Here is a 69,494-nt window from a genome sequence, read left to right on the forward strand (position 1 = left end):
CCCCGTGATATGGGCCCTGTCCCTGCTCCGGTCTGGGCCTCAGACTCCTCACGGACAAAGAGCTCATCATGAGGTCCTTGCTGACGTTGATGAGTTTCCCTGGAACTTCCTGTGACCTCAGCCTCCCCATGTGGCCAGGGTCCGGGCTGTGGGCACCAGAGAGGGTGCTGACTCTGCTGGCAGTTGAGGAAAGCCCCGCTCGGAAGTCAGAGTCGTAACAGCCAGCACTCACCCATACTGTGCTGGTGTCTGTCTGAACCCTGGCAGTGCTGGGTCCCGCACCCTGACCCAGGCCGGGGGCCTAGACGCTCTGAGCCGGGGGAACCGGGCCACAGCGGGTGGGGCCCCGGTGACTTTCCTTTCCTGGTAACACGCTTGCTAACCTCATTTCCTTTTTCTGAAGGGAAATGCCATTGACATCACACAACTGGATTTTCAGCAGGCCCGATGAGAACTCGTGATCTTCTTGCCGGCAAAAGGATGCGTGCGTCCGCTGGGCGCAGACCTGTCCAGTGGTGATTTGGGCAAATTCTGATCTGAGACTCCTACTTGTTGCTTCAGAAAAGCGATCCATAGGCCAGAAAGGGACGAAGACACACCCTAGGGTCCACAGCCAGACAGTGGGGTGAGGGCCAGAACCCAGGCACCTCACTCCCAGCCTGGGCTCTAGAGGGAGGGGCCTAAACTGCTCCTCGAGCTGTGTCTTCATAATGGCTCTAACACCCACCAAGCTGCCCAAGCCAGACACTGGCCCCGGCGTGGTCTCCTCCCTCCCCAGCACCTTCTCCCTGCAGCTACCTGTCTCCTCCAGTCTACCCGCAAGCTACATCTCAGCTCAAGCCTCCTCGCCTCTCTCTAGATCCCCTGCCCAGGTTCTGCTCAGGCCTCCCCACACTCACCCGGACCTCTTCCTCCAATCCTTCCAGCTGGCCAGGTGATGTTGCCAAAACACAGTCTTCGGGGCTTCCTAGCAGGGCATTCGAGGCCCTCCAAGGTACCCCCCATCTCCTCAGCCATGACCCCGATCAGCCCCCTGGTTCCCTCAGTGCAGAGGTTACTTGCCACCTGGGGTGTGGAACTGTCTTCCACTTGCTCTTCCCTCTACTGGGAACTCCTGCCTCTACCTGCACATTCTCGCCTAAATCCACTCCCAGCCGAGAAGCCGCACTCCAGGACCTGTCCGCTCACTGCCTTGGAGGGAACTGACCTCTTTGGTTGACATGTCTGAGTCCTCCTTCCCACCTCCTTGAGGGCAACAAAGACATTCTCTGGTGGAAAATTCCGAGCACAAACAAACACAGAATAGTGCAAAGAAGCCCACATGTTCCTCACCCAGCTCCAACCCTCAGCTGCTCGAGCCCCTCTCTCCACGTGCACACCCCCAGCTCCCGCCCCACTGGGCCATTTGGAACGACTCCAAAACATCGAGTTATTTTATCCATAAATACTGTTGTATGAAATTCTAAAAGGTAAAAGCATGGCTAGAACACAATCATCATACTTATATTTTAATAATATCTTTGGTATCATCAAATACACAGGAGTGTTGAAATTTCTCCAGACCTCCGAATAACAATACCAGTAGTATTACCAAAAATATACCCTGGCTGAAAACATTCCACAGTTTGTCTGCGTCCTTTTGTCCTGAGGGTTCACACCCTACAAGTGACATGCAGTCAGGTCTCTGGGTTTCAAAATCTCTCCGGATAATTCAGCTCTGTGTGGTGTAGCCGTGGATTCGAAACACAGACTTACTTATTTAACTCCGTTTTAAATGTTTTGAGATTGCTTCTGACTTCTATTTTGATTTAACTTTGTTTCATTTTTATGCAAAGCATTTGCCTGGTTCCAAAATTAATCTGCAAAACAAGGTCTATTCCAGGAAGTCTACCCCTGTTCCCTTTAGCCTATTTCTTCCCTTCTCCAGAAGATAACAATTTTAAACTTAGATTTTTAAACATGTTAACCGGTGTTTTGAAATTAGAGACACTACATGTTCCCTTTTCTTCGTAAACGACAGTGTGTGCAGACATGTTGTCCCACTGGGCCGTCTCCCGTGGCACCGCACCCTGCAGACAGGCCGTCACAGCGCCGGGGGAGCAGACTCCTGCCCGTCGCCGCTGCACAGTCGTCCCCCGAGTGGACAGACAGCACCTCCTGATCAAATGTCCCTCCTGATGGACATTTGAGTGGTTTCTAGGTTTTTTACTATTCTAGGCGGTGCTTCCATGTACACCTTGTATGCTTGCATCTGGTCTTATTTTTGCTAGTATATCTTTGGAATAGATTCCTGCAAGTGGGATTACTGGGTCAAAGGGTAAACACGTAAGTATTTTTCTAGAAACTGCCAAATTTCCCACCGTATGGCATTCCCACCAGAGAGTGTACAAGAGGGCCTGTTCGCCCAGTCTTGCCAACAGAATGTGTTGTCCCACTTTGGGGTTCCTGCCAATCTGGTAGATGAGATTCGGTATTGTGGCTTAGTTTTAACTGGTGTTTCTCTGGTTCTGAACAAGGTCAAACATGTTTTTATTGGTTTAGATTCTGATTCACTTTTGGGTCCACAGCCCTCAGCTGGCACAGACGAAGTTCTTAGGAGCGAGTTCTAGAACGAAGGGAGGAACGGGCGAACGAACCAACCGAGGCTAGCAGGGGTAGCTGCCGTGCCCAGGGCCGTGCGTCCAGCACCGGCACAGCGGGAACCAGCACTGTTCTCCTTCCCCCTTGTCTAATCCATCTTTTTCCGACTGAACTAGAGACAAGTTTATAGTAGACTTTCTCTGACTATTAAGTGAATACAAGCTTGTAGTAGAAGGTTTGGAAAGCACAGGAAATTATAAAACTAGAAAAAATTTCAATTTTTCTATCCTGAGTCGACCATTTTTCACATTCTAGTCTATTTCCTCCCAATCTTTATGCATGTTTTCAGTTATGATCACATGACATATATGGCTCTGTATTCTTTTTTCTTCACTCAGGAATTTTCCACATTAATAATAACCTTTTACAAACATAATTTTACTGGCTGCACATTATTTTACTGTCTGAATACATGCTAGCATATTTAAGCCTTTAGGTGACTGCTGGGCTTCTAGATTGTTTCCAGATTTTTCTATTATAAATAAATTTCACCATGTTCATCTTTGTTTGCATTCTGGATTTTCCCCTTTAGGATTGATTCCTGGAAGCGGGGCTCCTAGAATCCCAGCACTGACTTCCAAGTTCAGGGCTTTTCTTGGCTGCGCTCAGAGGAGACTGCTTGTTAAGCTCTTACCCCATGACTCTGCGCAGCCCCGGGCCTCCCCTGGTTCTCCGTGTCCATGATCTTGACTAGCGATACACTCTCACCCAAGTCAGGTCAGCAGAGGGACTGAGCCAGGTGGGATGGAGCCCACTCAGGATGGAGACTCAGACTCTGCTGTCACTTGCCCCCATGCTCCTTGCCCTCCCAGGGCTGTGAATAGACAGCCTGGAACCACCGAGGGGAAACTGCACAGGAGCAAGGTCACATCTGGTAGAAGGCGCTAGCAGGCAGCGATGCTGAGTGGACGCTACTTCCGCTGTGGAAGCCCTCGCCATCCAGTGGAACAGACAGCTGGGCTTGGACCCTCCCGTCCTGAGAAGGTCTCCATGATGGACTCAGACACAGCACCATTCACAGAAGGAGGGACCTGGGAAAACTGACTGGAAGAGGCATCAGTTGAGTTTAGTAGGGAGGAATATAGGTCTTATTTGACTGGTGAGGTTGGGCAGTGATCCATCATGAGGGACCCTGTACACTAGGTCATGGATCCTGCACTCTGTCCTGGAGGTAGTGAAGTGGGCAGATGACGGAGCCAGGTCAGTATGAAGAACAATCCCTCTGCCTGCTGTGTCAGCAGCAGGGTTGCAGATGGGAATTGGACAGACTGTTAGAACAAGGCCAGCATCCAAGCAAGAGGCTGTGAAGCCAAATCTAAGCAGCGGCCATAGGGATGGAAAAGGAAGATCAAGATGAGAGACACTGGGTACAGAGTCACTAATCAAAGCAGAAAAAGTTATGCCAATTTATGACCTTCCTGTCACGTATGGAATAAGAGTCCTGGACTCAGAGTCAAGGTACCTGTATTCCAGTCCCAATTCCGTATGACCCAGCGCAAGCGCCTTGCCTACCTCTGAGCCTCAGCTTTTTTCCACTTTTGTACACCCAGGCAGTTGTACTAGATCATCTCCCGGGGCCCTTATGTTCTGAAACCCATAATCCTAGGGCTGCAAAGTGGCCAAGGTCCCTGTGGGGAGAGGAAAGAAAAAAACAGGCTGAGCAAAGGGAGCACCCTGGGCTGGGGCCTCAAAGTCCAGTCGCTCTGTCTCCCTGCCCCATCCATCTTGCAGCATTAATGTTAGTGGGGTGGTCTGGGCCCCAGCCAGAGACCAGCTGCAAAGGGGGAGGAGTCGTCTGGCCAGAGAAACAGAGGAAAGAATGTAGAGCTCCCAAAAAGCTGTGAACAAGTCGTCAGCTCTGGCCGGGTGCCTGGAGGTTTTGCAACTGTCCTCCTAGCTTGAGTATCAAGAGTGGGTCAGCATGGGGAGGGCGCTGCGTTCCTCCTCTGTGCATCAGAAACTGAGGACGACAAGGGGCACTGAAGATGCTTTGGCTGCAAGTAAGAGAACACCCAGGCCCCCACATCTGCATAAAACAGGACAACGCACCACCTCGCACCACTGCAGCTCTGGGGTGTGTGGCTCCGACACCAGCAGCAGCAGCAGCAGCGGCAGCTGGTGTCTTCAGGAATGCAGACTTTTCCATTTCTCTCTTATCCTCAGATGCTTCCCTTTGTGGCCCCATGACAGCTGTCACTCTCCCGAGGATGAAAGACGGCTGACAATGGCAATGGGAGCTACTGGCTTCCACGTGAATGTCCAGCAGGAGAGAGCAAGAGAGGACTTCTCTCCCAGCCCCAGACTGTAAGTCCTTTTCTTTGGTTCACATAGGATGACTTGAGTCATTCCCAACTGATAACAGTCTCTCGGGGAAGGCCGTGTGCTGATTGACTCAGATTAATTGGGACCCAGTGTGAAACCTGGGGGCAGGGAGAATGAACAGAACTGGGGTCCTGTGAGGAAGGAAGAGGCGAACAGATGCAGGGTGGGCAACAGACACATCCACATGACCATGAGCCCCCATCCCCCATCAACTCATTGGGTCCCTACCAAGTCCAGGGGTCAGCAGGACAGCTGTCCTTTCTAGATGACCACTGAGGTCATTGAGGCATCAAAGTGGAGTGGACTTGGGTCACACAGCTGGTGAGTAGCAGAGCCTGAATTGAGAAAAATAAATACACAGCAAACAAACTGAGCAGGCCAGCCTTCCCCAGTCAAGCTCCTCACCCTGCTCCCTCAGGCAGGGGGCCTGCTGACTCCTCTGGGCTTCCACAGCGCCTGCCCAGCCAGTGGCCCCCAGTCTATCAGAGTCTCCTCGCAGTAGTGGACACCATCTCCCTCTCCCACTCCCCAAGCGTGCTCTCATTCGCTCACCAGATGAGGCTGTCTAAGAACTCAGGATCCAAAGCCAGGGGTGTGGGTTTGAAGCCCAACTTTGAGTTTCTTTGTCCATGACTTTGACCATGAACCTCACCTTTACCTCTTGACATAACTGTTGGGTGTTCAGATGAAATGAGGAGATGGTGCTTTACTGACTGTGAAGTGTCATGGGAACCACCAGGTTTCCTGTCTCCTGGTGGAAAGGGTCTTTCCTCCAGCCCTCACTGGCACTGGAAGGCACCAGGAAACAGGCAGCCGGTGGGATCAATGACACATCCAGACATGGATCCATTCACCTGCAATTGCATAGCCCAGATCTGTCAGCTGATAGATGAGGAGACAGGTCCTGAGAGTGGCAGTGACTTGCCCAAGGTCACACAAGAGCAGAACCCAGCCCTCTGGCTCCCAGCCCTGTCCTCTGCACCAGGCCACAGGGGTCAGCTGAGGTCCACCACCCGGCCCGAGGGTGGGTGCAGCTGCAACGCAGTCTGTGACCGCCTGCACGTCTCCACGTTTCTCGGGGGCCATTCTTCAGGGGTTCACTGAGGCGAGGCCACACTTCCCCTCGGGCGGCTTCCTGTTTTGGCCAAACAATGACTCTTGCCGGGACCTGGTGCCAGCTGGCTGCAGCTGTTGCCAAGGCCCTGATCCTTACATGCAGAGAGGGGAGACCTCGGCCCTGAGGATCAGCTGCCGGCCTCCCCGGGCCATGACCCCACACTCAGATGTGGCCTCTGGGCCCCACTGAATTCAGTAATCCCTTCAGGGACCGGTCACACGCATTCGAGCACCTTCTGTTTGCCAGGGTCAGTCTGAGTACCCAAAACACAGAGATACATAGGGCAAGAGTTTAGCCATTCTGTATTTATTCTCCGTCCACGAGGAGAAGGAGATTGTTCAAGGTACCAGCGGAGCAGCTACGAGTAGGATACGCCTTATACATCAGCTGACTGGTTCCTCTGTCCGTCCTCCGGGTGCCTTTCGGGAGCTCGGGGTGGGCTGTGCCTGTCTGAGTGAGCCAGTGCGTCCAGCTCCTTCCGGCAAGAATGTCTCAGGGCACATTGGGGAAGGGGAACCAGTGGGTGTGGGTAAAAATAACAAAGGGGAAAATTTTTATGAGGAGTTTTTAAATAGGTGAGTAAATCAAGATTCAGATATGCAGAGGGAGAGGGTAGAGCTGGGACCGCCGACCCAGGTGCTCAGACTCCGAGCATCGCACACCAAGATGCTGTAAAATGCACCCAATCCAACGTGAAGGTAGGGATGCCGTGAGTGTGCCTGTGTGTAAGGGGGGTGGGGGCGCCTGCTGATGAATAAAATATGGGGGGGTGACCAGACCACGGAAGGGAAACATTGAGTGCTCTCTATGTGCTACACACCTAGCCCCTTGTCATTTCCACTCTACAGATGAGGGAAATGTAGAGGTGAAAAAACTTTCACCCAGATCCCTCTTGGGTGCTGGCAGCCTGCCTCACGTCTGTCCTCTGTCCCACTCCATGTCCTAGAAGGTGGACTTCTGTGGGTGCATCACCTCACCTTTCTGTTAGGTTCAGCCAATGGCAGGCTGTGGCAAGAGACCAGCAAGAGAGGAGTGAAGGGTCAAAGCATTTGGTCCCCCTGCTCCTCCCTGTGGGGCTGCCATGCTGGTAGCTGCTACATTCTGAGGTTGCGGCTCCAAGGACCAACCTGGCCCCGGAATGAACGCACCGTTGCTGTCTCCGGATACTGCAGGTCTAGGCAGGTAGCCGAGTCCTGCTGCTGCTGGCCCAGGGGTGCCCCACTTTCTGTTGGTTCTCTTCGCCATGCCCATCTTTCCGTTCATCTCTCTGCAGCCCCGCACCGTGAGTGGTCCTGTTGCCTGCTGGGATCCTAGCCAGGACAGAGCTGGATGCTTCCCCCACCTTGCTGCCTTGCTCCCCGTGTCTGTTGGGATGCCCCCCAGCACCCCATCCACACCTGCCTGAGACAGGGCAGTGACTTGGCAAAGTCTGCTTTGCCCTGGGCATCCTGAATAGTTTGGGGGCTGGCGCTGCTGTGAAGACAATGAGAAGAAAGTTTCCAAAGACTGGGACCAGGTTCCTCCCCTTCTTCCATCTCCTGGGACAGGCTAGATCTGCTGGGCTCAGGGCCTGGGAGAAGCACAGCACTCTGCTTGGAATGGTGGGAGAGGGGTAAGTCTTGGCAGAGTAGCAATCTGGACCCAGGCTTGTCTGCTTCCACCCCCGAGCTGGAGGTTAAGAAGGTACCAGAGATGGGGGTGAGAAGCAGCAGAGGCTCTTCCTGCTGAGCTGTAGGACCCTTAGAGGTCACCTACAGCAACCCTTTGGTTCAGCAGCCGAAACAGGCCCAGGAGTGAGGGGCATGGCCGAGGTCACTAGGTAGGTGCCCCTCAAGTCTGCTTCAAGCCCAGTGTCGTCCCCTGAGCACCACACACAGAATTGCACGTGCCCCAGAGACCTTTGTAAACCACGAGAACTGTGCCCAACACAGCCCCTTCCTCCTCACTCTTCCCCATGTCCCCTTTATCGGGGAAAGACAGGAGAATCCCAGAGTCGGCCCCGACGATCTCTCTCCCACTTCTCTCTGCACCCCAAACCCTTACCTTCTCCAGCTTCTCACCAAGTCCAGCAGTTCCACTTTCTCAACTGCCCTGGACTCTGTCATCTTCTCTCCAGGTGGTCCCCACTTCCCTAGTCTGGGCCTCGACTCTCCACACAGTCACGACAATGACCTCCTCACTGGTCTCCCTGACCCTGGTCTTGCTCCTGCTAATTGATCTCCACTTAGTCTTTCAGAAATACAAACAGGAGCATGTGTCTTCTGTGCTGAAATGGAGCCCAGACTCGCTAACCTCCGTGATCTATCCAGGCCTCCCCCTCCAGCTCCACCTCCAAAGCAAACGATGGTGCACATCCACTCGCCTTCGTTGGCTTCTTCACGTACGGTTCTGGGTCCGTTGGGAATGGCCGCCTCGGAAAGGGTTCCTTCTCATTTCCCCCAGAGCCTGCATCGCTCTCTTAGTTTGGGTTCCTCCAAAACCAGGCTATAGCACCAGGCCTTGGTGTGCAAGTAGTTTACGGAGGAGGTGACCCCAGGAAGGGGAGTACGGGAGTGGGGACAGTGAGTCGGGGAAGGAAGGAAGGCCCATGCCAGGGTGTGTTATATTCATCTCCACAGAGGGCGACAGGACCTTTCGTTCCAACAGGACCCTGCAAAGCCCACAGACACCTCCCAGAAGCGTCCGCCTGCAGGCTGGGAGGCTGGGAGTCCATCTGTTGACTCCCGTCCCATCGGCTAGAGCCTGTAGTCTTCTTGGCTGCGCTGCCTGCCCCTGCGGAGATAGTGAAGGACCTGCAGCCCACGCAGAAACCCATGGCTCAAGCTTGTGGCAGAACTCTGGCCATGGGGAGGGATCTCTGGCTGAAATCAGATGCGACAGTTGCTTCAGAGGCGGTGGCACAGGCACATTTCTCACTCCACCAGGCCGTCTGGCTTGCTGGCGCTCAGCTGCCCTTGAGGCGCCCCGAGCTGTGGAAGAAGAGGCTGCGGTCGGAGTGCACCTGAGGAGCTCTGGAAGGGCTTGGCTGTCAGACTTTCTGAGTTCACGTCCCGCTTCGGCTGGTACCAGCTGGGGGACCCCGAACCAACGCATCACCCTTGAGCCACTATGTCACACTCAGCAGTAAAATAGGGACAATAGTTTCTACCATACAAGCTATTTCTGAGAATGAAATGTGCCCTTGGAAATGAATGCATAAAGCAGTCTGATGCCAAATGCAATGTTATGACTTTTTTCTTCCCTCACAAAGCCGCTGCCACAGGCTCCTCCTCACTCTGCTCCCTCGGCTGGGAGTACCCCCTCTACTCCATGCCACGGGTTTAGCCTACGCTACCCAGAAACCCTGGCCTCCTGGGGGCAGTGCTGGTTTGACCTTGTCCCGGCTTCTTCGGGCCAGCACATTTGCCACCCCCTCCCCCGCTCCACTGCATAGAGCAGAGCTGGCTTTTGTGGGAACACGGAAGACTGACTGCATACCACACAGAGATAGCTTATTTTTTAAATCCCATGAGCTGTTTCTGTTTTTTTTCCTTCCCCAAATCTCTCTTCTGACCCAGTTGCCTCTCTCACACGGCTGAGTTTTACTTGAACCAGCACCATCAGTTCTGGTCTTCCATGTTCATCCCTGTCCTTTGGGTTCTGGCCACTACTCACCTGTTATTGGTTGAATTTTGTCACCCTCCCCCTGAAAATCTTATGCTGAAGTCCAAATCCCCAACCCCTCAGAATACGACCTTATTTGGAAATAGGGCCATGGCAGATGTTAACTAGCTGAGACCATATTGAAGTAAGGTGGACCCCTCATCCAAAATGACTGGTGTCCTAATAAAAAGGGGAAACGTGGGCACAGAGACACAGACACAGGGACAACACCATGTGAAGACTAGAATTACCTGGCACGAGCCAGGGAACCACCAGACGCCAAGAGACAGTCCTAGAACCTCCCACACACCTCCCTCCCGCCCGCCCTCCCGCCCTCCCAGCCGTGCTGACACCTCGGTCTGGAGCCTCCAGCCTCCAGGACTGAGACCACGTCCTTCTGTTGTGTTAGGTCCCCACCCCGACCCCAGTATGCAGAACATCATTCCGGCAGTCCTAGCAAAGTAATACACTACTTACAAGAGCAACTTTTTTTGCTGCAAATACCATTTTCCTATCCCTCCCTTCTAATTCAACAGTTGTGTCTCTGTTTATGTGTTTACGTTCCTTCCCTCCCTCATGGACTGTGAGCCCCTTGGAGACAGGACCTGTGTCATTCTCACTGTTGCCTCCTCCAGACCTGCACGGCGCCTGGCCCCCAGGAGCCACTCAGCAAAGGTTTGCAGAAGACTCCTTAGAAGAGGTAACATCGATGCCTTTGCAGGGTGGCCCGGGTTTGGATGGGGAGAGCTATCGAGAAGGCATTCCAGGGAGGAGAGCAGCATGAGCAAAGGCACCTCAGCAGGAAAAGGCAGCGCAGGGGTGAGTGCGCACCCCGGCTGGCTGGGCTGTGGGATACTGGCAGGGCAAAGCAGGGTGGGACAGAGGTGGGGAAACATGGATGTCGTCAGTGTTTCAGGGAAAGCATTTAGTGGGTCAGGTGACAGGGCAGCGAGGGGCCATGAAAAGGAGATAGAAAAACAGCAGGGGTGTGGGAAGCCTATTCAGCCACAGAACAGACCAAAGAAGGGAGCCCAGGAAGTCTGTGGCTGAGGCGCACTCCAGGGGAGCGGTGCTGTCGGTCTGAACCCACGGGGACAGGAGGACGGAGAGGTGAGAGACGTTTGGGAGGAAGAAATGCCAGCCCGGTTTCTGATTTGTAGGGATTTTCCCCTTTGAGGTGCCAGCCTCCAAGCTCCTCCTCCTTCTGAAGATGCCACACCGAGAATTTCCATGATGTCTACAGTGACATATAAAGCACTCCCCCCCATCGCCTCTCTGACAGCTGTCAGTCTTGGCGAGAGAGCAAACAAACCAAGCCACTTCCACCACAGGCTGTTGAGGTTTCTGGTCACAGTTCAAAATGTCAATTCATGGAAGCAGATGATTTTTTCACCTTTTTAAATATCATTTTTATCACTCAGAAATAATATGTTAACTGTATTATAAAACCTCTAAAAATAGATACCATCAGATCTTATGAGTAGAAGGTGAAAATTGCACTCAGTAAAAATGACCCTGGATATTCCCTTCAGTGGAAGGACTGGGACAGTGAAAATTCAAAAGACAAAGGTAATGTTGTGTAGTTTTCTTTACCTTTTGACCGTGGCCTCCTTTTCCCTGGAGCACTGAAGGCCATGGTCTAGTTTGAAGTGGGTAAGCGGGCAGAGCTTGGAGGAGGTAGGTTGCTGGATTAAGTGCTTGCTGGGTGTGGGTACGTTCTGTGAGTAAGTCCGAGAAGACAGTGAAAATCACCTGAAATCCTCCCACTCACTTTTTTAGGTGAACATCCTCCTTCCAGTGTTTTCCCCCTTGTGCATATTAAAAGCTATTCCCAGTGGAGCATGAAGCACCTCCTGATGTGGTGACCTGGGAAAGACACATCACTTCTGTGGTATTTTTGCCGAAAAGGCAGAACCTGGCAGAGGAGACATCAGACAAACTCACCTGGAAAACCCAGCCTGCAAAACTGGCCTAGACACAGCTAAGGTGTCAATGATGTGACAGACGATGACAGACTAAAGAACGGTCCCCAACTAAGGAGGACAAAAGGGACATGGCACCCGAGTAGAACACGTGATCCTGGACTGGGTCCTGGGTTAGAGGGGGCATGGCTGGGAAGGACGTCATTAAAGCATTCTGTGGAATGCGGATCTGGCTTGAGGACTCGACAATGCAATGCTGAATTTCCTGAATTGGTAACTGTCCTACGGTTGTGTAAGAGAAAGTCTTTTTTCCTTGGGAAATGCATGTTGAATTATTTGGGGTAATGATGCAACATACTCTCAAACAGTTTGGGAAACATGGGTGTACATAGAGAGAGAAGGTGGCAAAGAAAAATGCTGATGGTCGCTAACAGCCGTGAGTCTAGGTGAAGGATGTTGGGAGTTCTTCCGCCAGTTTGACATTGTTTCCAAACTAAGAGTTTAAAAAAATCCAGTTGAATTCAGTCTCTGGAAGAAAATATTTGCAAAGTACATATCTGATAAAGAACCGCTCTAAAAAAAAGTCTATTAAAAATAAAAAATCTTCCGTTTCCTACCATACTCCTATGGCATGGAGTAAAAACAACAATAATGATACCAAGAGTTGGTGAGGACGAGGAGCCACTGAAACTCTTGTACTTTGCTGATAGGAACTAAAAATAGAACAACCGGGTCAGAAGATGGTTTGGCAGTGTCTTTGAAGGTCAAGCACACACATGAAATAAGACCCACGCTCCCTTCCCAGGTGTTGACCCAAGGCAAATGAAGACTTATGTTCACACCAAAGCTTACTTACATGTGAATGTTTTAGTAGTTTTATTTATAATTGCAGCCAGAAACTGGACACAACTCAAATGTTTCTCCATAGGTGAATGTTTGACTCACTGTGGTACATCCACTCATTGAGTGGGCTACTTTTCAGTAATAGGAAGGAACCTCGATTTTGTCAACACCATGGATGAATTTCAAGTGCATCATCCTAAGTGAACGAGCTCAGACTCAGAAGTCTAGGTACTGGGTGATTTCATTTACATGCATTCTGCAAAAGGCAAAAACTATGGCAGAAAAACCGATCGGGGGTTGTTAAGGGTGGGGGTAGAGAAAGGAGTTGACTGCAGAGGGGCTCAAGAGAACTTTTCGAGGTGACGGAAATGTTTTGCATCTTGACTGTGGCGGTGGGTACACAACTGTACATGTTTATCAAAACTCCCGGAAACGTGCATTAAGGGTGAATTTTACCAAATGGAAATTATACCTCAAGTACACAACCAAACAAAGAAGCCAGTTTCTCAAAGCTTCTCTCCTCCCCTACAGCTCCCTGCCAGATGCAGTTCAGAAACCTGTGTTAGGGAAAGGAGGGCTGTCTCTCCTTTGCTCTGAGTCTTCATCTTTGAGTCAGGCTCGGGTTGAGGGGGGTTCTGCACAAGGTAGAGGAAAGTGGCAGGTCTGTTGGGAATGGAATCATTGTAAACAGGCATCAGACACCTCTGGGTGGCAGATGCCCAGACTCTGGCCCTCGTTCTCATGAGGTAAGCTTTTTTTTTGGTTGTGGAGCCTTCTTCGTGTTCTCCTCCTGCTGGTTCCTGGGCTTAGTGGTCATACTCCTGGCTGAGCACCTGTGCTTGCCCCCTCCACGCCAACTAAGGGTCCCCCTGTAGGCGAAAGGCAGACTGCTGGGACAGGGACCTTTCAGGACAGCTCTTGCCCAGCTACCTTCTGCTGTGTCCAGTTGGTTCTCTTTTGGAAATATCCCTTTCTTTTGCTGCCAAGCTCTGGAAGTACGGGCAGCTCCCACAGCAGCCCCAGCCCCACATCAGGCTACCACCAGGGTGGCTCCCACAATCCTCTTATCTCCAGACCTTTCCCTGGAAGAGGTGGGCCTGGGCTCTGTGTCCTGAAAGCTCCAGGCACTTGGCTTGAGCTGTGTAGGGTGACACGCAGCACTTGGACGTCTGTCCCCATGGAAAGCCTCAGCACCCACCCGCCTCTGCCAGCTCAGTGCCTGCTGTGAGGCTGGAGGCGGGCAGTGGGGTGAGGATGTCACCCTCGCTGCCGGAGGCTTGCTGGGTTGTGCCTGGTGCCGCTTCTTGAGGTTCTAGGGGAAAGTAGCAATTCTGAGACAGAAAAAGTCCCATTTAACATCTTATTACATGTACCTAACTCTATTTTAACCAAACCAGGATCTTTAACATATTTTATAACCTGCCTTTTTACTTCATATTCTGTTTTGAGCATCTTTCCATGTCAATAAATACATCTCTACATTCATACCATTTTGAATGACTGATCATATTCCCTTGTGTAGATATACTGTAAGTTACTATAACAAACCCTGATACAGTCTGAGTTGTTTCTAAATTTAGATTATTATTAATAATGCTATAATTGGGTTGATTTATGTGAAGCTGATAAAGCTTTAGCTGTAGAGTCCCTCACTTCCTCAGGACCTATCCAAATGCCCAGGGAGGGTTTAGTAATTTTATAGTCATGACTTCGTCTTCTTTTTGTAAGAGGGGTCCTCTAAACTGCATATGCCGCAGGGCCCACAAATGCTGGGTGTGCCCTTGGCTATGATAAACAGCCTCACACCCAATTTTTCTTTGGCTGCATCTTTATTTCCTTAGGATAAACTCCCGGAAACAGGATTGCTACATAAAAGCAGGTGCACATTTTTAAGATTCTTGGAATGTGTGGCCAAAGAGCCCTCCAGAAAAGTGATCTGACTTGCACCTCGACCCTGCCCTAGACGAGAACACCCAAGACCGGGGTGGTTTCCACGGGTTTGTGTTTTTCTGTTGCTGTGGTTCAGCTGCAGCTGCCATTAACACCTTTCCTCGAAACCGGGATCTTGACCTGAGATCTGTGGGTAGAATTCTTAGGGCCTGGGAACTTGGATGAGAAGAAATTACATCTTTATTTTCATCATCAGCCTCCAATGACAATGCAATAACTCTTCCCATTGTGAATGTGGGCCTTGAACCCCTGCGGTGCTGCCAGGCCCTGCGACACTGGCTGGCCAGGCACCAGCAGAGCTCACAGGTGTGTGGGGCTGGGTTGCAGCTGTCGCAGCTCTCTCAAATGCTGTGGGTGCACATCAGTGTTTCAGAATTGCGATAGTTATGAGACCTGCCACTCAATCTCATTATTTAATGCATTAAAAAAATCTATTACCAAATCACAATTATTTGAAAATATTTTATAATTGCAGTCAATATCATTGGTTTCCTTTGCAACTGTACGTGTTGTTTGTTTCACACATTTGGAAACTCCCTCTGAGACGGGGCACGCAGGCTTCCTCAGACCGCCCGGGGGCCACGGCACAACCAGGGTGAGGCCCTTAACGTATGGCACTCCTATCCTACATGCTTTTGAAACTTCTGCATGATGTAGAAGAAATGAAATTAAACTTCCATGACCCCTGCCAAAAGCCAGGTGCTGTGCTGGGTATTAGGGCACAGAGGGGCAGGACGGCCCCCTGCCCTTGAGAAGCTCACCGCCTCGGAGGGACATGTACTTTCACAGCTCCTGATGCTCATTGTCCTGTGCGGCCCAGGTGTTTAGGTTTTCAAGAATTTTAAGAAAAACCAGAAATCCAGATTTTTCTATGTTCCCATATCAAACAACTCTTTCAGTTTTTAAAGGTTGGCAACGAATCCAGATTTACATAAACCACTGCGTGGGCCAAACAAAGCATGCCCAAAGGCTAAATCGGGCCCACAGGCCACCAGTTTTCAACCTTTGCTGTAGGAGGAGAACAGAGTTCTAGCTGGGTGGGACAAATCCACTCCGGGGAATAAAGCAGCAGGGATTCTGGGCCCCCACCCACACCCCCACTCTGCTCCTGTAAACCAGGGAGATGGGATCGGAGCCCTGGCCTTAGGAAGAGAAGATATGGGAGAAGGAGCCTCTCGGTGGGCAGTGCAGGTGCCTGCAGCCTGGCCACAGGCTGGGCCGGGACAGGCCTGGGTGGGAGCAGATGCTAGTCTGGTGACAACGATGAAACTGTTAAAAGATTGTATACCTAGGAAACCCAAGCCTCTAGCAGAGATACAAAAACCAAAAATAAATGCAAAAAAACAAGGAAATTAATTTTAAAAAACCAATTTGAATTAAGAAGAATCAATAAAGTTATTGGATACAAGATAAATATACAAAAGTCAATCGCTTTTTTAAATTTTGACAATAAACACATAGAAATGGAACAGATACTTTCATAACTTGCTTGTAGAAATATAAAACATTACTGTTTTCTGGCAAGGTGAGTTTTATTAAGATTATACATAATATATGTATAAAATTACACATAAAATTATACACAAAATCTGTCCATTGACCTGGAATCCCACTTGTAACAACTTACCTGACAGACATACAAGCCCAAGAGACCGCGGGCATGTGAATGAGGATATTTCTTCAGGACGTTTATAGTTTCAAGAAAATCCAGCAAAGTCATTGTTCATCAATTGGTGAGCTGCTGAATAGAGTATGGAACACCCACACTATGGGATATTGTATACTCTCAAAAATGAATCAGAGCTATGTCAGGGTGTTTGGGGGTTTCCTTAAAGTATTATTGAGTAAAAGAAGGAGGAGGCAGAAAAATGTGTATATTATCCCAGTTTTACAAAAGGCTGATCTATCCATATGTGTATTTGCATATAATTTAAATGTCTGTCCATGATGACTTGATGATGGAGAAAACATAGAGAAGGTGAGGTACAAGCATGTTAATAGGTTACCTAGGGTGAAAGGACAGGAGGGGTGCAAGCTGACAGGGGTGATCGAGAAATGGAGGAGGGAGCCCAGCCCATCCTACATACCACCCCCCTCAAAAGCAAGGGCCTTTGGAACTAGACTGTCTCAGCCTGCAGACTAGTTAGCTCCATAGCCTTACAATGACTGACTCCCAAGAGCCTTGCATGTTCTTCTCTGTGATTCTAACACGGGCAGCCAGGTCACCCAGGAGTGGAAAGGGCTGGGAGGGTCCCAGTGCAGGGAGCTGTTTTCAGTGCATGAAAATGAACCTCAGGGTCTAGAGTGTTTCTTTTTCTCTCCCCAAGCAAGCATTTAGGAAAATTCATGGGAGTGAGGGGAAAAGGCTAAAAGGATGTTAATTCATTCACTCACTCACTCAAGTCCTCCTGCAGTCTTAGCTTCCAGATGCTACCCCCAGAGAGGACTTCTGTGAGTCCACCCATCTCAATTCTGGCTTCCTATCATTTCCTTTCATGGTCCTCAGCATAATCTGCCACTCTGTCTTTATCTGAGTGTGTGTGTCTCTGTGTTGAATGCCTATTCCCCCCAGTAAGCTCAGCTCTGCAAGCAGAGGGATCTTGTGTGCACAGCAGCCAGCACGCTTTGCAGCAGGGGCTTAAGGAATTTCGGTTGAATTCAGTAATTCGCTTACTCATTCTTTTTTTCATTGACTCACTCTTTTATTCATTTCTTTATTCATTTATTTCCTTATTGATTCCAGAAACATGTGCTATTGCCAAGTGGGTTCTCCCCTGACCTAAGTCTTCCATTTTCTAGGGTGGCTGCTTGGGAGGAGGTGGGAGTGGGGACATGACTGCAGAATTCCAGGAATAGGCATCCGCAGCTTGGGAGAGGGGGATGAGTCCAGGCTCTCCAGAAAAGGACAGGAAATCCCAGAAGGCAGGAAGGTCAAAGCAGAAGGTGCTCTAGGACCAAAGAGGACAAAGCTGGGCATAAGCAGACCCCTCTCTGCCCCACCCAGGATGGCCTCTTCCCACTGCCCAACTTGCTCAGGCATTTGCTCTGTCTGGAAGAGCCTCTTCCCATCCTCACATGCTGAAATCCTACCCTTCCTTGCAGGCCAAGCCCAGATGTCCTCGATGTCCACCTCACTCCTCCAGCTGGAAGGGCCACTCCCTGCTGCAAACAAATCCTGAGGACAAAATCTGGACCTCCCTCACAGCCTGACCACTTCCTGCCTGTGCTGCGGTGTGGGCCCTCCCTCCACCCGTAGGCAGAGGCTCTGACTGTTCCCAGGGGTCCCACCAGGACCCAGCACATAGGGGACGTTCAAGCCATTCTGACTGCTGTGTGCGTGGGGGCAGTGGTTATGACCCCATTTTACGGATGGGGAACTGGAGGCATAGACAAGTGGCTTGACTTGCTTTTGCCCCCAAAGCAAAGCTGTGGCAGAGCCTAGATTCAGGCCTACGTCTCTGATCCCACAGGCAAGGCTCTCTCCAGGGCAGCTTGGTGGGAGGTGGGAGCTGGGCGGGTGGAGTGGGAGCTGGGTCCTGAGAACCAGCAGGCCAGAGAGCTTTGGAGTTGGAGTGGCCAAGTTCAGGGAAAGCACAGCTGGGGAGGAGCCAAGGTATTTATTATGCTTGGTCTCCAGCTCCAAACAGAGCTGATGGATGGAGCTGCTCCAGTTCCTATAAACAGCTCGGGCCTCCTCCCCTCCACCCGACCCAGCTCCCAGCCACCACAGCCCCAACTGCTTCCAGTAAGGTGGGGGAGGGGAGGGAGAAGACCAAGGGAGGAAAGGAGAAGAGAGTGTGGGGAGGGAAAGGGAAGATAAGACAGGGTCTTAGAGGCAAGAAGAAACTGGAGGGAAGTAGAGGGAGGTGAGAGAAGATTGTTTCTTCGCCACACCCCTGGCCACTGCCGCTTCTGGGCAGCGCACACCCTGACCCCCACATCCCCTCTGTGTACCTGGGTCTGACTGAGAAGCTGTCACCCCATTCTCTGTCTGAGGGCCGGTCGTAATCAAGGTTTTAAGTCTTGGAGAGCAAAGGCCTTCTTTTCAGGAAATCTTTTCTGCATTGGCTCTTGGGCCCTGAGGACACAGAAAGGACACTGGTAGGACTTCCAGGAGCTCCCTGCCTGGTGGCAGGTCAGGCAGATGTCCCAATGGCTGTGGCCCAGGGCAGTCCTGGGCTTTGGGCAGCTGCAGGAGGGAAATCAGCGCAGTCTCCCCAGAGGAGGTCCTCCGGACAGTGGTTGGAAAAGGAGGCGTTCGGCATGTGGAGTCTGGGTGGGGGGTGAGACGTTTCAGGTGGAGGAAGCGGGAGGGAGCCTGGTGTTGGGGAGGGTCAGGAGGCAGGGCCGCCTAATGTTGCGCTTGCTGGCTCTGGCGTGGGACCAGCCTGAGCTTTGACACTTTCCAGCTGTGGGATCTCGAGTCTCAGTTTCCCTAAAATGAGGGAGACAGTAATAGATATCTCTTCAGAGGTGATTAGAATCACATATGACATACATCCAATGCTCAGAGCAGGGCCTGACCAGAGTGCTCAGCAGTTGTCAGCTCTGAACGCCAGGTGAGAGGTGGCCAGAGAGAGGTGAGGCTGGAGGGCCTCGGACACCTGGCCTCGGAGCTGCCTCCAGGACAGGGGCACAGGGAGCAGGCAGTGGATCCCGGGTCCTGAGGGGCGTGCCAGCATAGGGGACTGAGAAAGCCAGGAGCCTTGGGCCGTGGGTGCCGCCCACCCCCTCCCACCTGACCTATGAGCCTGGCGCCTGCGGGCCCTGTGCCTCCGGGAATGCAGGAGCAGCTCACCGAGTCAAATGGGCCTGGGGACCTGGCACTGTGGGCCTCCTGCGACGAGGGCCTCCCCTCTCCCTGGCACTTGCCGGATGCCCTGATGACCTAGTTGGCAGCTATGTCCACGTTTGGCTGAAAACAGGAATTTCTGCCTCACTGGGGGTCTTGACCAGATGAGCAAACACCCCTGTTTGCCAGGAAAAGGGGTCAGAGCCTGACAGGCTCCTGGCTGGATGGGAGGTCCGAAAAGCCCTGGACTGAGCTCAGCCCCTGCTACTGCCTGCCTTTAGGCCTTCACTGGGCACCTACTGTGCATTAGGGTGTTGATTCACGTGCTCTCTCACTGCCCAGCCCCGTCCATGAAATAGGCATTTAAAATGTTCCTTTGGAGGTAGGAGCTGGGAGCAGGAGTTGGGAGGTGAGAGGTCACAGACCAGAGGAGAAGCTGGGTTGGAGAAACCTCCAAGATGCTTGGGAGGGGGAGGCGCATCATTAATCTGGCACTTGGGGAGAGGAGGTTGGCATCTGCACAGGGGGCAGTGTCTGTGTGTCAGGCAGCTGAGAGGGGAGGTGGGGCCACATGAAGACAAGCACAGGGGGCTACAAAGTGGGGGGCGGAGGAGAGCCACCCCATGCCCTCTGGACTCTGCCTGCCCCTACCCCAAGTGAGGAGGCCCTTGTCCCTTCCCCCAGACCTCACAGCCCACACCCTCACCCTCCAACTCCCTTCCGGGAACCAGGAGTGCTTCTTCTGGACCCTCCTGGCCCTTCTTCCAAGGTCAACCTTGAACTGCAGCCCAGATGCTCACTCTCAATTCTCCAGCCCCCGGGGGGGTCTTTAGTTCTCTAGCTTGGGAGGCTTTTGGGTATCTGGGTATCAGGGCTGAGTGTTCAGAAGGGGCTGGGGCTAGAGATAGACCTGCAGGCATCATCAGAGCAATGGGGTGGCTATGGCCATGAGGGCGATTTCATTGCCAAGGGACGAGGGTTTGGGACAGGAGTCCCGGTAGTCGCCATTGTGGTGGGTCAAGGCAGATGAGCACACAGCAGAGCCTGAATAGCAGTGTCCCGAGAGGAAGGCGGAAACCTGGTGTGGGTCTTGGATGCCGGAGAGTGCGACAAGGGGAGGGTCGGGTGATGGGGAGGGTAGGCGTGAGGAGCAACCCCCGCCCCGCAGCAGAGAGGTCAAAGGGGCAGACACTGAAAAGTTCACTGATTTGGCAAAGGACACTCTTGGTGACCTTAGTCAGGGCAGTGTGGGGCTCTGAGGGGCTGAAGGTAGCCTAGGTCAGTTGAGAATGGAGGAGGGGGAGGGGAAGCTACTTCACCAAGAAATTTAAAATTTTTATTCATTCATTCATTTATTAGAGAAGGGAAGGGAAGGGAGGGAGAAAGAGTGGGAGAGAAGTGTTGATACGGGGGAGAAACATTGATGGGTTGCCTCACACCCCACACCTGCAACTAGGGACCTGGCCTGCAATGCAGGCATGTGACCTTTCTGTTTGTAGGACAACGCCCACCCCCCGAGCCACACCAGTGAGGGCGTACTTTATCGAGAAGTTTATTTATGAAGTAGGAGAAGGGGAGACGGTTTAAGGATCTTTCACTATTTTTAAGATGGGCACGAGTTGAGCACAGCTGAGGTATAAGAAGCAGCAACTGGAGAGGAAGGGCTGAGGAGAGAGGACCGCAAGGGAGCAGATGGGAGAAGAGGGGTGGGGGGCCCCCGAGGGAGGGGCAGAAGGGGCAGCTCGGAGAAAGGACCAGTAGTGAAACTGTGGACAGCCGCCGTTCTCTCAGCGGTGGGGTGGGCAGCAGGGTTTGTTGAACAGGAAGGGGTGCAACTGGGGCTGAGGCCCGGAGGTCCAGGGTGGAGATGACCCAGAACCGCCACCTCCCGCCTAGAGGTCCCAGCCTGTCTCCCCAGGGCTGCTCCGGGGGTTCAGAGACCACAACGGGAGGAGAAGAGGGCAGGGTTCAAGTAGGCGCGATGGTGTCGAATACCCGAAGCAAAGAGGAGGCTGGCAGGCCACACCATTTCTCCAAAATTATCCTTTAATACATTCCGGTGGGTTGTATGAAGAGCTGGTCCCAAGGCCCGGGCTGTGGCCTGGCCCCCGGGAGGTGAGAGCAGCATTGTGTAGTGTTTCCGAAGACCAGGCATGGAGGGCCCACTCCTGCCCCCACGCTGGCGAAGGAGTGTTCTGTGCAGCAGGCACCTGCGGTCACGGTCCCAACCAGGACTGGGTCCCCTGATCAGCCTGCCCTTAGGCCCCTGGGGCCCAGGTGCGGCCAGGACCCCAAGTTCCAGTCCTGGCTCTGCCATCAACTCCCTGAGTCCTTGACCCTCTCTGGGCCTCAGTTTTCTCATCTATAAAATGGGGCAGAGAGAGCGGAGTTTTCACTGTCTCGCACTTTGCCCAGTGCAGGTGGGAGGTGGGGACAACAGCACAGGGTCCCGGGCTGATCCCAAGGCCCCTTTCTTCTGGACAGCCCATGGCTGCATGGGTATGAGGGGCAGGCGCTAGATCTGGAGGGGGTTTACCTATTTTCCTAAGACTGGAACATTCCTGCACGATCAGGACCAGAAAGAGTGTTTGGAGCCAACGTTACCGTGTGATGTGACAGCTGAGAGAGGAAACCACCCAGGCCCCCCGCCCCCACTCCCCACACACCCCTAATGCCGTCTGAATCTACTGTTTTCCACAGGCTCTGCCACTGACGTGTGCATCTCTGAGCAAGTCCCTTCCTCTTCCTAAGCCTCGGTTTCCCTATCTGCACACTGGGGAGGTGGGACTCAGTGCTCTTACGCTCTCGGCCATGCTCATTGGACAATGGGAATGAGGGAATGCAAGAGCAAGAAGAGAAAAAGGAGAACCCACATCAGTCTGCAAGGGAGGGAATGAGGGAAACTGAGGCAGAGGAGGAGGAGAGGGCTTGTGGCCACCCAGCTTCCCTCTGCCTGCCTGGGCGAGGAGGGAGAGGAGCGGGTGGGGATGGATAGCACAGGATGGCCCCAGGCCCTGTCCCAGCAGCGGAGGCCGCTTCCTATCCACCTGACAGCCTGCAGCCCCCACAGTGCCAAAGCTCAGCCCCTGGAGTCAGGATGATGTCAGTCTGAACCTCAGTGATGGTGTTTCTTAGTGAGGGCACCCTGATGACGGTGGCACCTGAGAGAGACTTGGAGCCACTTTTACAAAATGGGAAAAAAGGCCAACCTCAGATGGTTGTCATAAAGAGGAAGCTGCAAGCTTGGGCTCCTTACGGCTGCCAAGCCTGGTACAAAACAGAACCAGAGACCTAAGGCTCTAAGTCCTGTCTCCCCAAGCAGGGCGGGGCTGGGATGCAGCAGGGAGTGGGACTAGGACAGCATTCCGCCGGTGCGTGCAATGAGAGGATGCGGAAAGAGCCTGCCCAGAGCAGGGAACAGAAGGCCCCAGTGCGGGCCGGAGCCCAGGGTGATAGCCTCTGGGCCCGACCTGCTGGAGCCGCCACAGCCTGCCTGGTGGCGCCAGATCCAAGACACACGCGTGTGGCTCCAGTTCTCTTCCAGTTGCAACGTCTTCATGCTCCAGAGAAGCTGAGTCATTATCAGATGTGACAGCGTCTGCTTGGAAAGAGCTCAGACAGATCCTCTCGGTCTTTCCCCTCCCTGGCCCAGGCCCTGGCCTGGCAGGGGCAGGCGGCTGCCGAGCCTCAGAGCACTGGGCTGCACTCTGTGTGGTCACGACTCGGCTCTGCGACACCCTCCCCACCCAGACTGGGAGATGCTTGAGGACAGGGATTGTCTCCTTCACCGGTGTCCCCAGTGCCCAGAGCAGGGCGTGGCACAAAACAGACTTCCGGCAAAGATTTGTTGATGCGACAGGCGAACCTCATTTTTTGTCACTCCCAGTATCGCTCAGCTTCCAGCTTCTACAGCTGGACCACATGTGTGGTCCGGGAGGTGGCTCACCTACCGATGCAGCAGAAGGCAGAGAAAGGAGCCCTGGGCTGGGGTTCAGAGTCCAGGGCTCTGGGACCCTGGCCCACTGTGTGACCTTGGGTCAGACCTCACCCTTTTCTGTGCCTCCAGCTCCCTCGCTGACCTGGAAGGCTCTCGCGGCTGAGGTGATCTGCAGCCCAGCTTCTCTAGGCTTTGTACTGTTGGCTGAACTTCTGCTGGCGGACACAGCAACAGGTGGCCAGCATGATGAGGACAATGGCAGAGACCAGTGCGAAGGTGAGGATGATGATGAGGTTGACATTCTTGAGCCCCCCCTTCTCACAATCCTCGGGACGCACGTGGCTGAGGAACACCTCCTCCTGGGAGCTGAAGCGGCAGATCAGGTCCTGGGATGCGTCCATGTCCACGCGGCCCTGGTGCAGCTGGGCCGCCAGCCAGCCATTGCCACAGCAGCTGAGCGGATTCCCCTGCAGGTAGAGGCGCCGGAGGCTGGTCTCCAGGCCGCCCATGGCACTGCTCGGCAGCAGGCTGAAGCTGTTGTTCCTCAGGTCAAGCACCTCCAGGGACACGGCCTGCGTCCAGGCCGGCAGGCGGCTCAGGCGGTTCTCGGCAAGATTGAGCCGTTTGAGGCAGCTGAAGCAGGGCAAGTCCACCTGCAGGACCTCCAGTCCATTGCCCTGCAGGGCCAGGACCTCCAAGGAGGCCTCCAGGCCCGCCAAGGCCCCTGTGGCCACATCCAGCCCAGGGTTGGAAGACAGGTCTAGCTCAGTAAGTGGTGTGTGGAGGAAGGTGCCTGCCCAGAGCGTCTCCATCTCGTTGTCCACCAAATTTAGGATGCGGAGGGAGGAGATGTCAGAGAAATCCACACAGCCTGAGGGTTCAGGCCCACCGAGCCCCCCACAGGGGCTGACCCGGTTCCCCTGCAGGTTGAGCCTCTGTAAGCTGGCCAGACCAGCAAAGGTGTATGAGGGCAGGTCCCGCAGGGCGTTGCCCTGTAGGAGCAGCGTCCGCAGAGACCCCAGGGCTCTGGTGCCCAGCTCCAGCGTCTCCAGAGCATTGTGGCTGATGTCCAGGAGCGTGAGGCAGGGCAGGGAGCCCGCACGCCGGGCCTCAAAGGCCCGTAAACAGTTCCGGCTGAGGTTCAGGAAGCGCAGAGAGGTCAGGTGACCAAGAAATCCCTCGGGGACAAGTTCAATCTCATTGTAGCTCAAGTCCAGATTCAGGAGCTGGGACAGGGAGTGGGTGCTGGCATTCCAGCTGGGGTTCGAGAGGGGCAAGGCTGACCAGCCCTCAGAAGGTGCGTGGATGGCCTCGCTGCCCTGCGGCAGCCCCGCAGGGAGCCGGATGAGGTTGTTGGACACGTTCAGGTAGATAAGTCTCGGGAGTGCAGCCAAGTCAGGGAGGTGGAGCAGTTTGTTCTCCCGCAGGTCCAGCCAGGTGAGCTGGTACCCGGCCTGGGGCTCCGGGGCCATCTGAAAGGCCTCAATACTGTTGCAGCTGAGGTCCAACACCCGCAGCTGCTGCAGGCTGAAGTCGGAGATGCAGGTGAGGGAGTTCCTGGAGAGGTTCAGGTGGGTCAGGTGGGGCATGGCCTCGAAAGCGCCGTCCTCAATGTCCATCAGCACGTTGCTATGCAGGTCCAGCCACTCAAGTGCAGGTGTGCCCCAGAAGGTCTGGCGGGTCAGGCGGGTCAGGCTATTCTCCGCTAGTGTGAGGGTGCGCAGGGCTGGCGCCTCCCCCAGCAGCCGCTCCACCAGGCCGCTGTACAGGCTGTTCCCAGACAGGTCCAGGGACTTCACGTGCAGCAAGGAACCCAGACCCCCAGTGCTCAGTGCCAGGCGGTTGTGGGCCAGGTTGAGGTGCTCCAGGTGGGACAGGGCCTGGAAGACACCTGGCTGGAGGAAGCTGATCTCGTTGGAGCTCAGGTCCAGGTGACGAAGCGCCGTGTAGTAGCCCAGGGGCAAGGTCAGGATGCTCCGAAGCTGGTTTCCAGACAGGTCGAGGGCCTCGATGTCCCTCGGAAGCACCGAGGGGACCTGGAGTAGGCCACGGCACTGGCACAAGACCTCCTTGTTCACCTGGGGAGGGGGCGGCAGGAGAGCAGCAGGCATTAGTGGTTGTAGCAGGAGCTGAATCAGACCCGTGCCTCTGGGAAAGGTGGCTTGACCCTCCTGTTCCTGCCCCTGCCTCTGGCATCCTGTGCAGCCCGGGCATCAAGGACAGACCCAAGGAAGTTTGATGGGTAGACAGACAGAGAGGTGATAGAAAGTTAGAAGGACAAATGAACAAACAAAAACCCTGTGCTGATTATTATCCCATTTTTCATTGAGAGTGACCCAGAGCCGGGGAGGAACAGAGCCACGCTGGGCCCCGGGCCTCCTGGTCGCACATCCTGAGCTCCCTCCATGGGCCCGGGCAGTCACATTTACCCCGCTGGTGTCACACTGCATCAACCCACTCGGGCGATATGTTTCCAAAAGGGAAAAATGCCATTTGTGCTCTTGTCATGCATTTTGGCTTCTCACCCTCAGATCTCATTCAAGCCCTCATTCCATGGGGCACAGCCCCGGGCCCCGAGCCTGCTTCCTCAGCAACACTCCCCAGGCGTTTCCTCCTTCATGCTGCTGCTACCCACCCTCTCCGCCTGCCAGTGGCTTCGCTTCCCATGGACTAGTCCGTACCTGCCCCTGGACATGGGGTCAGGGTAAGGGGCAGGGGGAAGATGGCCAGGGTACCAACCCACATTCATTAATGACAAAGCTGTGATTTTGCTGTGTGAACCTCATCAAGTCACGTTATCACTCTGGTTTCTTATCCAGAACATAACTCACCCTTCCCCAGCACCTACTCAGCGTCGTCTCATTGGATCTTCACAACAGCCTGCCCATCAATATGGTCACACCCATTTAAGAAACTCAAGCTCAGAGAAGGTAAGGGGGGTTCTAACAGCACCCAGCTGGTGAGGAAAGGACCTGAGTTTTGAACCCAGGTCTCTTAGTAACTAAATGCCCCACCTTTGTCCTTCTATCCCATGTGCCTTGTGGGGCCAGAATTCTTTCTGTGTAGATGCAGCCTTCCTCTCGTCCTTTCTAGCACACCGGGAACCAGCCTTGCTCTGCTGGTCTGACTTCTACTGCCACCCCACTTGGGGCCACTCCTCCCTCAGCCCCTGTCTGCACTCACCCCTTCTGACCAATCCTCCAATCAAATGCCTGGCGACTGCTCAAAAATTCCACTCTGACAGTGCAGCCCTCTATTTAATCCCTCCAGGACAAACCCCAGGACTCTCTGCAGGGTTCAAAGCTGTTTGGAGCCTCTGGTGAACTGTCCTCTCTCCTCCCAACCCACTCTGGCCCGGCCCACCCACAGTGACCATAGCTGCCCACTGCCCACTGTGCCCTCCCAGCCCCACCTCTAGGCCTCCTCCTTGCTGTTCCCTGGGCTGGTTATGCCCTTCCCAACCAGAACTGCATGATGAATTCTGCATGCTGAGCTCCAGGGGTCTCCTCTACCAGGAAGCTTTCCCTGACTGCGGGTGAGGTTGGGACTTCCTCTGGGCTCTCACAGCCTCTGTGCTTCCTCTCTCATAGCTTTGGCCCCTGCACTGTGGCTGTCTGTGTGGGGACCTCTGGACAGTGAGCTCAGAGCAAATGGGGACTGGTGTGACTGATGCAGATGCCTCGGACCTGGCCCACAGGAGGTGCTCAGAAAATTTTTTTCATGAATGAAAGAGTCACAGACATCATCAGCTTAGTAAAGGTGTCAGGGATTGACTCAATCACCTTTCTAAAAGGAATGACCCATATATTCATACTAAAAGTAAAGACTGTTAGAGCAAAACGGGTCCGGCTCACCCAATTCCCAGATGGGGAGAGCGAGTTTACAGATGATAGTGACCTGCGGGAGGTCACGGTGGGTTGGTGGCTAAGCCGCAGGGCAGGAACACCAGCCTAGGGGCCCCCTTCCTGGCCCTGCTGCCCACTTCCCCTTGAGATCTCCAAGGTGAGGCTGGGGAAGAACGGACTACCCCCCATCAGGCATCTGTGTGCCCCCTCCTTCTCCATGCAGCTCAGTGATGAGCCTACTCAGAGGCCGGACACCCCTGCAGTTGAGCACCCACGTAAACCAGAAACCTATCCCAGCCACCTCGGCAGTCCTGCCCAGCTCCTTGCCCCTTCCTCCCTCACAGCCTCTCAGCCAGCTGGGGCCACCAGGCGTGGCCTCTGCGTCCTGCCCTGGCTCCTGACCATCCTGAGGAAGAAGGAACAGCAAATGGGACACGAACACAGTGACTGTCTCTAACTGGAACGCCAGCTGTGCGTCAGGCTTGTGCTGACGCACAGCTCCCTTGCCTCATTTAATCTTCTAAGATATATTTACCCCATTGTACCCCCTAAGGAAACTGAGGCTTGGTGGGGGGTGGCTGCCCCAAATCAGAGAGTCAGAGGCTCAAAACTACCATTGCAAGTTCCTTTGGTGCCCGCAAAGTTCTGACCACTGGGCTCTCAGCTGGTTGAGCACCCAGGCTGAATCTTTCAGCACAGTAAACAGCACCAGCCAGGCACCTCCTGGGCATTTACTGTGGAGGGGGTGGGCACTGTCCTGTGCATCACATGCCATCCTATAGGCAAGCCCACACCCTGTTTCACCTCTGGACACTCAAAGGCTTCCTGGGCCGCCAGCCCCTGAGAGTTGAGTCAGGGCACAAAGCTGGCTAAGCCCAGAGCCTAAGTCTTGCTTTCTGGAAACCCCGGTGCCCAGAACCCCTGTCAGAGACCCGGAGGAGGCTGACGGTAGGCAGTGCTGCACTGGGCCGCCCGGCTCTCCAGGTCAGTCCAGCGAGGGGCTCTCAGGCCCGGGCTGTTCTCTGCTCTGCATAGCCAGAGCGCCACCACTGCCTGAGCCCGGAGCCCCAGCGAGGCCGACGTGCTCGGGAAGGAGGCTTGGAGGAACAAGCCCTTCACCAATTCAGAGCTTCCCTAGACAACCCTCTGCCCACCCTCTGGGACGCTAGGATGCCACCACCCAGATATTTTTTCCTTTTTTTTGGAGGGAAATGGACTTGCCACCCAGCTCCATTTTATCGTCTACGCAGAGAAGGGAGACAGGGCGGTAAAGTCACGGGCACCGGACAGCGTCAGCTCTGGAGAGCTGGGTTCGAAATCTGCTCTGTTCCCTCCTGTCTGAAGAAACTGGTGGCCATGTCTCCTCCTCAGCCCTGGCTTCCTTGGCTGAAAGAAGGAGTTCTGGGTGGAAGAAGAGGAGAGAAAGCCCTCAAAGTGGTGCAGGCACCTTGCAAGCCCTCGGCATGTGGCAATTTTGGTTTCCTACCCTTTAAAAAAACATCACAATTCCTTCTATGGTAGTCCACAAAGTACTTTTATCTCGTTTTTCCCCAATCCAAAGCTCACCAGTTCCCCTTACAAAGCTTGCCCAGTTCCCCTTCCTGTTGGGTGGCCCCAGGCCCCTCACTTCGCTGAGCCTGTCTCCCCAGCTGGAGTGGGGCTGCATTAGGTGGTGCCTGAGGCCTTCTCTGCCTGTTGTGCTGGGTCCTGGGAGTCCCAGAAGGGCGGTGAGGGGAGCAGGACACTGAGCCCCGGGGAAGGGCTGCCGGCCCTGGCTGCCAGCACATCCAGCCTCCTGGAGCAGCTGCCCATTCTGTGTCAGAAGCTTCCAGTCCCAGGTCCAAGTTCAGCTGCCAGAGGGCCTGTCCCTGCCCCAGCACAAACTCCTGGGGTGACTGCCCAGCCTCACAGGCGGACGGAGGTGCTCCCTTTTCCCTGTGCCCTGCAGGGTGACCGTAACTTCAGGGCTAGTCCCCCTGGCCTGGGGCAGGAAGAAGGAACAAAGTGAATCAGACCTGGCCCCCGCCCTCAAGAAGTTCCCAGTCTAACAGGTGAGACAGATGGGGCCCATTTGTCAACTGCACCGTGAGTTTGATATCGACATGGAGGAGAGTTTGGGGGTGTGGGAGCCCAGAAAAGGAAGCAAAGAGATCAGAAGGGGCTTCCTGTAGGAGGCAGCATTGGACCTGGGCAGTAATGAGTGAGAGACCTCCCAGCAGAGATGTGGCACATGAGCCCAAGTCAAGGAGCCCAGTCAGGAAAGGGGATTTGTCCCCAGGAGGGACCCAACCCAGAAGAGCCCCTCCCAGCTGACTACTCTAAATTCTGCATCACCTAGCTGGACCGACTGCCCTGTGAGAGCAGTCTGGGGGAACGGAGCCCGATATTGGCCCCTCTGGTCCCAGGTGAATGACCTTGGGCAAGTCACCTCACCTCTCTAGGCCTCGGCTTCCAACTCTGTAAAATGGAAATAATGGTACTTACCTGCCAAGATTAATAGTAAATAAGGTACTTAAACACTCTAGCAGGTGCTAATCGAATGCAAGGTTTAAGTGCATTCCCTTTCCTCTTCTGACTCCTCTAACTTCTGGTTTCTGGGGCTGGGATGGTAGAACCCCCCAGGGCTGGGAGATGGGGGGGGTGGAGCTTACCCCACCTGGGCAGGGCTTCTTACCGTCTTACAGGGCACCTTGTCTCCGTGTGGGGAGGTAGCCATGCTCAGGGTCAGCCCCAGGGTCAGCGCGGCCAGGAGTGACAGGATCTGGTGGCTCATGGCTCTGCATAGGGCAGGGAGGAATGGGGAACACTGTAAAACCTCAGGCTCCTTCCCACTGCCAGGCCCCCCATCCTGCCTGCACCTGCACGCAGGAACCCCAGACCACAGCTGCATTTGAGAATAAGGTGGGGTGAATGGGGCGCCTTGTGAAGCGGGTGGGAGAGCCCCGTCACAAAGGGCCCTCCAGGGCCACGCCAAGGAGCTAGTTAGGAGTTAGGCCACTTTCCCCAGCAAGAATTTTTTGGTGTGGTATTTTTTTTTTTAAGATTTTATTCAGAGGGCAGGGAAGGGAAGGAGAAACAAAGGGAGAGAAACATCAATGTGTGGTTGCCTCTTATGCACCCCAACTGGGGACCTGGCCTATAACCAGGCATGTGCCCTCACTGAGAATTGAACCAGTGACCCTTTGCTTTACCAGCCAGCACTCAATCCACTGAGCTACACAAGCCAGGGCCCCAGCAAGAGTTTTTAAGCAGTGGGTGACATGGTCAGAGTTGGGTTTCTGAAGACCCCACCTGGTGGAAGACACCTGGAGGGTGGCAGCAGGAGGCAGAAGGGCTCACAGGGAGCCCTGGGCCGACTGGGGGAAGATGAGCAGGGAGCCGGGCCTCCAACACCACTTCTACCCCGGCTGCAAGCAGGTCACCCGATCCTAGCTCCTCTGCCCTCCACAAGAATTCCTCAACCCCCCTCCCACCCTGGACTTTTATTCTGCGTATTTTCTTTTGATTTTCTGATTCTCAAGCCCCTGCCATTGTTCGAAGCCTGGGCCCAGAGCCTGGACAGGAAGCCCCACGGGGAGTTCTGCCCTGCCCCCAGCCCCCAGCATGTGGCTGTGAACTTCCCCAGGAGCGGGCTGCCAGGCCCTTTACTTTCACTGAAGCCACTGCCAGTGCCAGGGCAGGGGGACACTCTGGCCTGCCAGACCAGCCCTTGTCTCTGTGAGCAGTCAGGGTGAGGCGGAGGGGGAGCATGAAGGCCCTCAGCAGGACGGACTCCCAGAACTGCTAGGGGCTCACTCACTGAAGACCTGGGTCAAGTGCTAGGAATACACAGACGAATCTATCAATTTCATTCACTCACTCACTCATTCATTCATTCACACTTTTAATGAATGCCTCCCCACATTAGGCTCTGTGCTGGGAACGGGGGACACAAATAAGTGCACAGAAGTGGCCGTGGTACCTGCAGAGCATTGAGAAGGAGGGACACATAAAGCCCTCTGAGAGCCCTGGACTCTCAGAGTTACTTCTATCAGACCGTTCCCTCTCACCCCTCCACTTCCCTGCTCTGCGGCCGTATGCATATCACCTTACCTCTCTGAGCCTCAGTTTCCTTTTCTGAGGTGAATGCTGACTTCATCAAGTTTTGTTGAGGGTCAGATGAGACACATGCTATGAAAGTGCCACTTAGAGGGCCCTTGTTGTGCGCCAGGCACTCTCCTCCACCCCCCTCATGTATTATCACCTCCTTTAATCCTCGCAGCCATTCAATGATGTGGCCCGTGATTACCGTTCCCATTGTACAGACAAGGAAACTGAAGCTCAGAGAGATTAAGAAACACATCCGAGGTCTCACAGCCCACAAGTCCGGCTGCTGGGTCTGTGCCCGCACCCTCTGCCATAAGGTCTCCCACAGGTGCTGAATGGTGACTCTGAGGGTGCTTCAGAAGAAGAGGTGTCTATAGGACCTTTGAGAGCTGGGCCTTTCTGCCGGAACCCACCAGTGTTTCTACAATGAATTTTAAATCCAGGTGGCTGGCCCGAGGTCCTTCGGTGCTCAAACAGTGGTCTTCTAAACCCGGTCCCCTGGGCTCCCCTGGGCCGTGGGCCTCCGCCCCCACAGCTGCTCTGTCTTCTCACCTGCATTACAGGTCAGACTTTCACCGGAAATTTTGTTCTGCTGTTTAAAAAGCAGAACATCACCCGCCTCTGAAAGCTGGTGAACTCAGAATTGAGTGGAAACCCCTCAGTGGGGCCTCAGAGGCCCTGGGGAGTGTACCATGCCCGGCCAGCTCTTCTGCCCAACTCCGGTCTCCCCCGTCCCCTCTCCCAGTCTGGGTGCGGGAAGCCTCCTGCCTCCTTAAGTTCTCAGGGCCCCTGTACACAGCCCCAAACCTCCACTTCCTCCCTTCTCTTGTGCTGAATGCCTCCTCATCCTTTGGGTCTCAGCTGAGATGCCCCTGCCTCCAAGAAGCCTTCCCTGGTTCCCCAAGTCTGGGCTAGGTATTGGCTCTTCCTCCAGGTTCCCACAGCCCCAGGGCTTCCAGTGGGCAGGGCCCCAGGCACTCTACGGTTTAGCCCGTGGAAGTGCCCCTAGGGCAGAGGGCGCTCACTCTCCTGGGGGCCCAGAGCCAACCACTGAGCAGGCAGGGGAGACACTGCGAATTGACATGAGTCTTGGTGACACGGTGACAGGGGTGAGAGCCCTTGCTCTCCTTAACTCTCCCTTCACCTCCCTGCCACACTCATTTTTCTGTCAGCGGCTTCTGCCTGTCCTCCCTGACAAACAACCCCCAGATCTGCCCACCTCCCTCCTCCATCGTTGCCACAGACCGAGATGCCACCAGGACCCTGGGCCCAGACCACAGCGACACCCTGCTCCCACCCGACGCCCCGCAGTCTGTCCGACACAAAGCTGCCAGCGAGGCATGGTTAACCCAGAGAGCCAGTCCCGAATCTCACTGCTGACAAACCTCCCGAGTAATCCAGGCTTTCCTTTCCGCCTCTCCTCGCTGACTCCCCTCCCATCTGCCCTTCCCTCACCCAGCTCCAGCACTCGCCACTCTCCTCGCCATCCCTCGAACTGGGCAAGCGAGTTCCTGCCTCAGACCTCTGCCCTGCTTCCTCCACCTGGAACGCTCTTCCCCAGACCCGCACAGGCTTTATAGTCTTCATCGCATTGATCATTTCCTGATAATTAATTTTTTATTCCCTGAGAACAGGGGTCTATGAAGTGGTGCTCACCACAGGTCTAATGAACGAACAGCAGAGTGAGGGGTAGGAGCTCTGCCGAAGCGGGCTGAGCGGAAAGCTCAAGGTGAAGACAAGCGAGGGCCTGGCTCGGCAGGACCCGAGGCTTCGCTGTGCAAAGGGGCCCTCATGTTCCCTCCTCTGCTGCCAAACCCCATGCCACCCCCACGGTGGGCATCAGGGCATCTGGCAGCGACTTTCCCTGCCCCAGTGGAGCTCTGCGCTGGCATCTGACAGAAGGGGGCCTCTCAGCAGTGGGCATCCATCAGCAGTGCCCAAAACAAAGTGTGTCAAATCTGAGGGCAACTCACCCTCAAGAGGGAGGATTGGGGTCTCTTAGACCCAGGCTCACAGCCAGACTCTACTGCTGTCCCCAGCCTGTTCTCTGGGGCCAGTCCCTTAACCCTATGTGCCTCAGTGTCCCATCAGTAGGGCAAGCAGCCTGGTGCCCATTCTGCCGCTGGCCACCCAGCCATTGCGCTAATCAGGCCGAGCGCCTGTGAAGGTGCCCCGGATGCGCACCGTCTTTTTTTGCTGGGAACAGGCGTTGTTCGCAGGGCTGGACAGCCCAGGTGAGGTATGCTGAGAATGGAGGCCTCAGGCCTGCAGATAAGAGGCCTAGGCAAAGGAGGCAAGAGATAGGAGTCTGCCTGGGAAAAGAACCGTCAAATATCTAATGTGTGTGTGTGTGTGTGTGTGTGTGTGTGTGTGTGTGAGAGAGAGAGAGAGAGAGAGAGAGACAGACAGACAGAGACAGACAGAGAGGCAGAGCAAATGGGGGGGCAATGCCTACTATCATAAATAAGCCCATCCATACTATTTAAGGATGTTAGACACTCTTCTAAGTACCCGACCTACATTATCTCACTTGGTTCTCGCAATAAACCAATAACGTAGTCACTATAATTTCCATTTTGCAGATGAGAAAAACTGAGGCTTAGAAAGATGAAATGACTTACCCTGCACTTACCCAGCTCCTAAGTGTTTGGAGATTTAGCCCAGGTCTACATGACCCAAATGCTGTTTTCTCCAGCAGGGGCTGAACTGCCTGACCCTTTTAGAACTGTCCTCAATTCACCCATGAGTAAAATGAGGCTCAGAGAGGTGACCTACCCAAAGCCACACAGTCAGTACATAGAGTCAGGACCAGAATCCAGTCTGCCTGCCTCCAGAGCAAACATTCCCACTGCCCCAGGCCACAACCTCCCCTCTAGCCCTCTCTGAAGAAAGCCCCACCCAATATCCACCAGCTGACAGACTCACAGTGCTGGGTTTGGGGTGCTTCCCCCTCCTCTCAGCCAGGATCACCCACAGAGTGGGGCCCTGGGAGAGCTGCTGTGGACGCCCCTGCGCTGCAGTGAATCACTAAGGGCAGACATGTGCATCCCACGGGGGAATTAGACCTTAACCCAAAGGAATGTGGCTGTGATGGTGGAATTTCAGGCAGCCCGGGGGGTGGGGGTTGGTGGGGGGTCCCTCACATCTTACCACCCATGAAGAAGGCTGGCTTGGGAGCCCCTTGGAGAGAGATGGGGGGCCCCACCAGGTGGGCAGGCTGTCTGGTGGGGTGGGATGGAAAGCCCCATGCCCGGCTGGGTCAAAGGATGGTAGGAGACCTGTATTCAAATCCTGGTTTGCCTTTGGCTAGCTCTGTGTTCCAGCCAAGTGCTGGCCTTTCTGCCCTTATTTTCCCATCTGTGAAATGGGAGTGCCAACCCATTTATTTCACGGGAAAGATCAGTTGAGACAGGAGCCTGGGAGACCTTTGGGGCAGAAGGAGGGTCAATCCTGGGTCCACTTGCGGGGTGGGGGCGGCGGCAGGAGGGGGGATAGGCATCCCGATGGACGGGCCCCAGTCCAGCTCCACCCTTCTGCTCTAGAGGGGCTCGGGACAGCCGGTTCCCTAGAGGGCTGGCCAGCCACGCCGCTGGGCGGCTCCTACCTGGCTCAGCGCGGCCGCCGCTCCTCTCCAGGGCAGCCACTGCACATTTTGCGCAAACCTGCCCCACGGTCCCACCCCGCGCCAGACCCCGGGGTCACGGCCCGAGGAGGCGCACGGTCGCTCCACTGCCCCACGGGAGCCCGACCCGCGAAGGGGCGGCTCGAGCTCCAATTTAAATACCTCTCCTGCCCCACCACGCCCCCCCTCGGCCAAGCCGCGGGGTCCTAGCGCCGGCCGACGCTCCCCATCAGGACTCGGTTTATCCGGAACCCACGAGGGAGCAAAGCATCTGCTTTACGCTGAAACAGCGACTGGGAAGGGGCGAGTTGTAGGGGGGCAGATGAAAGGGCCGGAGGGCGATGGGTCGCTGAGGAAGCCCAGTGGGAGGGAGGCCGGGCCCCGGGCAGCCGCACGTGCAGTTCGCGGCCCCTCGGAGTCCGGAGGGGCGGGTGGCTCTAGGAGCCGCAAGTCCGCAGAGGAAATCCGGCCTGGCCCCTATTTTCCCGCTGCTGGCGCCGCTGCTCTTAGAATGGTTGTGTTGGGGGCGGGGGACGGGGCGGGGAGCGGGGTGGGGGGGCATTGCGCAAACAGAAGTGACCGCGGGTTTGAACGCGGAAGGAAAAGGCCCTTCACTCACCCTGGGACTGCCACCGAGGGGGTTCCCCACACCGCCACAATCTCCTCTGGACAGTCCAGGCAAGTCACTTCCCCTCTGGATGTGCTCTGGTATCCAGACCTGTCACTGACCCTTAAGCAGCACTGGGTACCAATGAAATGTGAAATGGTACCACCAAGTTTCCAGGTTTCAGATTAAGAAACTGACATCAAATTTAATAAAAACCAGTGGTCTGAGATTGGTAAGATCCCCATTTGCACTGGGGGATAATGAGTCTCAGAAAAGTTAAATGGTATATTCAAAGTCATACAGTCCATAAGAGGCAGGGATTTGAGCCTAACTTGTCCTTAAAGCTAATTCCAGGCCCATCTGAGTGCCCCTCTCCAGGCACCATTTTGATAGGGCTGTTTCGAAGCGCTGTGCAAAGCAGCGTGGTGGCACTACTGTCTTTCACATCAGAGAATGAAGCACATCTTCCCCAAAGCCACCCTCTCTGCTAGATGCCTTGACCCTACCAAATCACAGGTACTATGCCCTGCTGGCTGCGGACTCCAGGATGGGGTGCTTGGGGGAGGAGGGTCACAGCTGCCCTTGGGATCCTGCTTCTAGGGGCGGAAGGGAATTCTTCCACCGTGTTTCTCTTCCCTGATGGAGGGGCACGGGGTGCCCCATTTTACAGATGAGAACGCCGCAACCCAAAGTCTGTGGTAAATCCAGGTAAAGCTAGGCTTAGAAGCTGGAATTTCTGCATGCTAGGTGGCTGCTGTCTTTCCTTCCTCCTCTCTGGCTCACTGTGGGGATGGGTCTGGGCAGAGGGGTCAGCCCAGAGAAGACAAGCTATGATAGCAGGTGGCCTGGGGCCTAACCTAGCCTCACAGGAGGAAATCAGGAAAAACTTCCCTAAGGAGGGGCCTAAGCTGCAATGAAGACATGGGTAGGGAAGGTTGCCAAGTGTGGGCAGGGAGTCCAGACCTCTGCTTCCCTCTCAGCAGCCACCTGAGGCTTAAGATCAGTGCTCATGGAGGTCCCAGCTGGTCATCCCAACTCCCTCTCAGTTTCCCTGAGAGGGAACCTCAGTTTCCCTGTCTGTAAAGTGGGGATGGGAGTAGCTACTTCTCAAGGTTGGTGCCAGAACTAAGTGTTAGTGGACCCAGCCTGGGGCCTGCACCCAGTGGTTGTTGGGTAACTTCTCCCTGTGTTTGGCGGTGATTGGTGATAACCTCTGCTCTACCCTGCGGGCTTCCTTGTCCAAATCCTTATCCAAGAGGCCAATGTCCAGGAAGTTATTGCCAGCAGCCCTCCAGCATGGGCAGAACATGACTGAGTTGGATTCGGGCAGTTCCCAGCGCTCCTACCCAAACTGATCCCCCTACGCCAGCAGATCACTGCTTCACCCTTTGCTGAGCTGCTGCCAAGCAGCAAATGCTGGGCAGGCACACAGCACTGGCTGGGGCTGGAGTAGGCAGGGCTGGGGCCATGGCAGGCTGGGGAGGGTGGCCTGCCTCCCCACACACCCCTAAAGGCTACAAGTTGTGGTTAATTAGTGCATGGGGTTCCACCTCACTCTGTGCCTGCCCAGATGGGGCTCCCCAAGAGTTAGACACAGTTGGGCAACCAAGTGTGCTCACCTGCTGCAGATGCCCCTGGGGACCAGGGGGTGGGGGGGTGCTGCACGCTGGGAACCCCACGTGCTCAGCACCCTTCCCTTCATCTCTTTACTTCTTCAGCAGTCACGTGGCTGCGCGGCTTTTTTCAGGTTGCCTGATCTTTCTGACCTCAATTTGCTGATCTGCAAAGGGGCGCTAATAATAGCACCTGAGGTCCTGGCTGGCTGTGAAGATAAAATGCAACAATGTGTATAAAGTCACGGTATAGGGTCCTTGCTCAGGAACCATGATCCTCTCCCTGGTGAGTCCCAGAAAACTGGTGAATAAATACGCCCAGGGCTTGCTTACCTTCGAGGAGCTCCCAGTCCGGATGGGAGGCAGAGGAGAACAGAGGATGACTGAGGCCTCGAAGGCCAAGTTCGGCAGTCCGAGCTTGATCTGGAGGAGAAGGAGTTGGAACTGAGCAGGGTGGGATTTGTCTGGCCACCATGTGAAAGGTAGCTTTATTTAAACGCCACCAAGGCCAACTTTCTATCCAATGTTGCTTACTTAGCACTGGCTCACACACCTCCGGAAATGGGGACTTCTCCTGGACAGCCCATCAGTGGGCAGCTCACCACGCTGGTATTTTTGTGGATCTGCTCCCAGTCCCGCATGCATCTGTCAGTGAGAACAGGAGACGCATCTTTTCCTGTGTCCTTAGGAGTACCATCCCGAGGTGAGAAAACCCTTTCAGGTACCAAGTCCTTCTCTGCTCAAGGCTCCCTGGGAGGATTTCACCTCAGGCAAAAGTAAAACCCAAGGGTCCCAGGTAGGAGCCAATGACCGAGGAAGGTAACGATGTGCATATCCTGTGTGACCTTGGACGAGCTGCTACCTGTAGAGCTGGAGCAAGAAGGATCGTTGCACCTTGGACCCCAATTTAGTCCCCACCACTCGTTGCCAAATAGCCAGTGCAGGCCAGTCCTTCATCTCATGTGGCAAATTAGGGTAAAGACAGCCACAGCCAGCCTTCCAGTTAGGTGCCTTCATTCTCAGCTACTCCTAAGAAACTGAGGCTCAGAGAAGCTGGGTAACTGGCTCAAGTCACGTAGCTCCGGAAGCAGGAATTGAACCCAGGTCTCCAGATACCCAGCCCAGACCTCAGTACAAGGAGGTGGCTGTCCTCGCTCCTTGCCCCTGCCCAGCACCTCTGCTGGGCCCCTGGGAGCCAGGAAGTTCCCTCGTCAGCCCCTACTGGGGCCTTGCATTTTGGGGCAGAACCCTGGGTTCCCCAGTGCTTCTGCCCACCTTCCTTGCTCCCTGGGGAAATGGGGCCAGACCTACCAGCTGGGGTCTACCTCCTGGAGGGGCAGTAGGAAAGGAGAGCACGTGTCGCCGGGTGTCACCATCTGTGGGGCATCTGTGGGCGGAAGCCAGCATGGGTGCTCGGAAAGCACACACTCACGCAGGCACAGGTGGGGCAGCCCTCGCTCTGGAGAGGAGCCGAAGTGTCAAATGGGAATAACGACGGCGGCTTGCGGACCCGGGCCTGGTGCCAGGTACTTTACTTGAATGGACAAGGAGAGGACTCTCGTTGCCGTGTTTTATAGAACAGGGACTGAGGCTCGGAGGGATTCTGTGACTTGTCCATAGTCACACGGCTGACAGATGGGAAGGGCGGGGCACGGCAGCTGGTCCCACCTGAGGCCTCAGGCTCCAAGGCCCTCGGACAGCACGGCCAGCAGCTGGCTTGGCTGGTTTTCTGTCCTCACTGGGGTGCAAGCCACCCCTCGCTGTGGCACCTGAAGTGACCAACACGGCCACACAGGTGCTGGTGAGGCCCCGTGCCCCCCGGCTGCCACACCGGGGGCTTCCAGCCCTGCGTCCCGTTAGGGAGAACTGACACCCAGGAGTCTGGGGGCTCCCCGCGGCCCCGAGGGAGCGAGGGGCTGTTAGGTGAGAAAACTCGAGACTGGGTGAAGCAGGTGGGGCGGGATCAGAAGCGTCTCCACAGCTCGGCTCTGCTGTGTCTCGGACCGTGAAACCACAGCTCTCACCCAGGCTGCTGGGAACTCTGAGCCACCCAGCCTTCTCCTCCATTTTAACCATTTGAAGGTTAAACCCAATGTGCCCTTTTCTTGATGATTCGAGGTTATTGCTGTGGGCTTTGGTGTGGCCCGCAATGTCACAAAGTGTCATCTTCACATTAGCAATGACAGCCAAGGGCCAGGCCCAGGGCGAGACAGCAGCAGACACCCGGCACCTCTGAAGGCGGCGCAAATGCAAGGAAGGCCTCCGCTTCCCCGCAGCTCAGCCTCTCGTCTGTAAAGCTGGGCAGTCGTTCTGCCACCTCTAGGCGGTGGGGGGTGGGATGGTGACACTGCAGACACCTGAATGGAGTAGGGGTTGGGTCCGTATAATTATTGATATTGTCTTCCTCATGTGGAAGTCGGTGGTTCACTGAAGGGACCTGTGGGCGGGCGGAGCACCCAGTGATGGGAGACAAGACTGAGAGGGCGCTGAGTTGGAGGGCCCCTGTCACTGCAGGCCCGGGGGTCCCAGAGCAGAGGTGGCCTGGGCTCCTTGCAGGGGATGGCTGTGGCCAGTTAGGGCATCGCATGGTTGGGGTACCTTGCCTCCAGAGGTTCCCTGGAGGGCCCTTCCCAACTTCCCAACTTCAGACTCTTGGCTCTGCTGAGCTCCCAGGGGGCTGAGGGCTCCTGTCCTCATCTGGGCGGCCAAAGCCCCGGCAGAGCCTCCAAAGCAGACTCAGTACCCAGGTGATCCCCGCAGGTAATGGTCACGTCTTGGAGCGTCAGCAAATCCCCTCCCTCACCCCACTTCTCTCATTTGCCTCACGTGAGGTATTCCCGGTTCACATAGCAAGCCCCTTGGGGTTCCAGCCCAGGCCCTCTCTAACTTTGGAGAGCATCAGAATCCCCAAGGGTGTTAAAGCACACTGCTGGGAGTTGTATTTTCCTCCCTCTTGGGTGGGGTAAGGAGGGCGGAGCCAAGGGAGACAAGCAGCCCAGGTTTCCAAGGGGGACCCAGCTCCGTTCCCATCCTCACTGTACTGCTCACTGCTGTGTGACTCTGAGTTGGTGGACTCACCTCTCTGAACTCATTCTGTCTCTGGAAAGCAGAGCAATGGTGGATGACTAGGGCAGCTTGAAGAGTGAGCGTCTAGTGTCGAGTGCCCACCCACCTGCCCACGGCCCTCCCCCATTCGTGGCATGGCTATGACCCCAGCCGGGTTATCGTTCGCCTGTTTTGGCAGCAGCTCCGACTTCTTCACGCTGGCTTAGTTCAGGGAGCGGGGAAAGTGGTTTGCAACGCTTTCCCGGCTGTGCTCGGGGACGTGGGGAAAGGAGTGGCTGAGACCGTCTTTCCGGGGCAGTGAGAGTGAGCAGCACTTCCATTCTGCAGGGGGACGGTGGGGCCCCTGAGGGGACAGAGGCCTGGGCACACCCAGCTCTCACTGGGACCATCCTCTTTAGCACAGGCCACTGTGACCCAGTGTCCTACTCACCTTGCCTTCCTCCTGACCATAGGGCCTTCCTACAATATGCCAAATCCTGGCCTCTGGGGGGAATCTGAGGCTTAAGTAAGGCAGGAATTAGCTCAGGTCACACATCCAGGACATATCAAAGCAGAAGCTGCAACTCTGCCCCTTTCTGCTGTGTCAGGCTGTCACCCCTCCCCCCATGACATGGCTACGTACACACCTGGTCCCCCCATGGACACAGGACACTTGCAAAAGCATACTCCCCCCAACACACACTTGCACACCCTCCATGTAAACCCTCAAACAGCACAGGCCACACAGGGGCACGATTCATGAAAACAACAAGCATGCCTCAGCCTCACACGAAAACTTCACACAGGCTCACGTGCTAGCCACAAACATTTCACAGAGACACCCTCAGAAGCGACCACACACAGCTGTATGTACCCTCACAGATTCAATTCCCATACGTATAGCATGCATGAAGCACACAACACAAGCACACACATTGAACATACATGATTTGTGCACCAATGCCACAGTCAGAAACATGATGCACACATTGCCAGCAAACACATGCTGTGTCCCATACATGCAGCGAAGATTTAAAACACCCAGGCTCCCACAGCCTGTGCACACATCAGAGGCAGTGCACAGCCCTCCGCGTGTGAGGACATGGACATGCACAGACACATGTGCACACACGCATGTGACCGTGGGAGCCAGGCTGTGACCTTGCATTGCTGGTGACCCTGACGTCCTCAGAAGCAGACCACACACGAGTGGAGAGACTTCCTCTAGGGCTGCTCTCCTCAGGTGTGAAAGGGGAGACTGGGAAAGGGTACCGTGTGACAGGCTGCTGTGCCTCCCCCGGGGATCCCAAGATTAACCTTCGTGGGATGTGAGCGCAGAATCGTGGGAGTCTGGAGGCTAGGCTGGGTCCAGGGTGCAGAGGGCTGGGTCCTATTTCTTGAGGATTGGGTGCCCTCCTTTGTCCCCATAGCCGGCCCCTTTCCCTAGGTCTGGAAGCCTGGGAATTGGGGTTCAGCCATGCCGCTCTCTGGCCTCTTCTGTCTGCTTGCCTTCCCTGTGCTGGGGCAGGAGACCTAGGTTTGAGGCTGCAATAGAGCCCCCAAACCAACCTCCCCCCCACCTGCATCAGGGCCTGCCTGGCTTGGGCCTGGGCTGTGCTGTGCATCCTGCCGGCAGAGGCTGCCTCTTGGGAGAGCAGCTGGGTATCCCCTCTCCCTGCAGGCTCCCCCACCAGCATGCACACCCCCATTTCACAAACCACTCCAGGCCTCTCTGGCCCTGGCCAGCTGCTGCCCTGCGCTCTTGTCCCCTCCTAGCCAGACCTGTCAAGGTTGTCGCCTACCCTTGCTGTCTCTATTTCCCTCCACTCCCCCCACTTCTTCCTCCACTTGTCTCCAGCCCCATCATTCCCCCCAGCTTCTCCCTGGCCCCACATCAGAAACTGCAATGGACAGACACTCTTCTTCCTCCAGCCACCTTGGTCACTGGGTCACTCGGCTACATTCTTCACAGCTGCTCACTCCCTCCTTCCTGAATCGTCCTCTTCCCTTGGTACATGTCATGCCCTCTCCTGCTGGAGAAGCTTCCCATTTCCCCAGCATGTCCTCCTGGATCCTTGTGCTGGCCCCTCCTCTTCCTCTTCTTCCTCCACCTGATCTTCAAAGTAGAAGCTCCTGGGTCCCCCTCCTGCTTTGCTCTTGGCTTCTTTCTCTCCACCCCCCCCCCCACCACCACCAGGGGAGCTTCCTGCCCAGGGTCTCCCTTTCCTGTTCATCCAGCCAGCCACTCGCCCTCCAAATGGAGGCCAGATGGAGCCTCCCCAAACAGACGTGGCTTGGTCACACCCCTGCTGAAAACCCTTTGATGGCCCTGGGGGTCCAAGCACATGTCACATTTCCCATTTTCCTGTCTCTTTCACTGCTCAGGGGGCCAGATTCCATATCATGCACCCACATACATCCTCCATCTTCCCCTCTCTCCTTCCTGCCCTCTCCCACTGTGCTCAGTGATCTCTGTCAAACTCCCACCCCACTCACCCTCTCTCCATTTAGAGTTGCCAGGGTTGAGGGCCATAGGAACTAACTTATGAGCGTCCCATAGACAGGGGAGACGGTGGCCACAAGAGTGAGAAAACCAATCCCCACGTGGGCTGCCCACAGGGCTGACCTTAAAGACATCTGGCCCAGTGCCCAGAAGGCCCACAACAGCTCTTTAAAGGCCCCTGGATGGCCAGAGTGAATTGGCTTCCCTGCTCTTTTGCCCTCCCACTGCCCCACGTTCACTGCAGATTATGACCTCACCTCTGTTCACAACTCACTCTGACGTCTGCCCCATTCAGCTCCTCCATCCGCCAGCCGGACACCTGGCTGTTGGCCTTGGCTTTCCCTGGGGCCTGGCCCCACCTGCCTGACCCTCTGGGCCTCACCCCAGAGCTCACCCCATTTCCTTTGGCTGGGCCCACCCTGCGTCTGGTGGCTGAGGCTGTTGCTGCATCTGCATCGCCCTTTTCCGTGTAAGGTATGTCCGTGGCAGGCAAGGCAGCCAGGGTGGTGTACGTGGTGGGGACTTTGGAGTCAAGGTCTAGTTCTGCCACTGGCTTGCTGGGTGACTTTGGACTGGGTCTCAGTAGCCTCCCTGAAAATAGGGGAGAACGATGGCTACGTCGTGCACTTGAAGTAAGGACTGAAGTGCAGGTGTTCCATCCTTATCGGCTCCTTCTTCTCAATGAACTACAGACCCTCGCATGGGCAGCCTGCAGGGTGACCCTTGAAGGCATGTGCCTGGGAAGGCTGGATTCTTACCTTTAAAAGGCCCCTGGGCCTTAAATTGAGCTTGTAGTTGGTCTTTGGGTAACAATCGATGAAGCAGGAAGCTGAGACTGGGTGCTGGTTAGCTTGGGATAACAGGGGCTTGGACAGGAAGAGGAGTGGGGAGAGGGGGTGCTGCGGTGGGGGGGGGCTGGGAGGGAGAACTGGGAGGTTTGGAGGGGCTCACAAAGCTTGGCTGTGCCCCACATGATGAAATACTCTCCTCTGTGGTTCCCAGGAAATCTCCAACAAACTCTCCATTCCTCGCTGATGCACCAGGAACCTGGGTCTGGTTTAGGGCTTTGTTAAAATGTTGAGGGTGGGCTCCAGGTGGACACAGGGGGGAACGAAGACTGCCCCCACGGCCTAGCTTGCCCAGGCCATGAATGTAATGACTGAGTGGATATTGTGATGCTCCTGCAACTGGGAAGATCTGCACCTGGACACAATGGTAAAGAGGAAGGTTAGACAACCTCCAGGCCATTGGTTGCAGGTCTTGGGAGGTTATTATAACCACTAATGGGAATGTTCTAATGATGAAAACCCCCCAGGTTGACACTGGGGTCTGAGCCGTGTGAGAGGACAAGATGGGGTCAGGCGGGGGGTGGGGAAGGGCTGGGCGTCAGGGGAGACAGTGGGGTGGGGGGAATCTTTTGGCAGGAGCACCATGATGAAGGGCCCTGGCCATCAGCAGTGGGGACCGTGCTGCGTGGGAAAGTGACCAGGTGAGTCTGTGCTGCAGGTGGACTGGGGGCAGCGTGAACTGGCGGGGAACCGGAGGCAGGAGAGCAGCATGGAGATCGGGGATGTCCCTGAGGGCCCAGGCGAGGGCACCTGGACAAGGGCAGAGACTGGTGGTGGGTGGGATGGACATGGGGATTGATGGGGGTGGGGGGTGGGGGAGAGGGTTGTGGGAAGGGCAGGGAAGAGAGGGTGATCGCCCTGGCTGGGCCAGGCTGGGGCAGCGCACAGCCGGCGCGATCTGCGGCTCGTCGGGCCTGCTCGGAGGGCAGCCGGCCACGGGCCCCAAACCCAGGGGCAGGTCTGAGTCAGCAGTGGAAGAGAACTGCCAGCGACAGCCTCCGCCTCCTGCCTGTGCTTGGGGACCGTGACACCTGTCTCCGAGGAGGGGTTGTGGCAGGCTGTGTGTGCTCAGTCCAGAAAAGTGCTGAATAAGAGAGAGTGGTGCCTGCGTGGTATTTAATATGAAAAGTAAATGGCTGGAGACTGGACAAAGCTCTGACACATGCCCACTCGGGCCAGGGCTTTCGGGCAGGGACGGGACACTGAGACTGGCTGTGCTGTCGCTGCCCTTCAGTTGTCAGCGGGATTCCTGAAGCAAGCCTGCTCTGAGGCATGGGGTCCCACCTGTTACCCTGAGCTGCACCATCCTCCCTCTGCCTGGGAGGTCAGACCCTGGCAACCTGTGGGCTGGACAGGGGCCAAGAACCTCATTGTTGTGGAAGGGGCTTCTGTTTCTTTCTGGAACAGCTTGCCTGCCCCCTAGTGGACTTCTGAAGAGTCTCAAGCACTGGTGCTCGTGGGAATCCAGAGCAGGAGTACCTTGCAAGCAAGGCCAGAGGCAGAGCAGGGACTAAAGGAAGCGTAGCAAGCCCTTGGGTGAAGACCAGGGCTTTGGTGTCCTACAGCCCCAGGTGGGCTCAGGTGCGATGGAGACGATAGCACCCACTTCTGAGGGCTGCAAGGTCAGGTCCCTGAGACAACCCACAAGCAACAAGCTCAGTGCATATGCGGCCCATTCCTCCTGCTCCACGTCACTTCACCTCCCCCTGTAAGAGTATAGACTCAGCTTCAACAGCCTTTGAATGAATTTGTATTAAAAAGTTATTTATTTTATTTTTAGAGAGAGGGAAGGGAGAGAGAAAGAAAGGGAGAGAGACATCAATGTGTGGTTGCCTCTTGCAACCCCTCTACCAGGGACCTGACCTGCAACCCAGGCATGTGCCCTGACTGGGAATCGAACCAGTGACCTTTCAGTTCACAGCCAGCACTCAATCCACTGAGCCACACCAGCCAGGGCCAACCCTGGATTTTCATGCATTTACGCAGGTAAATTCCCTTAAAAGTGGGGTTCACCTGCCACCACAGTGACCTCCTCCACCTCCCTGACCCTGTTATGTTTCTCCCCTCTCCAGGGTCACAGAAAGAGGGTTTCAACCTAGTGCTGCCCTCCGGAAGCCCCAAGTCTGCTAGGCATGGTAGCCAAGAGGCTGAGGAGCCAGAGAAGGAGGTGCCTCTCCCATAGCAATTGGGGGTGGATGGGAGGTTTCAGGGAAGCCTTCCTGGAGGAAATGGTGGGGGAGCAGAGGTGTGAAGGGTGAGGACGAGTTAGCCGGAAGGGGTGGGAAGCAAAGGGGCCAGGGAAGAGCACCCAGGCTGGCGCAAGGGTTGGAGGGAGGAGGCCCATGGCGCAGGAGGGGTGGTGGCCAGGAGAGAAAGAGCAGCCAGGGAAGCCAACTGGCACACCTCACAGGCAGGATCCCAGCTAAGCCTTAGACTGAGCAAGCCCAGGTGCAGAGAGCAGCCAAGGAGACCTCAGGAGCAGCGATGGGTCGTTAAAGGCCTTCAGGCTGACTAGTAGAGGAAACAGCGAGAGCAGGGCGGGGCATCAGGACTGCCTTGGGGAAGAACAAGCAGTCAGTCACGGCCGGAGGGCTGAGTGTGTAGGGGCAGATGAGGTGAGGGTGGAGGGTATAGGGCTTTGAATGCCAGGTTCAAGTGTTGGACTTTTCTAAGGAGCCCATCCCAAACCGTGCCTGCCTGAAGAATCACGAATCAAGCACGCCCAGATCGCCTGGCCCTGTGTGGACCTTCTGGAGCCCTGTGGGCCCATCTGTCATCACAAGAACCCCATCCCCCAGAGATGCCGAGAGTGTCCCATTGCTGGGAGCCAACCCAAAGGAACAGGAGGGTGGTCTCAGGCTGGCAGGGGAAGATAGGGGAACTTGAGAGGGACCAGCTAGCACTGACTCATCATGAAAGTCATAACGTGGAGGGCCCCATCTTTGGGGTTCCACCTGGGCATGTGCCCGGAAGCCCCATGCAAATGCTGGGTGGCTCCTCGCAAGAGGAGGGCCAGCTCTGAGACCCATGACTGGATGGAGATGCACCCAGACATACAGCCCACACACGTACAGAGCAGGGCCTTGGACGCACAGCATGCATGCAGACACACACATCATGTGCAGGGGCACCAATATATGGAGATCCACCACTGTTCCCAGACTGGTGCCCACACAGACGCTCGGATGCAGGACATACACAGCTAATGCAGCAAACGTGCAGACACGCCAAGGCCCACATACACACAAATGCACGTATACAGCTCACACAGAAAATAAATGCACGTGTACACAGATGAACAACACGCATATAGACGTTCACAGACATATACATGCACGCTGTCACTCGTAGCTCAGGGCACTTTGAGCTCTGACACCCAGACTGCATGCACAACGCCACCAGGTACATTGTCCACATGCATGCCCTAAGTCACAGCGGCAGCACACTCCACAGGTGAGAGCATGTGTTCACGGCTGAAGCTGCCTTCGGCTCAGAGCCGCCCGTAAGGCAGGCAGGGCAGGGGTCTGTTCTCGTGCAGCGAGGAGCTGAGGCTTGGAGAGGCCCACTGACCAGCTGGTGGTAGCAAAGTTGGGTCCTGGCTTGAATTCTGGTCCCCTCGTGTTTGCCCACCGGGCTGGGTCTCCACTTACCCAGAGTGTGCTCTTGGATCCTCATGCCCAGAGGGACCTCAGAGTCACCCAGACCAGACATTCCTTTTACTCATGAAGAGACTGAGGCCCCAAGAGAAAATCCACAGCCTTAAGTGGGCCGTAAGAGGTCAGTGGGGGAACCAGGGTCATGCTGCCATTCCCCACCCCATGGCCGCACCGCACACACAGACCCAATCACGCACACTGCCGTGGGCCTGGCCCACAGAGAGGCAGGTGCAGATCCTCCCTTCTCGACACTCCACGGGCTCGCTCGGGGCCAGCCCCCGTGGCGTTGCCACAGTCCTCTCTGTTAATCCCACAACCACACAGGAGGAAAGGGTGACTGGCTTCATTTTGTATTTGAGGAAACTGAGGTGTAGAAAGGTTAGGCCCAAGGTCGTGCAAGTAGGAACCGGCAGTGGCATCTCCCAAGGCGCCAAGTCCAGCACTTACCACACACAGCAGCTCCTGGCTCCAAACACACATCACCCATAGCCCTTCCACATCGCCTCTCACATCGTCTCTCTCTCTCTCTCTTTCACACACACACACACACACACACACACACACACACACACACTCGGCCTGGCCTCTGTGAGCACAGCCAGCAGGCAGAACATTTTCCCAACAATTCCCAAGGGGTCTTTTGAAGAAGGACAGTTTGTTTAGGGTTGAACCTGGCCCCTGGCCCCCAGCCCTCTCCCCCTGTCAGGAAAATGAATCCCACATGCTCCTAGTCTGCCTGAGGGTTTTGGGGAATGCTCTTTGATGTCAGAAGCCAGTTTAATGAGTAGGCGGTGGGTTTGTTTTTTTCTGTGAAAAGTCTCCTTTTTCTAAGAATCAAGCCATTACCACTCTCCTCTCCTCCCCAGACATCCTAGGAGCCCACGACCTGGACTCCCAGCCCAGTGCTCACAGATGCCCCAAGGACGAGACCGGCTCAGGGAGCAGAGAGGGGAAGTGGGTAGTGTTGTCTGAGTTCTCACTGTGGGCCAGGACCTGCGTTAGGAACAAGCCTTGTGTGGGCCCTCCCACCGCCATTATAGAGACGGCAAAACAAAGGCCCCGAGCGGGAAGGTGGCCCTGCCGAGCCTGGGGCCCTCGCCTGCCTGGCTCCAGTTCCCAGTACCTGTCTCATTTCCGCTCCTGCCAATGGGACAAACAACCCCACAGCCCTGCACCTGGGTGCCTTGGCTGTGTTTGTTTGGTTTTTTAATTAGTTTATTGTTGTTTAATTACAGTTGTCTGTATTTTCTCCCCACCCCTCCAAACCCTCCTCCCTCCCTTGCTTCCACCCACCCCCTTGGTTTTGTCCATGTGTCCTTTATAGCAGTTCCTGAAAACCCTTCTCCCCTGGGGGGCAGAGTTCTTGGTGTGCGGAGTCACGAGCTCTACTCTAACGTGCTCTCGCAGTCAACACGGTTTGTCAAGGACAAAGCACTGCGTGAAAGGATGGGACTATTTCTATTTTTATTGCTTTTGTGTCAAGGGGCAAGTTTACCCGTAGGATTTATTCTGGAACACATCAGTTAACATCGCCCAGGCACTATGAATGAACACCCAGTCAGCTGCTGGGGACTCTCTGAGGGGGGCGGAGCGGGGAGGGGCGTGGCAGGTGTCCAGGCACCGCAGTCCCCGGGCTGGAGCGGGCCCCTGTCCCACTTTGTCCCTCTCCTCGGGGCCCAGCCCAGGCCTCCTCTGTGTGCGAAGGTCCAGCCAAGCACGGGCGGACTTGGGCAAAAGCTGCCCTGATTTCTTGTTTTTTGAGGTCCTTCCAGGAATCCCTGAGGGAAAAGAGAAACAGGAACAATAAAACCCCACCCAGAACAGCAGGGGCGGGGATTAGGAGCCCACACTGCTTCTAAGGAGCCCCTTTTCCCTCTCAGCTTCTCCTGACCCTACGCTGGCCCTGCCGTGGGCCGGCCGGTGCCCCCATGTGAACTTCAGGGGGCCGAGGCGCGGTGCTGCTGACTCCCCTGCACGTGTGGCTTTGAGTCCAGAGGCCTCCCAGGAGATGGGGAGCTGGACCCCGCTCTGTCCCTTCTTCCTTAGGACGTGGCCTAGGACGGCCACTGGGGTGAGGGGCTGTGTGATGCTCTGGGTACTGTGCAGGTGCCGGGCAGGACACCGGACCCCCACCCTGCTCACACTCACATTCACATTCGCCTCCCACGCATGCCCAGAGGCGAGCAGAGCCGGGGGACTGCCTTCGCACAGAGGAGGGAGCCAGGCTCTGAATGACTCACAGCAACCTGGTGGGGGTGCTTTTGAGCCCGGTTAGCAGAGGTAGAGGGGAGAGGGGGGCCAGCGCGTGGAGTGTCTCTGTGACACGTGACAGGAGGCACTTCCGTGGGCCCCACTGCCTGGGCCGTGGCCACACCAAGACATGGAGGGGGCTTTCGCCTCCTTCCCCTAATTTCCACCAGTCTTCCCAAACATGCCCAAATATAAAGGTGCATAACTTATGCAGATATGAAGAATACAGAAAGGGAGGATAAAAGCATCCTTAGAAAATTTGACTTTAAAAAATCGAGCAATGGCAGTTCAAGTAAAATTGGGTAACTGTCTTCTTTATCAATGCAACTCTAAGACAAGTTCCCATCCAACGGGCATCGTAGCCCTTCCTGTAGAGAGTCCGTGTGTCTGTGGGTCTGTCTGTGATATCATTTCTGAGCAGGCTAGGGGGTGCGCGCCTGATGCCCGTGATGTGTGCGGTGTGCATGCACAGGCTTGTGCACTTGCGTGTGCGTGCCCGTGAGCACGGTCCCCTGCCTGCTCACTTGCCGGGTCTGAGCCCGTGGGCCTGGGTTGGGGTGGGATTCTCCCCTGCCTGCCTGGAGGCCTGGGGGAATGATCTCTACTCCCCTCCCTCCCGAGCCAAGAAGATGAAAATGTTTCCGGCACTTTCTAGAGTTTCCTCTCCAGGAGTGGAAAAGTCATCAGCTGAGGGAGCTTGGAATGACCGATGGCCGCCAGGCCTGCTGGTTCCCACTCCTGGAACAGGGCGGGTGGGGGAGGGCCGGGAGCTGGGGACCCTGCACCCGCAGGACCAGGGCCTGCTGGGGGAAGGCGGCAGCGAGCTCCAGGGCTCAGCTCCCCCGAGGCGCCAGCACAGGGGGCTGTGCAGGCACATGGTGGCCAGGACACGCAGGCTTGTTCATGCGGGGGAGAGTTCCATACACGGGTCAACAGGAAATATCAGGGAGTAACAAGGGCTGTGGGGACGCAGTGCTGGGAGATGGGGTGCAGGGCAACAGCAGAAGTAGGTGATCAGAGCTGTCCAATGAAGGAGGCGGCCTCAGAGCTGAGACCTGCAGGACAGGAAGGGGCCAGCCAGGGCCTTCCAGGGACAGGGGACAGAGAGAGCAAAGGTCCTGGGATGGGAGGAAGCTCCGTGTATATTAAGGAACAGTGAGAAGGCCCCAAGCAGGTGGCGTGGCAGTGGAAGGTGGACTGGGGGCAGGCACGGGCCAGAGGGAGTGGGGCCTCGGTGGCAGCAGGAAAGAGTTTGGGCTTGAGCCTCAGACAGGTAGGAAGCCCCAGAGGGTTAAGCAGGGAACTTTCATGTTGATCACGTTTGTGTTTTCTTTAAAAGATCACTCTGGCTGCCCCTGGGGACTGCTACAGGCCCTGGGGGGTGGGGGGGCAATGGCGAGGAGCCCCTGCAGTGGCCAGGAGAGAGGCCTGGGCGTGGGGGGCTAGCAGGCCGGAGGTCTGATGGAGGCCGAGCTGTGGGATTGCTGAACATCCCAGGACAGCATGCGGCTTTCTGAGGGAGGACAGCAAGGCCATCCGTGGGAAGAGAACTCGGGAGGGGGGCCAGCTGCCAGGTGGACCCAGGGCTCTGAGGTGCCATGAGGGCTCCAGGAGGACAGAGTGAGGGGTGGTGTACGCTGCAGGGTCCTGGGCTCAGAGGGCGGCAGGGGCCCCGAGGACCACAAGGGGCATCTTTGGCATTGGGATGGGACACAGAGCCCCGGGGAAGAGCCCTGAGCACCCCCAGCAGGTAAGGGTTGGGAGGGGAGAGGAGCCCAGGACGATGAGCTGCAGGGGCCGGAGCCCCGCAGGGCGCCCAGGAGGCAGGGAGAGGCGTTTCTAGGAAGCTGAAGGGCAGAGGGGAAATGGTGCTAAGCTGAAAACTAAAACTGCTCTCAGATCTGGTGACATGGGTGGCCGTCACCGGAGACCTTCTCAGAGCGCTCTGGGTGGGTGGGGGTGGAAGTCAGACTTCGGGGCTGGGCGGGGGAGTGGGAGGTGAGGAAGTGAAGTCAACACCAGCAGACAGGCCTTCTGAGAAGTGCAGCTTCTGAGAGTGCAGGCGAGAGGTGGGGTGGGAAGTGGAGCGCCACGAGGCCCAGGAGCGCGTGCTCTCGGGGCGGCGACAGGGCCCTCAGCGGGTGGGGCTGGCACGAAGGGTAAAGCCGGTCTCCGGGGGTGGGCGGGCAGAGGCTGCTGAAGCCCATGCAGAGGTGCAGAAAGCACAGGGACCTGCCCAAGGTCCTGGACCCAGGCCCCACCCTCACACCACGCTGCCACTGCAGTCAGCTGCCCGCCCTCACAGAGACCTCCTGCAGGACTGAAGGACCTGCAGCTGTGCGGAGGTCTTCATGCAAACAAGCCTGGTCCTCAAGAAAGGGTGTATCTGTGTGTCCTGTACCCTGGCAGCTTCTCTGTGTGCCAGCGTGCACGCCCGTCCACGCCCGTCCACGCCCGTCCACGCCCGTCCACGCCCTGTCCCCTCCCGGCCTCTCTGGTCCCTGCTGTTTGTTGCGGGAGGGCACTTGGTGTTGGATGGGGCCGGCTCCTGTCCTCTGGCACCGCTCCACCCCAGGACCCCTAGGGGTCCCGAGGCCCTGGGGCGCCCTGACAGCAGGGCGGAAGGGAAGTGGCTGCTGCAGCTGGCTCCCTGCCTGCCACCCCCGTCCACATCAATCCACCCACTCAGAGGACACACAGACCCAGCTGCCCTAGCACTGGGCCTTTCCCAGGAAGCCCAGGTGTGTCCCACACATTTCTCATCTCTGAGAGACTCCAGGGGTGGCCTGGGAGGGGCGCATCCTGGAATAACTGAGAGGAGCCAGTGGGAAGTGCTGACAAAGGAAAAACTCTGGTCGGGGAGCTGGGATGTGGTCATGCCGTGGGGCCCTGGGCGGGCTCTGGCCATCCCCAGGCTCAGTCCCCCCACCGGTGGAATGACCTATGCGCCCCTGTAGGCCCTGGGACCTTCTTATTTATGGGAAGCTGGAATTCTCAGGCATTGGCAATACCTGTGTCCCTTGCCCTCCAACCTCTGCAAAAATAGTCTGAATGGTAACAAATGGTCAATAATCTTTATCAATGCGTTGCCTGTAAGCAGCTCAGAATGGGACAAGTCAGCACGCTCAGCCACAGGAGAAAGAGCGAGCTAATCGTGGTGGACCCCCGAGTTGCAACCTGATGCTGTCAACACGAGTGTGTTTTAAACGTGCTCTGAACAGCACAGCAGGCCCCGGGGATGTGGAGCTGAGAGCTCAGGTCCACAGGAAAAGTTGTCCAGGCAGTGCAATCTCGTCCACGACAGAACCGCAGAAACAGGCCGGCAGGAACCCTGCCGGAGCGCTAACAGTGCCGACTCAGGAGTGGGAAGGTAGACATTATTTAATCGTTAAAGAATTCTGTGTTTTCCAAGTTTTCCACACTGGACAGGTAAGACTGTCATAATCAGAAAAACAACAAATATTAAATTTCACATAAAAAAAAGGCCAAACTTCTGGGGAAATTCCTCTTACTCACCCAAGTTTGATGTCCAGAGGTGCGGGGCGGGCTGGGAAGCCTGCCTTCCCCACCAGCCAGCGGGTCTCCTCCACGCCCTTGCCCTGGAAGAGACGGGACAGAGGAGTGAGCAGCCCGCTCAGGCAGGGGCCGGGCAGAGGCACGCAGCTCCAGCCGCTCGCTGGAGAGCAGCCCGGAGCAGGAGGCGCACGCTCGGGGCCCGAACCCTGGCTCTCTCACCTGTTAGCTGTGTGACTTTGCCCGACCTACTTCACCTCTCAGTGCCTCAGTTGCCCTAACGCCTCATGCAGTTGCTGTGCAGATTCAATGAGTTAATATTTACCTGTCAGAGAAATAAAAAATCAATCAATGAATTCTATGGCCCGCAGATCTGGAATGCTAAGATGCCAGGATTCTACAATCTGTGATTCTCCCCAACTGCTGAAGGACCTGGGGGCCTCCCTGGGATGGGGGTGCAGCTGCCTGGAGGTTAGGAGTGGAAGGGGCACAAGGGGCACTAGGGTCAGGGCCAGCTGGTCTAGAGGTGCCCCACCCCGCCCTGGGACAGAGGTGGCTTCACCCCTTGGAGCCCCCAGGCCAGCCTGACGAAACTGGCTTGCCGCCCTCCCCATTTCCTCGCAGCATCCCCCCTTCTTACATCAGAGCGCCTCTGTTCCTCAGGACACCTGGTGCCCATGCCCCCAACAAGACACACCAGCCCTGACTTGCTCCAACTCACTCTCCCATAACCTCAGCCTCCAGGGCAAAGGATTGCTCTTTGTTGGCCCTCACAGGCTGTGTGACCGTGGATGAGTCACTTCCCCTCTCTGAGCTGTACCCTCCTACTCCAACACTCCGCAGCACAGTGTGCTGAGTCCCCTGGAACACCCAATTTCTGAGGCCCGGTCACAGCCCTGGGCCTTTAAATGCCCAGGCTGCTCTAGTCTCCTCACCAGGCCTGGTTGGCTGAAGCTGAGGAATTGGGGAAAAGATGAGGTGGGGTAGGGAAAATAGATCATTCTAGAAATACTGCACCAGTTCGTGAAAAGTAACATTACAAAAGGAGGCAGAGGTTACAGAGTTTGTCTCCAAGGGTGCTCACGGGCCAGGTCCACCCACCATCACACCTGCGACAGCGGAGGGCTGGCGTCAGACCAGTGGGCGCAGGGAGACGGCACAACAGTGTCCACTGGGGGAGAGGGAGAAGAGTGTCCCGGGTCAGGGCCGGCTTCGGCGAGTGGCAGCGTCTGTGAGAGTGCCCGAGGGTCGAGGAGGAGCCCGACCGTGCCATGGGGACAGCACAGGCTTCGGGGCCACCAGACCCGGGGGACAAGCTGTGGGACTTGAGACTAGTCACCTTGCCTCTCTAATTTAAGTTCCTCAACTATAAGACAGGGACACTGATCCCCCTGTCATTACGGCGGGGAGTAATAAATATGTCATGTAGGTTGCACGCCAGCATGCGGCCCAGGCCGCCCGTCAGTAACAGTGGCCTCTCTGCCTGGGCCTTTCTGATGAGGGGCCAGTGAGAGAGCGGCCGCAGGGAGAAGTGTTCCCTCAGCACGTGGGGCGTGGAGAGAACACGTAAAGGTGATCGGCCCCACCCCCACCCCAGGCAGGTGTCTCCTTCAGACGCATTGGTCAGACGAGACTCTCCTGCCACCCACTGTCCTCACCGATACAGGAAGTAAAGTCTCTCACCTTTAGCTCGGTCTGGCCTCTGGTGTCCATGCTGTGGCCTTCCTCTGGCTGAGCAGTGTCCAGACAGTGCTTCTGCTGACATGCATTCTGTGTGTCGGGAAGGAGGGTAGTAACCCACGTCACCACCTGGTGGCAGCGTACCTCGTGTTTAGGGAAATCATTAGGTGGCAGTGATGGCTCCAGTTCCAGCCAGTAAGTAATACGCTCAAGTCTGATTCATGCCGTACCCCTTGCCTGGCTCTCTTGTCTCTCTAGAAGGTGGTCAGTCCCTAAAATAGAGGCCTCGAGGAAAAGCACAATACACAGATCGAGGGTTAAGATGAACTCAGGATGAAGTCACAACCTCCAGGAACAGAATTTCCACCTGTAGAGAAGCCTACAAAGGCTGAGTCAGAGCAGATAAGCAGGTTGTTCCTTTTAAAAGCAGGACTGCCCAGCAGGGCCGCCACGTCTGGTTGTGCAGGGCAGGCTCTGAACGGCCGTACGGGCACACCAGCAGGGCGGCCAGAGGCAGAGGTCTTAGGGCTTCAACTTTTTGGCTGCTCCAACCAAACCACAGAGTGGCTCCTGCTGCCAGCCAGAGCCTAAAGCAGCACTGAAACACTGGAAGGGGTCTCCTCGCTGTACCAACAGGGGAACCGAGACCTAGAGGGAGAGCGTTGTGCTCAAGGACTCTGAGCATACCAGCTGCAGTCAGAGCTAAGACCTCGGTTTCTTGCCTCGAGTCATTGTTTTCCCTGCTAATTTTCTCATGAGATCATCACAAAAGCCTTGTGAAAAGTTAAAAGAACCAGTGATGCACATCATCTCCGTACAGCGGCTCTACTAACAGCTAGGGTCGCCGCCACCAGGTGGTGAACTGTTACCAAGCGCAGCCTCAGACAGCCAGGCTGCAGGGGTCATCGAGGCAGAGCAGGAGCAGGAGACACTCACACAGCCCTGTGCACTGAATCCGAGACGCGGTGTTAACAGTGTCTCCAAAGAGGCAAAACTGAGGTGTGGTGAGCCTCACGACCCCGCCACACAGGGCCCTGAAACCCAATGCGCTAAGTGGGCTCCAGCAGGCTCTGCGCTGCAGAGAGTCCCTGTGACCATGTTGCCCTTCCCACCCTCACAGCCATCCCCACCCCGCATCCCGGGCTCCAGTGAGGGGGTGAGGGGGGGAGGACACAGCTGTCTGGAGTTTCCAACAACTTCTAGAGAGGAGATGCCATCTATGCCTGGTTCGGGGCTGGCGGGGGAAGGCAGGGGGTGGGGCACAGATAAATCGAAGCCAGTCTCCACTCCCGGCTCAGCGGGGAGATGGGTAAACTCTGGTCAACAGTGTGAAAAGGGAAGCACCAACCCAGAGAGGGAACTGAGACCCAGCCCGGGGGACTTCCTAGAGGAGGTGGTGCACGAGCTGTCTCTTGAAGGTGAGAGAATGAGTAAGCAGGGAGCAGCAGGTGCCAGGGCCCAGAAGCAGAGCCCACATGCCTGTGGGAAACTGCAAGCAACTGCATTTGGTTAGAGGGCTGAGTTGAGGGGTGGGATGAGGGGGAGGGGAGGTTGGAGAGATTAGCCGAGGCCTTGGTGACGATGGGGCAGGGTGTTTGGACTTTATCGTGGAGGAGACACTACGGAGGGAGGAAGAGTGGGGGCATGGGAAGGATATGTCAGAGACCCTGAGGCTCCTCTCAGACTCATCCCAGAAACATCTAGCTGTGTGCGTGACCATGCAAGGTCTTTGTCCTGCCTCTTCCATCAGACTGTCTGCTTCTCGGCAGGAGCTTCTATACTCTTGATGGATGATGAGACAAAACAAAGACATGTGAACCTCTAAACACAGGTTCTGTGATTTATAGCACCTTAAAATAATAGGAAAAAAGAAAGAAATGTACATTCTTTCTATCGCAGTTTTAGAATCCAGAATTCCAGAAGCACATCACTGGGATTGCCTCAGCCAATGAATGCCGCAGGCAGGGGAGGGAGACTGGTCCAGCCCATCACCCGCATGACCCCCAGCCCTTCCTGAGTGCAGCCCAGCCCTGACGTGAATGGGCACGTCGGGCACGTGCCTCGTCCAGAAGTCCCCCCAGACGCCACCATGGAGGCGTCCCCAATGGTCTCCACCTAGAAATCACAGCCTCCACACTCCACACAAGGGCACGCTCTCCCTGGTCTTCCCCACCTCCCACACAAGGCCACACCCCCTCGGGAGCCCGCAGAGAGGGCTCGGCCAGGCCGCTCACGTCAGACATTCTAGCAGTGACTGGGTGTGCATATTTCAGACCGCCTTTGCCTCACCCCCTGTGGCCCCAGCCCATGAGCTCCTCGGTGGCAGACGTGGGTGCCCTGCCTGCACAATGCCATTGTGACAGACTGAAGTTTAGTCTGCAAAAGAGCACATGTATATTGAATATATATCCTGTTTTCCAAACCTCATTGGCTTTCCAACATGTACAGAAAAGAATGTAGATTTTGGAATTGGACAGATGTGGGTTGAAACCCTGGCTCTACCATTTACCGGGGTCAGACCGCATTGCCTGTGTGAGCCCGTTTCTTCTCATGTGGAATGCATCGGACAGGTGCAGCATTTCAAGAACCAGGCTCAGCACAGATGCTCAGTAAATGGAGACTTCTGTCTGCACCATCATCACCATTTCCTTGGCTAATGGTTTCGGAGAAGATAGGATCACAGAATCTCAAAAGTGGGAGGGACTTTAAAGGCCCCCTGCCCTCCTCCCCAGCTCCAGTGGCTTTCCTGGCCTGCTCACCTGTGTTAACAGGAGGGTCCCTCCTTCTCGAGGTGCCACTTCCCCCTTCGTGTGACCCTGACTTTCATATATTGAGTTGAATGGAAACTAGCCCCTTACCTGCTGGTTCCAGGTCTACCATCTGAATTTAATCCACAAACTTCTCCTAAACGTCTTCTCTGCTCCTGAGGCCCTATTCCAGGAGTTGAGGACAAGTGTGCTGTGGCTTTCTCCCAACCTCGCCCTGCCCCGCCCCCCGCCCCCCGGCCCCGCCCCCTCACGCCAGACCAGCCGGGAGCCAGGCTGACGATGGTGACTGCCCCTCCCGAGGCTCCCCCTCTGCAGCTAAAGAACTCAGTTCCTGTGCTGCTACTCCTCCAGCCTGCACGGGCTGGCACCCCGGGGTGGGAGCAGAGCCCTCCTCCTAGCCAGGCGTGTCCACTCTCCCTTAGCATCTGGTGGACAATAACAATAGTGGTGATGCTTCCCCTGACCACAGAGGGCACTGTAACTCAGTATACAACATTGGTGGTGGACTGTGCCCTCCTGCTTATGTCCCCCAACTCTCTCCCTCACCCCAGCCATCTCCACGCTGACACCAGGAAGTTATCTGCCCCAGTCCTGCCACAATCTGCTCAGATAGTTAACTTTGCCGTCTGTGGCTGATGGCTTAAAATTCATGCCCCATGACATAGCAATCAGGGACCTTCACGATCTGCAGATTTTCCTGACTTGTTCCTAATAGTTGCCCCTGGTTCCCCATGCTGCAGCCTAGCAGAGACCTTTCTACTTTCCGCAGACACAGGGCACTCGCTCAGCTCCAGGACTCCACCATCGGGTCCCTCTGCCTGAAGTGCTCCCGGAGAATCCCTGCCTGCTGAGAACCAAACCCTCTACCAGCCCAGTTCACTCAGTCGAGTCCATAAAATCTTTCTGGTCACCAGCTGGGGAAAAGATTTCCCCTCCTCAGGGCTGTGTGACCTCCCTCTCCCTCCATGTCACCTACCGTTGTCCACCCAGCATTTGTGGGCTGGTGGTGACTGGAGCAGCGGCAGGGCTACTCCCCACCCCAGCCGTGTGTATTTCCACAGAGAGAAGCCTTCCAACCCACACCCCAGGAAAGGAAGGTGTGAACGAAGCCTGGCTTTCTTCCGGCCTATCCCCTTCTTGGAACCAGGAAGAAGGCAAGAGTAAGTGCTGAAATACTTGTGTAGTAGTTACTATACGCTAGAGACTGCTCTAAATCCTTTACAAATATCATGCACTAGACTTCACAGGAATTCTGTGATGTAGGTATTATTACTATTGTCATTTTGCAGATGGAAATTGGGCCAGAGAGGTTAAGTCAGTCACCAACATCACACAGCATAACTCTGAACTTGGTCACTCCAGCTCCAGAGCTCGTATGCTGTTCTGCCTCTCAGCCCTTTCTCTCTCTCTTTTGGGGAGAGAGGTTCTGCCTGCTGTGTGGCATTTCCCTCTGATCCTGCCCTGCACGTGGTTCACACACGTGTCTGCGCTGAGTCCTGCCTCTCAGGCAGACCAGGAGACCAGCTGCTTGATGGGCCCCACCAGCAGCCCACCAGGTGTGTGGGTGCAACTCAAGGACAGTACAACTGCTCTGGGGACCCAGCACTGCCTCCTATGGGTGACCCAAGGTCCAGACTGGGGAGGAGAAGCAGTAGAAAGCGTCACAGTGGCCACACATCCAGACCACATTCTCCAAACTGCGAAAGCTGACCTCTAGCCCTCCATCTGCCTGCTGCCTGAGCTGGAAAGGAGAGCATGGTGTAAGCAACCCCAGCGACAGAAAGCTGACCAGGCACAGGATCCACTCTCTAGGAAGTCAGACTCATGAGGATGATCTCTCGAAGACTTAGTTAGATCTTAGGTCATGGCTGCGAGTGGGGGCCATGACTGGTTGTACACAGTTGTGGTCTGGGAGAGCACAGCTGGGAGAACACAGATGAGAGAACACAGCCGGGGAGAGGTGAGAGCAGGGGCTTCCATACTAACACACACAGATGTGAATTCTAACCCCACCACTGGCTTGCTGTGTGACTTTGGGCGAGTCCCCTACCTCTCTGAGCCTGTGTTCTCATCTGTACAGTAGGAACAATGATCCGTCTCTCTGAGGGGCACTGCAAGGGCTAAATGAGACACCCTGTGACAATCCCTAGACTGGGCCATCCCTCTGTAGATGCTTAACTAGTGCCGATGCCGCCCCGTCCCTAGTCTGTGCTTTCAGGGAGCGGCCTCTGTGGCTGCACCTGCAGCACTACACACTACATCATGTTGGCGAGCGAACGAAGGACAGCACTTTCCTTCGTGTCACATAGTCTGCAGAACAACTGTAAGCCATAAACACTTTCAACTCTGCTCACAAGTGGGAGCTTGAGGTTCAGAGTGGTGAAGTGATTTGTCCAGGGTCACTTGGAAGTGTGGCCAGGGCCAGACTCACCCCCTGGGGCAGCCCACGTGGGCTCTGCTCTAGAGTTCTTTCCATAAAAGTGCTCACTCAGCGAGTGCTGGGAGGGAGCGGCAGCCCCCTGTGGAACCAGGAAATGATTGCCTGGTGGCCTCCCAGCCCAGACCGGATTAGAGAGCAGTAACCAGATCCTGCTGGGAACGGAGGGGGAACCAAGGCGGATGGCGTGAGTGATGAGAGACACACTCGCACATCACGGGGAATGGGCCCCCTGTTCCCCACATCTGGAGGGGTGCTCGGGCCTTGTTTTATTTCATTTCACTCTGCCAGAAAGATGCAGACCTCTTGGCCAGGGTTCAGAGTAGATTAAAAGGCGTGATTCAGAGCTGGGAGGGACACATGTGTGAAAAAAGATTAACAGGGGAAGAAGAGACAGGCCAGGGGTGACTCAGGGCTGATCAAAGCTGCAGGGCTCAGCGAGACCAGATGAGATAAGGAATATTTTCCTGGGGCGCATGGGGCCAGGGCGGCTCTGGAGGCAAAAGGGAAATTCAGCCAACACAGGAGACTAGGCCTCAGCACCACAGACTGGGGCAGGGACATGGGGTCCTGAACAGGGGCAGCAGGGATGCTGCATGCTAGGAATGTCAATGGCCTGGTCTCTGCTGGTCAGTGTTGGGCAGTGTGTGCAGTGGGCAGAGCCAGGCGGGGGATGGGCACTGCAGATTCTTGTTCCGGCTCTGCCACCTACCAGCTGTGCGACCTTGGGCAAGTCACTTCTACTCTGGGCCTCAACACACAACACATTCAGTTAACATACAAGTGTGTTTCCTGAGGACCTACCATGTGTTGCACGTTGGCAGGCACTGGGGACAGAGAGGTTATGTTGGAGCCGTAAAGTGCAGCTGTGCTGTCCTGGGGTAGGTACGAGAGCATCACACAGGCGCTCCTAACCGCGTTGGGAAGGGCGGGAAACTACCCTGAGTCCCGGATGACGGGGGTTGGCGGGAGGCAGGTGAAGAGGAGGGAGAGCAGTGTTCCCGGAGGAGGGAAAGGCCCATGCAACGGCCAGAGGCTGGAGAGAGCACAGCGGGAGTGAGGAACAGAGGGGCGTGGAGCTGGCGCGACCAGAGATGCAGCTGGGGAGGGAGGCGGAGCCAGCTCCTGGAGGATCCTGTGGGCCACTCTGAACCTGTGGCTTCATTCTGAGGATGTCCATATCATGGGGATGGTGAGTCCCCCTAACGGGGAGTCTTGAGACTAGAGTGCCCAACTTCAAATTTCAGCTTCTTATCCCGCTGGGAATATGTAATTAGATAGGCTATTTAGTCACCTCAGTTTCCTCATGTATTAATTAGGAGTACCTCATAGATTATTATGACAATTAAATGGGTTAATATACATCTATAAAGTGCTTCACCTGCTATCCGGTACATAGTGAGCGCGCAGTAGGTGCCGATTATTGTCATTGGGATACTGCACATAATGCTGGCAGCAGTCTGCCCCGCACTTTGAACGGTTAGTTCTCTGCTCGGAAGCTTCCTGTCCAAGCGTCGTTCCCACTCCGGCTTCAGCCCCAAGGCCTGGCCCACTCTGTCACAGTGCCCTCAGAGAGCCATGGCTGGGAGGGGGTGGGGGTCACCAACGAAGGCTGAGGCCAGTGGAGGGTGAGTACGACCGTATCCTGGGGCCTCCCTTCCCGCCCCCTCCGCCGTGTCTGCAGCTGATCGGAGACCCCAGCAACGGGGTCAGAATAAAGGGCAGGGTTGGGTGGGAAGGTCCCCACAGCGAGCTCAGAGGGGCAGGAAGCTAGTCTCAGCACTTCCACAGGGGTAGGACCCAACCATCCTCTGTGACCCCGTCCCCTTCTGGGGCTGGGGTCATTATTTCTGTTTTATTATAGAAATAAAAGAGTCAGAGGCCCAAAGAGGGGAAGCCATTTGTCCAAAGCCACATAGAAGTCAGTGTGTCCAGGCTGGAATTCAAAGCCAGGATCAAGGGGTGCACAGATGTTGCAGGGTCTTGACAGCTCTGCCAAGGCTCCCCCTGCCCTCTCCACACCCCCACCCACCCTCTGCTCCCACCGCCGGCCCACCCCATGTCCGGCCATCATAGCCCACTCGGTATTCGTCACACTCACCAGGCCTGCTCTCTCAAGCCACGAGCGGCAGTGCATGCTCCCCCACTGCCTACTGGGAGCCACCACACCCAGACTGGGTGATGCTAGGAAGCTGGCACCTCTTCCAAGAAGCCTTCTTTGCTCTTTATTCAGCATGTCTGCCCTTGGCTGGACTGAAGGCTTTCTCTGACTCCTCTGCCTCCCCTGATCATACTTTCACCATGGGTTGCTTGCATCTTTTACCTGCAGCACCAAGAGCTCCCAGAAGGCAGGCACAGGAGCTGACTCACCTGTCTGCCCTTGCCCAACCACCCTGCTGGAGGCTGGGAGCCACGTGGACCAGAGCTGAGTTGCCCAGCCAAGGCTCCAGAGAGGTGAGATGCCCAACCAAGGTCAGCAGAGCTTCCTATCTCATCCACAGCTGACCACAGAAGCACGAGTGAGTCCACCCGAGTCCAGAGAACTTTCCAGCTCACCTATAGGCTTGTGAGCAGTAATAAACATTTATTGTTTACACTCCTGGAGTCTGGGGTTCTTCATTACACAACAATAGCAACCTGCTACAAACACATGAATAAATGACTGGAAGTAAATGTGTGACGTAAGCATAGTGGTAAAGGGGGGAGAGAGAAGGCCAGCCTCCTGGCACTCTCACCTTGTACACATCATGGCTGCCCAGAACAGCATCGAAGAGCACACAGAGGTCGCTGAGCAAGCCCAGCACTTCAGCGGGCTCTCTCAGGGCTGAGAGCGCAGTAAAACCCAGTATGTCATTGAAGTATGTGGCAACTTGGTCAAAGTACTCTGGCTCCACAGTTGTCCCAATGTTCAAAGCTTCGGCCACCAACCTGCAGGGATGGGAAGGGTCTGAGTCACAAGACAGGGGGACTCCGTTTCCACAGTTTAGAGGTAAGGAGAAATGTTTAGGGGGATATCCTGGGTTGAGAGTCAGGAGATCTGAGACAGGCCTGGTGGTACGCTGGCTGGCCTCCAGCAAATATTTTTCTGAACATTATTTTTTCTGAAGTGAGATAAGGGACATTATGGCTCTAAGAATATGAGGGGGCAAAGATTCAATACCTGTATGCCCAGCACAGAGCCTAGCACACCTCAGGGCACTATCAAAATATGTCGGATAAATAAACAATGAATGCATTGAATGAATGCATGGAACCCAGACTCACTAAGCACCTACTGTGCTCCAGGTCCCGTGCCCAGAGCCACTGAAGCTAGAGGCACAGTCAAGTCCTAAGGGGCCCCTCATGGAGGGAGCATCTGAGCCAGCAGCCTTTCCGTCTTCTGCCTCTCCCGCGCCATTCCTCAGCCCACTCCCGGATCCGGTGCTCCAGGTGCTGGGATTACCTCCCCGACATCCGCAGCATTGAGTTGGCAACACTGGTCTTCTCACCTTGGTTGATTCTTTTGAACCGAAGGTGGAACAAAAATCCCAATTTATCCACAAATATCTGCTCGTTCAGTCCACGGTGTGGGGTGGCATCTCTGATGAGGGGAAGCACAGACAGCTGGGAGGAAAAATGGGTTTGTTCTGTGCAGGGCGAGCAGAGAAGACTTGGCAAAGGAGCCCATGCCTAGCCCAGCACTACTGTTGACAAACACTAACCTAGTGCATTTGTTCCTACAGTAACACTGTGGACACGGCATTCTTTGTTCTCCTTAAAGATGCATGGGTGGGTGGATGGATGGATGGACAGATACTAAATGGGTGGGTGGATATGATGAATGAGTGGATGAGTAAGTGAATGAATAAATGGGTGGATAGAAAGGGAGAAAGAATATATGTAGACTATGTATATAATAATCTATTTCTATCTCTCTATTTCTATGTTCCAAAAAAGATTTAAGCATTAAGAAAATAAAGAAATGCCACAAAATAAAATGACAAATATCTAAGAACACTGGGACCAAAGGAGAGTAAAGTTGGTAAAAAAAAAAAAGCTAATCTAGGAGTGAGGTCCCTGAGGTCCCTGTACGATATGCATGCTAGAGTTTGGCCACAGGTTTGGATACGAGCTCCCTAAGAACAACACGGGGAAGAGGAGAGTACAGATCACACGGCCCGGGGCCCACGAGACAAGGGCCCAGTACACTGGCTGCTCTAAAGAAGCATGCTTCCCGCTGCAGAGAGAAGTGACTCTCTTAGGTCTTCCTACAAGGACATTCACGTGTGGGTACAAACCGGGCCTTCAACAGCAACCTCACCGCCTCTCCTGGACAGTGCTCCGCCATGACTGGGAGTGCAGGCGGGAGGGGGAGGCAGGAGGATGTCACCTCGGGATTGACGGGCTGGCCCTGCAGGAGCCATTAGCCAGTTCAGTCAGGCCCACACATTCCACTGCCCCCACAAACTTGTACAGGCTTGTCTCACTCCTCCCACTGCAGTCCCCAAGGGCAGCTGGGGGCCCAGTGCCCTTCACCACTCCTGCTTGTCTTGCAGGGAATCAGCAGTGCCACCACAGCCACCAACAGCCTTACAGCTCCGGATCCAGGAGGCCCAGTACAGAGTCGGGGTTCCCAGAGCCAGCTCTGCATGTGGGTGAACCTGGGTTTGGACTCCAGCCCTCAGTTACCGTGGGCAAGTCCACTCACCTCTCCAAGCCTCAGCGTCTCTCCGGGAAAACCCAGATAATAACAGTACAGTTCTTCAAACTATAACAAGGATTAAATAAAATAAACGGGGCATTTAGCGTGGGCTTGGCTGTCAGGGAGGCACTCAAAGGGTGCACCTCAGGCCCCACCCTCAGGGGTTCTGGTGCTGGCCCATTGCTCCCTTTCTGCAGAGTTCTAGGCCCCAGGGATAGCTTCGGGCTCCCACTGGGCAAAGTGAGGTGAACTGATCAGCCATTTCTTGTAGCACCCAGCTCCTCCGGGGAGCACCCACTGGCTGTGGATCTGGTCCAGGCTGGGTGTGTCCTCTAGAGCCTCCTCCCAACAAGTGTACTCAGCCAGATGCACTCAGGTCAGAGGATACCAGTGGCCAGCACAGGGGAGGGGCGATGCCACCTTTCTGGTGATTTCTACAATGAACACTGTGTGGGTAGTGGCCTGAGGCCCCCAGGAGGGTCTCAGAAGAAGCCCGGGGTCCTGGAGGGAGAGTAGGACCAGCCTGTGGGGTGTGGGGAGGAGGCCTGAGGGTACTCCTCCGCCCTGCTCCTGGCCCCAGGGCTGCTGGCCAGTGGCCCCAGGCTTTTTGCTTTCCTGGGTCTGCTCTGGGTGTGACTAGGCAGAGGGTCCCAGGTCTCAGGAAAGAGTCAACCTCAGGGTACGGCTGGAAGAGTAGGGTTTAAATTCTTGGTCTGCCACCAGCTCCCTGTGAGATGGTGGACAAGGCAATGACCTCTCTGAGTCTCAGTCTCCCCATCTGTGAAATGAGATCAGTAAATTGTCTTCTTGAGAGGGGTGCTGAGGAAGGAGGTGATCGACATTAGGGGACTGGTACCCCGCAGCCTCTCTGCCACCCCCAGACGCCATGGCTGCTCTGCTGCCCATGAGGCTCACCTGCCTCTTCGGACCAGCCCCTCCTCCTGGAGGCCTGCTGGTGCCCAGTCCCCCCAGAGGTGAAGCAAACTGCCTGCTTATTGTTACCACCCTCACCACCCTCGTTGTTTCCCCAAGGCACCCCCCTGCCGTGCATCTCCCGGCCCCACTGCGTGGGATAGAGACCGCCAGGCTAAGCTGAGGCAGACAGATCTGAGTTCCAGTGCTGGTGCTGCCACCTGGCCTCACTCGGTGCCTGGTTTCTCCACCTCACAGTGCAGGCAGAGAACCTCGGAGGGCAGTTCGGCAGCCTGGGAGAGCTGAGGGATTCACAAGGACACTGGGAGGAAGGGGGGCTGGGCACAAGTTCAGGCTTTCAGCGAATCGGGAGGGGACTTTGAGAGTATCCGTTTACATTCTGTACAAGTTCCGACCCCTCTCTGAGCCTCCATTGCCTCACTGATAAAAGGGGCATAATAACAGTGCAGACCGCATGGGGCTCTCTCGCGGCGCAGCTGGTTCATCTCCAAGGACTGGACTCTCCTCTGCTGGGTGAGGAGGAGAGCATCCTGGGGGCCTGTGAGAAGCTTCTTTCTGGATTTCACTCTCCTCCCCTCCCCTCATTGGCCTCTGTGTTCGGGGGTAGTGCCTGCATCTGCAGCCTGGGAAACTGAGGTTCCTGGAGTTAAGCCATTCTCCCACAGCCACGGGGCTGCTAAAAGCAGACTCCACAACTGGGCTGGATCTCCTGCCGACCTGCGTGTTTTCCTCCATCCACCCAGAGGCCCCCAGCCTGCAGCCTCGGACCTGAGGGCCCCTGACTACAGGGTCCGGAAGCTGTGTGCGCTCACGGAGGAGTGCAAGCAGATGAAACCAATAATACATCGCACACACACATGCACAACACTTTTTCAAAAGTGTTCAGATGGTGCTGTGATGACTAAAATACAAACCCATTTCAAAGTGTTACTGCTTTCAGAGCAGATTTTGTCTTCAGGTATTTTCTTAGTCAGCAGATACTGAAAGTCAAATAGCAACATGGAAGGCTCCCACCTTTTCTGACATGGAGATAGAGCCCTCCTCTGCAAACCTGCTGGGTACCGCCGGCCCAGGCCTGGCAGGGCTTTGTGCTCCCTGAGCTGTGCCAGCTGTCCACACCCAGTGCATCTCCCTGACTGTTGGACTCTGCTGGCAGCTGAGGGAGAAGGCACGCCCGGCTCCGTGGGGGAGATGCTCCGTGGATGAGGCCGAGAGATTTTAGGGCAAGAGCACTGAGCTTGAATCAGGGGACTTTTGCCCATATCCTGACCCCCTGCTTCCCACAGAGAAGTCCCTTCTTGTGTCTGAGCCTCACTTAACTGTCTCTGAACAGGGTGCACTTACTCCCCTCACAAGTGCCTCACACACACAGGGTTGAAAAAGATGTTACTCACAGAGTCTGCTTCCTAGGGGGACAGTCAGGAGGGACCCCAGGATCCTCACCAGCTCAGCCCTAAAGCCACCCAGGCAGATTTTTATTGGGTGCCACGTGAACCAGGCTCTCTGTCTCAAGTGTGCCCCCGAATCCTCACAACTGCTCCGGGAGGCAGGCACGGTGGCCCCCATTTCATGGAGGAGGGAACCGAGGCTCAGAACCTGAAAGAGTTTACTCAGAGTTGTGAGTGAACTGGTGCAGCGCCGAGTGCTGGTCGGTGTTCCCCAGTGACGGCGCCCTTAACAGTTCACTCCCTGAGACCAGGGAGAGCACCCCAGGAAGCAGCCACCCAACCCCAACCTCGGCGTGGCCATGGGGTTCCAGGCCTGGTCCCTGTACCTGAGGCAGGGTGGAGTTGCGGCCTGCAGCGCCCTGCAGCCCCCTGCACGAGCGGCAGGGTTGGCAAGCCCGTCTGGCTGGTTCTCCCTCTCTCAGTGGACAGATGGGGTGGTGGTAGCCCTGCAAAGTGTTGAACAAATGGCCTGACGGAACCCCCTCCTTCCCACTCCTCCACCTCATAAATTTGGGGCCTGGAATGCTCATTATTTACTGAGCGCTACTTTGATGGAGAAAGGAAGCGGCCGGGCCTCCTTGTGAGTTACAGATTGCCCACTGTGGGTGGGAGGGATGGTGGGCTCGGCTCCACCGCTGCCCTGCGCTTGGAGCTGAGATGCCAGGGTGTCTGCGGGGACAGGCCCCAGGGACTGGATAGGGGCAGCCAGGGGACAACGGGAAGAGCGGTCTGGAGTCCCAGAAGCCCTGACCGAGAACATGGAAGGGGAGGGAACGTTTCTGAAGTTGGACGCTGGCACTGGGAGGAAGTGTCTGAGAGCAGGTGACAACGGGGAAGGTGTGAGTGATCCTCTCGTGCACCCAAAAGTATGGGGACAGAGATGCTCCTGAAGGAGTCCCACCCAGGCAGAGAAGCAGGCCCCCGAGACCAAGCAGTCTGGTCACATCAGACATGGGCCGGATGTCTGGCCCATTCTAAATCTGATTCTCATTTAAAGGGGAGAAAGCTGGGGCTCAGAGAGGCTGAGTGATCTGTGTGAGGTCACACAGTAAGTAAGTGGGACAGCTGGGGAAGAACCAAGACCCGTATAGACACAAGGTCGGTGCTGAGCTGTGGGCAGTTCCTGCACCCTTGGCAATGACACTGGGACAGGCAGGAAGGGGCTGGGGCTTTCACCCAGAAACAGTGTCCTCAGCCCTGGAACTGACCGCTGCCATTTTGGCAGAGTTGCTGAAGGCTGCCTGGCTTAAGCCACAGAAACCAACTCTGATGGTCAAGCCAGGCAAGTGTGTCTGGTGGTTATTCTCAGGCCCGAATGTCCTGACGCGCGTTCGCAGAGCTCCCTGACTACGTGGAGATGAAGAGGCCGAACTGTCTGCGGAGAGCCCGGAGGAGCAGGAGGGGCAGCCTCTCGGAACCTCCTGCAGGACGCGCCAACACTGAAGGCAACTCCGGGAAGGGTGCCCCGACACCACCCCCCCCCCGGCCCGTCCTGAGCATGTGCAGCAGCTCTGGGCCGTCCCCAGCAGCTCTGCGATCTCAGGGCAGGGCCACACAGTGTCACCCACCAACCACCCACCTGGGCTGAGCTGGGCGGGCCTGTCATACACGTAGGGTCACCACTCTCGCCCTTTAGCCACAGGAGGAGGCGGGCTCTTCCCCATCTACAGGCCAGGGGCTGAGGCTCAGAGAGGACAGCCATCAGCCTCAGATCACCCCACACAAAGTGCTGGAGGACCGGCTACCTCGCCCTTTCCCCTGCCTCACAAGCACCCGTTTAAACAGCGGCCTCAGAACCCCTGCCTGCCTGTGAGCTGACCTCCGGCGCTGGCCGTGGGCGGGGAGCTGGCTGAGCGCCCAGGAGCTCCGCAGAGCCGTGGTTGGTGACCTGTAGCACGAAGCCGCCATCCACCACACAGTTTCGGGACTTGCGGCGGCCACGAGGCAAACGTCGATGGTGCAGATAGCGCATGCCCTGCAATGGACGTAATGGGTGTCCATCGGGCCTGAGGTGAATGAAGGGGACCATGGTCCTTTCAGAACTCCCATGGGCCCCAGAAAACCTTCTTTCCTCCCCTCACCCTTTGCCACTCTATTCAGACTTTTCTCAGACAAAGTGAGCACAGCCCAGGTCTGGGAAGCCTGAGCATCTTGTCTCCCTACCTTCTCCATTTCCCCCTACAGCTCCAGGCCAATGGCAGTGGCGGGCGGGGTTTCTCACATGAATCAAATCCAGCAGCAGGGCAGCCTTGAAGGTCCAGTCCAGCTGCAGGGCCTCCTTCTGCAGCAGGTCCTCTAGGCTGCCCCGGGCACAGTGCTCCAGCACCAGAGCACTGATCCCAGGAGCCATGAAGAAACCCAGGCAGGTAGCAACATTCCCATGCTGCAGCTCCTGCACCTGCCGGGGCAGTGAGCATCTGTAGGAGCCCCCAGGGGTGGGACAGGTGCATCCATATCGGGGCCCTCGATATGTGCAGCACAGGGCTGAGCATAGAGAGGCATCAGAAATGTTGGAGGGTGGGTGGATGGATAGATGGATGGAAGGGCAGATGAGAGGATGGATGGATGAATGAGTGAATGAGCAAGTGGAAACATAATAGATGAATAGTGAATGAGCTGTAGCCAAGTCCACAGTGCAGGGATCTAAGCCTGTTTCCCGACCTAAGGGACACCATGAACCTGAAAACTCCAAGCCTCAGTGACTGATAAGGAGAGGAAGAGGTGCAGAGGGGATCGGGTCCAAGCAGAAAGCAGCCTCCCTGATGGCTGCCCCCCAGGTCAGAGAGCTCAAACC

General features: G+C 55.8%; 2 protein-coding genes and 1 long non-coding RNA gene across 3 annotated transcripts in view; 1 reads left to right on the forward strand and 2 right to left on the reverse strand.

Moving 5' to 3' along the window:
* The first annotated feature begins 4,544 nt into the window (after nt 1–4,544).
* Nucleotides 4,545–7,994, forward strand: LOC123805557. The gene is made up of 5 exons (XR_006783320.1): nt 4,545–4,640; nt 4,804–4,944; nt 6,655–6,777; nt 7,068–7,261; nt 7,353–7,994. It is a non-coding gene; the product is annotated as an uncharacterized LOC123805557 (long non-coding RNA).
* Nucleotides 7,995–21,906: 13,912 nt separating this feature from the next.
* On the reverse strand, nt 21,907–34,889 carry LRRC32 (leucine rich repeat containing 32). The gene is made up of 3 exons (XM_045818295.1): nt 34,701–34,889; nt 29,685–29,787; nt 21,907–25,243 (listed from the first exon to the last, which is right to left on the reverse strand). Exons 2-3 carry the CDS (start codon nt 29,781–29,783, stop codon nt 23,351–23,353), a joined length of 1,992 nt encoding a protein of 663 aa, XP_045674251.1. The 5' UTR covers nt 29,784–29,787; nt 34,701–34,889; the 3' UTR covers nt 21,907–23,350.
* Nucleotides 34,890–53,856: 18,967 nt separating this feature from the next.
* The window catches only part of LOC123805339 (guanylate cyclase D-like), a 24,107-nt gene continuing 8,469 nt past the window's right edge, over nt 53,857–69,494 (reverse strand). Inside the window, 14 exon segments of the mRNA XM_045817813.1 lie at nt 53,857–53,862; nt 54,437–54,483; nt 54,486–54,523; nt 54,801–54,812; nt 55,375–55,468; nt 56,447–56,512; nt 56,515–56,548; nt 62,374–62,566; nt 62,983–63,028; nt 63,031–63,146; nt 64,618–64,753; nt 68,073–68,139; nt 68,520–68,675; nt 68,922–69,098. Coding sequence (XP_045673769.1) covers nt 53,857–53,862; nt 54,437–54,483; nt 54,486–54,523; nt 54,801–54,812; nt 55,375–55,468; nt 56,447–56,512; nt 56,515–56,548; nt 62,374–62,566; nt 62,983–63,028; nt 63,031–63,146; nt 64,618–64,753; nt 68,073–68,139; nt 68,520–68,675; nt 68,922–69,098 — 1,188 coding nt within the window.

The sequence above is a fragment of the Phyllostomus hastatus genome, unplaced genomic scaffold (assembly GCF_019186645.2).
Source record: "Phyllostomus hastatus isolate PE091 unplaced genomic scaffold, TTU_PhHast_1.1 phas_scaffold_317, whole genome shotgun sequence".
Classification (NCBI taxonomy): Eukaryota; Metazoa; Chordata; class Mammalia; order Chiroptera; family Phyllostomidae; genus Phyllostomus; species Phyllostomus hastatus.

Coding starts and splice junctions, on each gene's coding strand:
- LRRC32 (XM_045818295.1), bottom strand. CDS start 29,783: ATGAGCCACCAGATCCTGTCACTCCTGGCCGCGCTGACCCTGGGGCTG. Junction 25,244..29,684: donor ACAAGGTGCCCTGTAAGACG/GTAAGAAGCCCT, acceptor CCCCCTCCCCAG/GTGAACAAGGAGGTCTTGTG.